We start from the raw sequence: 70,502 nt of genomic DNA, 5'->3' as shown, positions 1-70,502 counted from the left end.
TAAGTATACATTATGTAATAAATATAATATGCAGCTATATATAATTATACATTATGTAAGAAATATAATATATAGCTGTATATAATTATACATTAGGTAATAAATATGATATACAACTATATAGAATTTTACATTATGTATTAAATATAATATACAACCATATATAATTATACATTTTGTAAGAAATATAATATACAACTATATATAATTCTACATTATGTAATAAATACAATACACAACTCTATATAATTATACATTATGTAATAAATACAATACACAACTATATATAAATTTAATAAATATCATATACAACTATATATAATTATACATAATGTAATAAATATAATATACAACTATATATAATTATACATTTTGTAATAAATGTAATATACAACTATATATAATTGTATATTATATAATAAATATAAAACTATATATAATTTTAATAAATATAATATGCAACTATATATAATTATACATTATGTAATAAATTTAATATACAATGATATGTAATTTTAATAAATATAATATACAATTATATATAATTATACATTATGTAATAAATATAATATACAAATATATATAATTATACATTATGTAATAAATACACAACTATATATAATTATACATTATGTAATAAATATAATATACAACTTTATATAATTATACATTGTGTAATAAATATAATATAAAACTATATATAATTATGATAATATAATATAAAAGTGTATATAATTATACATTATGTAATAAATGTAATATATAGCTATATATAATTATACATTATGTAATAAATGTAATACACAGCTCTATATAAATATACATTATGTACTAAATACAATACACAGCTCTATATAAATATACATTATGTAGTAAATACGATACACAGCTCTATATAAATATACATTATGTAGTAAATACGATACACAGCTCTATATAAATATACATTATGTAGTAAATACAATACACAGCTCTGTATAATTATACATTATATAGTAAATAGAATACACAGCTCTATATAATTATACATTATGTAGTAAATACAATACACAGCTCTATAATTATACATTATGTAGTAAATGCAATACACAGCTCTATATAATAACACACTGCGTAGTAAATACAATACACAGCTCTATATATTAATACACTTTGGAGTAAATATAATACACAGCTCTATATATTAATACACTTTGGAGTAAATACAATACACAGCGCTATATAATTATACATTATGTAGTAAATACAATACACAGCTCTATGTAATAATACATTATGTAGTAAATACAATACACGGGTCTCTTTAATTATACATTATGTAGTAAATACAATACACAGCTCTATACAATTATACATTATGTAGTAAATACAATACACAGCTCTATACAATTATACATTAGGTAGTAAATACTATACACAGCTCTATACAATTATACATTAGGTAGTAAATACAATAAACAGCTCTATATAATAATGCACTATGTAGTTAATACAATACACAGCTCTATATATTAATACATATGTAGTAAATACAATACACAGCTCTATATAATTATACATTATGTAGTAAATACAATACACACCTCTATATAATTATACATTCGGTAGTAAATACAATACACAGCTCTGTATAATTATACATTCGGTAGTAAATACAATACACAGCTCTATATAATTATACATTAGGTAGTAAATACAATACACAGCTCTATATAATTATACATTAGGTAGTAAATACAATACACAGCTCTATATAATTACACATTATGTAGTAAATACAGTACATAGCTGTATGCAACTATACATTATGTAGTAAATACATAATACAATACACAGCTCTATACAATACACAGCTGTATACAACTATACATTATGTAATAAATACAACATACAGCTGTATAAAACTATACATTACATAGTAAATACAATACACAGCTCTATACAACTATACATTAAGTAGTAAATACAATACACAGCTCTATATAATTATATATTAGGTAGTAAATACAAACACAGCTCTATATAATTACACATTAGGTAGTAAATACAATACACAGCTCTATATAATTATACATTATGTTATAAATACAATACACAGCTCTATATACTTATACATAATGTAGTAAATACAATACACATCTCTGTATAATTATACATTATGTAATAAATACAATACACAACTCTATATAATTATACATTCTGTAATAAATACAATACCCAACTATATATAACTTTAATAAATATCATATACAACTATATATAATTATATATTATGTAATAAATATATATAACTATATATAATTATACATTATGTAATAAATATAATATACAACTATATATAACTATACATTATTTAATAAATATAATATACAACTGTATATAATTATTCATTATGTAATAAATATAATATACAACTATATATAATTATACATTATGTAATAAGTATTATATACAACTATATATAATTATACATTATGTATTCAATATAATATACAACTATATATAATTATACATTATGAAATAAATATATACAGCTATATATAATTTTAAGAAATATAATATACAACTATATATAATTATACATTATATAATAAATGTAATATACAGCTATATATAATTATACATTGTGTAATAAATATAATATATAGCTATATGTAATTATACATTATATAATAAATATTATATACAGCTATATATAATTATACATTATGTAAGAAATATAATATACAGCTATATATAATTATACATTATGTAATACATATAATATACAGCTATATATAATTTTGCATTATGTAATAAATATAATATACAACTATATATAATTATACATTATGTAATAAATATAATATACAACTATATATAACTTTAATAAATATAATATACAACTATATATAATTATACCTTATGTAATAAATATAATATACAACTATGTATAATTATGCATTATGTAATAAATATACAACTATGTATAATTATACATTATGTAATAAATATATACAACTATATATAATTATACATTATGTAACAAATATAATATGCAAGTATATATAATTATACATTATGTAATAAATATAATATAGAACTATATATAATTATACATTATGTATTAAATTTAATATACAACTATTTATAATTATACATTATGTAATTAATATATTATACAACTATATATAATTATACATTATGTAATAAATATAATATACAACTATATATAATTATGCATTATGTAATAATTATGATATACAACTATATAATTTTAATAAATATAATATACAACTATATATAATTTTAATAAATATATACAACTATATCTACTTTTACATTATGTAATAAATAGAATATACAACTATATATAATTACACATTATGTAATAAATATAATATACAACTATATATAATTATACATTATGTAATAAATATATATAATATATAAATATATATAATTATAAATTATATAATAAAGTATCTATCCATTTCTTCACACCACAAAGATTCCTTTGCTCTTTCTTTGTGCTGCCTCGCAGCCTCACTTCTCGTAGAGGCCTCAGACACTCGTCTCCTCCATGCCCGGCCACCCCTCATGTCTTCAGGAACTGAGTTTGGACTGTGGCAGCCACCCAGAGCCCCTCAGACACCAAGTCCCCTCGTCTCTTCCCAAGTCCTTTGCCTGAACTTTTTACTGCACTTGACACTGTGAGCTCCTGGCGCTTCCTTCTCCCCGGCCTCCCTGACCTAACCTCTGCTTTCTGACTCCTCCCTCCCCGCTCTGCCAGCATCAGCAGAGCTTCACTCCCTGCACTTGCACACACACCTCCAGCTGCCATGTCTACATGGATGACTCCCCAAATGCTGTCACTTCCTGAGATTCTGTCTCATCGATGGGTTACCTTTACCGGGGTCTTCCGCTGATGCCACCAACCCAGTTTGTAACACATAAACCAGGCATCTATCTGCTAACATTGTTTCCTACCACGCCTTCATTTTCTGTTTTTAAGAAGCGATACTCTCCTTGCAGTGACTCAAGCTTGAAAATGCAGCTTCATCTCTGCCTCCACCCCTATAGCACACGGTGATCTCAGCTTTCCGGGAGCTGCCATTTCTGGGTCTATCCCTGGGGTCTGATTTTCTATCTCCGCCCTCTGGATTCCTTTTCTGAAAGTCTCGGGATGAATGTCCCTGGCCTGGGACAACCTTCTAGTTTCATCTGCAGTCATTCTAGTCCCAACATGAAGCTCATGCTGAACACACCAGAATCGGCATCCACTGCTCCCTAAACACACATGCGTCTTCATGCCTCTGCTCATTGTAGTCTTTCTCTTTGGAATGGCCTTCTTCCCATTTCTCCTGTGACCCAATGTGTTCTTCCTTCAAGGTCCCTGGGGTACTTAATGCCAGTCAGTAAAGGAGACTGAAAAAATGCATCCAGAGATGTAAGACCATAACGGCCATGGGAGAACAGCATTTAAAGAAGGAAATAATCAAAAGCAATGATATTTAGGGGAAAATGAAAATAAGGATTTAGAAGAGTCCCCTGATGACTCTTCCCTAAGGAGCTGTCTGTTCTTGCGATTTCCAATCCTGGTCTCCCTTCTCTCTTAGATCCACTCCAGTAGGGCTTCTATATCACTCCATGGAAACTGCTTCTCAGGGTAACAATGGTCCCCATGTGTAAAACCCCATGGTCAATTCCCAGTCCTCTTCTTACTCCAACGCCCACTCCTTCTCATCGCGGTTGACGATAACCCCATGCTTCCAAGTGAGCCAATAATCTTGCTGCCATCTTATATACTTTTCTCTCAAATCCCCAAGGCAGTGGGCTCTACCCTTCAGAATCCCCACTTCTCATACCGTCTGCTGCTACTACAGTAGTGCAAACCATCATTGCCATCTGTTTCTTGGATTTTTTTTTTTTTTTTTTTTTTTTTTTTTGAGATAGAGTCTCGCTCTGTCACCAGGCTGTAGTGCAGTGGTGATCTTGGCTCACTGCAACCTCCAGTTCCCGGGTTCAAGCGATTCTCCTGCCCCAGCCTCTTGAGTAGCTGGGATTACAGGCATGTGCCACCACACCCAGGTAATTTTTATATTTTTTGTAGAGACAGGGTTTCATCATGTTGCCCAGGATGGTCTCAATCTCCTGACCTTGGGATCCGCCCGCCTCGGCCACCCAAAGTGCTGGGATTACAGGTGTGACCCACCACGCCCAGCCACTTCTTGGATTCTTAACTGGTGTGCCTGTTTCTTCTCACACCCCCGCCACCCCAAGTCTATTCATAACACAGTAGCCAGAAGGGTTCTTAACTGGTGTGCCTGTTTCTTCTCACACCCCCGCCACCCCAAGTCTATTCATAACACAGTAGCCAGAAGGGTCCTGTTGAAACCTAAGTCAGACCACTTTACTTCTTTGGCCTCAATCCCATTTCAGTCACGGTAAAGCGAATCCTCCTCTCTGCTCCTTTTACTCTAGCCTGGGCTCCCCCTGAAACATTCTGCAAGCACACAGGTCGTTCCTTATGCCTGGGAAGCACGTCCTTCAGAGGACAACTCCATGTGGCCAACCTGCTCTCCTCCAAGTCTCTGCTCAAGGAGGCCTACCCTTACTATTTCTCTTACCTTGCTCTGTTTTTTTATTTTTCCACTGTACTTGCCATTTTCTAATGCATTATGTAATTTAATTACTTATGCTTATCATCTGTGTCTGCCTGCTAGAATGTAATTTCAGTGTTCACAGATATATTTTAAGTATCTACAATAATGGTTGCACACAGCAAATACTAAAATATCTGTCGAATGAAAGCATGAAGGCCTTTGGAGAAAAAAAGTTCTATGAAGCGCTAAGAACGTCAGGTAGTTTACATGGGTCCAGCAGCAAATGCATGTGAAGAAATGGAACCACAGAGGGAAGGAAACTTGTAATTTATCTAAGTCTTTCCATTCCTATACAGAGTCACTCTGACATGAAAACTACATCTATTAGAAATACCTTTATTATTTTCAATTTGAATAAGACACTGTAGTGTACAACAATGTGAATATTTTAAACATCAAAACATAAAGACCATGACATTCTTAAATATTTATAAATACTGACTATTCTTAAGTATCAATAAATACTCAATATATTAGCAGTTTCAGCATAATACCCCATCATATACAATTTGAAAACAGAGCAAAAATTGGTCAACTGGTTAGTCAAATAAAAGCTGATCATTAACAAATCCATAATTTTTTTTAACCTTTTTACTACAGTAAGCAACAAATGTAAATAAAAATATGTAATTATGATATATAATAAAAATAAAAACAAATATAATAAGCAACCAATACTGTAAAACATAATATATGAGTATGTGAGAAGCACTTTTGCATTCCTAGAAATATGATTCTTGGCATTAATTTTGACATTGCCATAGATTTTTTAAAGTAATCGCTGATTTCTTCAGCTCCTGGAAATAGGCAAACATAAAATTATTTGCTTATGGTTTTAAAATAAAAATGGTTCTAAAACTAATGTATAATTGGAATATAAGAATAATTTCTGGGGGGAGGGTGGTCCATATTGCATATAAATCACCAATAACTTACACAAAGAAGTAAAATGTAGCTTCCCCTAATTAGATTTGGAATTATCTTGGCTTTCAAAACTTGCAATGTTTAAAATAAACTAAAATCTTATTGATTTCTCTGGTGATGCTGAACACAGAAATTTGATCTAGAACCTCTTTTTGGAACATGAAATATGAAATCAGCTATCTATATACCTATTTATATTAAATCTTACATATATACATATATGCATATATTTTTATAACTTTCATTAGGATAAATATTTTAAGATAAAGATAAAACCTACTTTATACAAAAAAATACACTAATATTAACATGGCAGGTTTTGCCATGTAGGTTAACACCGATCTAACTCAAGTACTATACTATATATTCTAAATTTTAGACACGAATGGAGTATAGGAGGGGCTATCAAGATTATTTATATAAAGAACTGGAAGATGTTAATACCACTTCAGTAGTGGATGTATGGTTTTCATTATTTTGCTCAGTGTAATAATAAAGTAAGTCTCCACTACCTGAGGCATAGTGACTGGGCAGTAACAGGAAGGCGGCCTGGGAGTCTGTGGAACAGTGGGGAAGGCTGGTTTTGGGAATGATTACATGCTGTGGATGACTGTGCTCATCAAATATGCATATTTACTAACGTTATTTTCACCACAGCCTCACAAACAAAATGACATACCACTCTTTATAAGAGTCTACTAGATATCTATAATACAAACTTTGGAATGAGAAAAGCACACTCAAAATGGGCTTCAGACAAAATGCTTATCCTTATGAAAATGGTAACATCATTGGGAAAGAGAGATAATTCTGGAAAACAGAAATGCTTACAGTAAAGGTATATAGCAAATTAACACAATTTCAGGAGCAGAAGTTACATTTAATGTTTGAAGGAGAGTTTGTGTTTACTTTTGCTTTTAATTGCAATGGTTTAGTGAAGTTGCGGAGACAATAAATCACATTTACAAAATCAGAGTTCAACTTATACTTGGATCTCTACTGGCTATTTTTATATAATTATTGTTTCAGTGGAATAGCCAATGAAGATTTTAGTTTCTTTTAAATATATTATAACAATTAAATAATATTTTGTACATCAAACATATAAAATGTTTGAAAGCCAGAATAATATTCATTGTCTGAGAAGCTCCACTTCTGTTTCTCTTTTTTTCAAATGTTAGATAATTTATTTGTAATATGGACCAGAAGGTCATTCTAGACATGTGCTTCAATACATATATATCCCTAAGTCTGTGCCGGGAACACAGAATGAATGTGCTTGAGACTAGACCACCAGCCCTCAGGGGCTCAGGCCATGGCTGTCTCATCCATTTCTGCAGTGGACACAGTGTTTTCCCCACTGCCTGGAACACAGAAGATGCTAATGAGTATTGATGAACACAGAAATCTCCACCCCAATAAAGGCTCCAGTTTTGCTGAGAAATAGGTTTTACATTTATTCAGGGCTTCCTGTTAGTTTGCATATAAAAGCAAAAGTGAAATTTAGTGAGCCTGCAGAGATACAGTAGAGACCCCCAAAATGTAATATATATGCACATTCTTTTTTTCTTAAAAAGTATACTGTATCTTATATTAGAAATATATACACTTTAGTGTTTATGGGTAAAATTATATGATGTCTTGAATTTGCTTTAAAAGATTATAGCAAAAAAAAGCATGTCTGTGAGGAACAGATGAAACAGTGACAAAATATTAATAACTGATAAATCTGGGCGATAGGTACTTAGAGGTTCTTCATACTCTTATCTGTGCTTTATGTGGTTTGAAAATTTCAATAGCAAAAATGATAAATTCAAATTTCAATAATAAAATAGTAAGGGCAAAATAAAGATATTTTCAACCATCAAAACTACTGTATAAGATCATTGGATATTTTGCAAAGATCTGCAGGAGACTATTTACATGACGTTGTAACAGTAAAAAGTTGGGAAGAACTGAAGCATCTGTCAATAGGGGACTAGTTAAATACAGAAACCCACATACAACAAAATGCTATGCAAACATTAAAAAGAAACTGTTGAGTGAAAAAGGAGGTTCCACAGCAGTCTGTAGAGCTGATTTCATGGTCACAGGGGTGTGAGAGACATCCGGAAGAGTGTTCATTCTATATTCAGAATGGTCATCTCTGCAAAGAGAAATTACAGATGGTTTTTTACTTTTTTCTTGAAACTGCTCTGTACTACTCAAGCTTTTCACAGGAGTATGTATTAATTTTATATTTAGGGGAAATTATTTTCTATAATGATTCCTTTAATTGGGGGCTAAATAATATATACACATGGACACAGAGTGCAGAATGATAGACAATGGAGACTCAGAAGATTAGGGGGTGGGAGGTGGGTGAATGATAAGAAATTACTTAATTGGGTACAATGTACATTATTCCAATGATGAATACACTAAAAGCCCTCACTTTACCACTACAATACATCCATGTAGCAAAGTTGCACTTGTACCCCACAAATTTATACAAATAAAATATTTTTAAAATTCTCATTATGTTCTTTCTACCTGATGAAATGATTTTTAAAATTTACTATTTATTGACTTTGAGACAGGCTCACTTTGTCATTCAGGCTGGAGTGCAGTGGCAAACACAGTTCGCCACAACCTCCACCTCCCAGGCTCAAGCAATCCTCCCACCTCAGCCCCCGAAGTAGCTGGGACTACACGCATGCACAACCACGCCCAGCTAATATTTTTGGCAGGGGACGGAGTCTCACTCTGTCACCCAGGCTGGAGAGCAATGGCATGATCTTGGCTCACTGCAACCTCTGCTTCCCGGGTTCGAGTGATTCTTCTGCCTTAGCCTCCCGAGTAGCTGGGATTACAGGCACCTACCACCACGTCTGGCTAATTTTTTTTTTTTTTTTTTCAGTAGAGAAGGGGCTTTGCCGTGTTGCCCTGTATCGAACTCCTGATCTCAGGTGATCCACCTGCCTTGGCCTCCCAAATGCTGGAATTACAGGTGTGAGCCACCGTCCGTGCCCAGCCCTAGTTTTTCATTTTTTTTGTGTGGAGACGGGGTCTCACCCTTGTTGCCCAGGCTGGTCTGGAACTCCTGAGCTCAAGCAATCCACCTGCCTCAGCCTCCCAAAGTGTTGGAATTACAGGCGTAAGCCCCCACTCCTGGATGACTTTTTAATTTTAAAAATTGTATCAGGACTTTAGTAGTTCAAAGTGGAAAAGTGCTATATTTCTAAAACAATATGAAACCTGGAAGAGATTTCATTTATTTCTAAAAATGCAAGTAACATCTTAAAGGCACATGCATTTTTCCCTCAATCACCTACTGAGTACATTAAAATGTTAAGATGTCAAAAAGTACATAAAATACAACACATAGCATATATAGGAATAGACTTAAATACCTTTTGGTTAATTAAAATCAGGATGAAAATTCTGTTAGTTATAGGAAGAAATGGCAGTTGGAAAAGATAATGTTTTCTAGTTGGTTCTTAAAGAATCTGAACTGAGGCCGGGCGCGGTGGCTCAAGCCTGTAATCCCAGCACTTTGGGAGGCCGAGGCGGGTGGATCACGAGGTCAGGAGATCGAGACCATCCGGGCTAACATGGTGAAACCCCGTCTCTACTAAAAATACAAAAAACTAGCCGGGCGTGGTGGCAGGCGCCTGTAGTCCCAGCTACTCGGAGGCTGAGGCAGGAGAATGGCGTGAACCTGGGAGGCGGAGCTTGCAGTGAGCCGAGATCGCGCCACTGCACTCCAGCCTGGGTGACACAGCGCGAGACTCCGTCTCAAAAAAAAAAAAAAAAAAAAAAAGAATCTGAACTGAAAGTATTCCAATAGTTCTATGTAAAAAATAACTTGTGGGTATTTTAGTAATATGTGTGTTCTTAGAATAGAACAGATGGCAGAACAAAATAAAACGTAATTTCCAGATGTATCATGTTGTAAATTCAGTGCCATGAACTCAGCATTATCAACTGAATATCACGTTTAAACATAGCCAGCAGTGTAGCACTTTTCGAGTAAATTTTAACTAAATGATTAACCTTTGAAATATCATTTAAGGTTTATTATCTGGGGTAGGTATCCCAAAAAGTGGATATTGTAGTAGCTGTTCAAATCTTCTGTTTTTAGATAATCTGCTGCTGCTGTGCGAGCTCTTCCTAGTCTGCAAGGATCCTCAGAACAGAGTTGGGGGGAGCCCACAGAGGACCATTTGCACTCATCCCTCTTTGGAGTCATTACAAAACAGCTGCTGTGCACGGCCCTTATCCAAAGAGTGTACTGTTCCCACCATGTCCTATTTCTTTGCTGATTTTAGGATTTCAAAGAATTAATTTAAAAGTAGCTGCTTTTTGGCCGGGCGCGGTGGCTCAAGCCTGTAATCCCAGCACTTTGGGAGGCCGAGACGGGCGGATCACGAGGTCAGGAGATCGAGACCATCCTGGCTAACACGGTGAAACCCCATCTCTACTAAAAAATACAAAAAACTAGCCCGGCGAGATGGCGAGCGCCTGTAGTCCCAGCTACTCGGGAGGCTGAGGCAGGAGAATGGCGTAAACCCAGGAGGTGGAGCTTGCAGTGAGCTGAGATCTGGCCACTGCACTCCAGGCTGGGCGACAGAGCAAGACTCCGTCTCAAAAAAAAAAAAAAAAAAAAAGTAGCTGCTTTTTACCAAGAGGTTGGGGACCCCTAAACTTGGCAATCCCAATTAAGAGACTGTAAAAGCAAATCAAAAGCTATCACCTCAGTTACCTGGTAGACATTTCCTTCTTTCAGGTCCATGTTCTAAGCATTAGGAATGATGAGAGATTTCTTAGGTTTTGATTTATCTGAATCAAGTATCTGTATTAGATTGAAGAATCACATTTTGTTACAAATTAACTGCATATACTTACAGTTGCTCTAAGGTAGATATTCTGTTTATTAGTTAGTATGGTTCTAAATGATCTCGGGGAAATCATTTAAATACTTATTCAGGGATTTTAAAGGTCTGGCATATGACAAGTGGTGCCAGGTTATTATTATTATTATTATTTTACCTGCTTCCTAGAAGAACTGGATTGGCCATAGTGCGCAGTATTGGAATGATGCTTCTTTGAAGTTTTGGAAGACTCTGGACATAATTTTCTTTTAGACTTGTGGGCTATTTTGCTTACTATCAACCTGTGGTCACTTGTACCAACTTCTTTAGCTTGATTTTCTGATTGCTGCTGTAGCAGTCGGGGATCTTCTGTTTCTCCATCTGATTCAAAAATGTGTGGCTGTCTTTTCAGTTTTAGTGACCCATGGCTTTTCCCTAAAATTTGTGTTATACATTTGCCTGTTAAATTTTCTTTTCCTTTCATTTGGACGTCAACAGCACTTTTTACCACCCCTAAATTGTTATTTGACCTCAGCAATACTGCACTGTTAGATAGTTGCTTATTTTTGTTTAAACTCACAGTCGATTTTCCATTAGAAGAGGGAAATTTTGTCATATTTTCAGAAGACTCTGTATTTTTTTCTTGCAGAGGTCTGGAATTCTCCTGATTTAAATTGTTAGCAGCCTGCATCTGAATGTTACTATTATATCTGTTTTTTATAGCTGGACCTAAATTCAGTTTGTCATGCTGGATCATACTAGTTTTGAGTGAAAACAATTTAGATTGTGTCACAACATGCTGTTTTCTTTTCGGGCTGCCAAGTACTAAGGTATTTTTGAAAACTGGTACAAACTTAGGGGTGATGTTGCTTTGGGAGCTAAGATTTGTGTGTTGAACTTGAGCATTTCCTCTGTTGGGCATTAATACTTCCGAACGTACTTGTGGAGCCCTGATAGACAGGGATTTCTTTCTACTCTGAACAGACTCTGGCTGGAGATGCAAAGCTGAGAAAATGCCTGCTGTTGGCTGGCTGACTGAAAGCTCCACCTTGTGGTCCACTGCTACTGAACATGGTAGAAGACTTTGAGCACAGGCAGGTTTTATGGAAGTGGCTTGAGTCAGAGATGCCCTGAACATTTTTTTAGTGGTCAAATTGGGTGGCTTGACTTTGTGTTCCTGAAAGGATAGAGATTTAAAAAAAATTAAAAATGTTAATAATGTCCTTAATGAAAAAGAAATAAAATATAAAATACCATCCAATTAAGAATATAAAGCAACACTATGATTTACAGAACAGGTAAAGAAAAAACAAAATAAAAATGAGCCTTCTGGTGGAAATGTGTACATTTCTTAAGGTTTGTATCCTCCTTTAGATACTATCCAAGATACCATCTTAAGATAAAGGTATATACTACATTTCATATAAATCTACTATAAAAACCATTCGCACAGCTACTCATTGTCCTCCAAACATGCTCATGCTGCTGTCTTGCTCACTGAACAAGGTATGGCCTCCTTTAGATACTCAAAGTCCCACCTTCTCCCACCCATCAATCTACCATAGAGTGACTGTTTTTCTGTCAACTCTCCAAGGATCTGCTATAAATTAAATATTATTTGTCACAAAAAAAAAATAGTACAAGGTAAGCTATCTTATCTTTCAGTGCACATGTTCCATCTTCCTAAGTAGGTACTAGATTCTTGGAGGGTAAGAACCAGGACTTATTTACTCTTAAATCCTTCACAGTTACTAAAAATCCTTGTTGAAAGAAATTAATAAAGAGGTGGCTGCACCTACACTAGGCCTTTAGGAATAAGTGGGATTTTGACTACAGGGAAGATGCCATCTGTGTCTTAATCATGTTTGTTTTTTCACTGCCTACCACAGTGCCTGGTACCTGGTAGCAATTCAGCAAGTATTTGTCAAAGAAATTTGTCAGATGCATGAAAATGATTCAAGTGTTTACAGTCTTTTAAAGATGAACTGTGGATACACACACACATACACATAAATAATATAAAATTTACCATTTTAACCATTTTTAAGTGAACAACAGTGGCTTTAAGTACATTTACCACTGTACTGTGTTATATAACCATCAACACTATTTCCAAAAATTTTTTTTCATTCCAAACAGAAACTTTGTACTCTGTAAATAGTAATTTCCTGTTTCCTCTTCCTTCTAGCCCCTGGTAACCTCTATTTTACTTTCTCTTCTATGAATTTGCCCATTCTAGGTACCACGTGTAAGTGGAATCATAAAATATTTGTCTTTTTGTGTCTGGCTTATTTCACATAATGTTTTCAAGGTTCATCTATATTGCAACATGAGTCAGAACTTATTCCTTTTAATGACTGACTATTCCCCTGTACATATATAGCATATTTTATCCACTCATCTGTTGGTGGAAAGTATTCTTTTAAAGTACATGTCTATTGAGTCCTGTTGTCTGTAAAAGACTGATACGTGGCAATAATCTGAAACACTGAACACCAAGTTCTTTTCTTACTTTCCCCATCAAAACACAGGTTCACAGCTTGAAATAAACATTTTAAAACTGCTAGGAATAATATGCAAACTTGAATGACTGGTTTTTCTCTCCACTACTGGAGGCTCCACTGTTGAATGAGGTTGAGAAGAGAATAGGAAAGATTTTGGAAATCAGAGTTGGAAATCACAAGTAAGAGACTGTGATTAGTAAGAGACTAATCCAATTATCTATTAGGCATAAACAAATCACACCAAAATGTAGTTGCTTATAACCAATAATAATTATGTTATCATCTCTCACTATTCTGGGGGTTGGCTTGGCTTAGTTTGGCATCTCTCATGCTGTGTGGTTAGATACTCTGCAGCTGGAGATCACTTCCTCTTTCACATGTGATAGGTGATGCTGGCTATTGACAGGCAGTCTCTTCCTGTGCTGGGGATCTCTCACAGATTGGACTCCAAGAACAGAAGTCCCCAGAAAGACCAGGTGGAAGCTATTTCTCTCCTAAAGACCTAACCTCAGAGTATGTTGCATCACTCTGTCATAGGGACATCCAGACTCAAGAGAACAAGACCCATACCTCAATGACAGGAGTATTGTTCCATGACCAAAATGATGTGGAGAAGGAAATTCCAGGAAACTTAGTTCCATAATACTTAACTTGACATAATAGAAAGTCATTACAGAGAACAATACTCCTCCTTCCATGTTGACTATTCTTGGGAAAAATGGAAAGTCTCCAAGAAAATGTTGAGTGAGATTTGGGGGTGATGCTGAAAATAGGTGACTGGGATTCATTTCTGGAGATTACTTCAGTTGGAGGCTTACCCATACCACCAGGGCAAGAAGACATCCTGTCTTAGTTTGTTTTGGCTGCTATAACAGAGTAGGTAGTTTATAAACAACAGTTTTGGAGGCTAGGACGTCCAATATCAAGGCAGATCCCTCTTGGGCCTTTTAAATAAGAGCCCTAATCCTGTTTAGCACAGTTCTACCCCCATGACCTAATTACCTTCCAAAGACCCTACCTCCTAATATCATCACCTTGGGAGTTAGAGTTTCAACATTTAAATTTTGGAGAAATACATTCAGACCATAGCACATCCTTCTTAATTTGCCCATTATTTTCAAAGGATACAAAGAAAACCCAGCAAAGTTTCATGACCCTGAATGACGAAATACAGAAGTTAATCAAGGAAGAATTACTGGCTTACTGCCCCTTGACATTGCTCAGCTGAGTGAAAAAGCATGCATCAAGAAGGGGTTTGTATTAGTTTGCTAGGGCAATGTGGCACAAAGTGCTACACACTGGATGGTCTACACAACAGAAACATTATCTCAGTTTTAGAGCCTTGAAGTCTGAAACCAAGGTGTTGGCAGGGCTGGTTCCTTCAGAGGGCCAGGAGGAAAGGATCTGTTCTGGGCCTGTTTTCTCGGCTTGTAGATGCCCATCTTCACATTCACACAGTATTCTTCCTCTATGTGTGTCTGTATCCAAATTGCCCCTTTTCATAAGAACACTAGTCATATTGGATTAGGGGCCCACCCTACTATAGTATAACCTCATTTTAACTAACTATATCTGCAGTGACCCTATATCAAATAAGGTCACATCCTAAGGAGCTGGGGGTTAGGATTTCCGTGTATGTATCTGGGGGTACACAATTCAACCCACAACAGGATTGGGTATATACTTCTGGAGAGAGTAGAGAGAGGAGGCAGATGTTTTTCTGAAGACTCCCTGTACAAGGGAGCTAGGGTAAAGCTAAAAAGTAACTGATAAAACCTCATATACAATCTTTGTCGAGATACCGTATAAGAGACCACTACCATCAAATCAACCCAGGTCAAGAAGTGAAGGTGTGAAGGCCTCCTACCCCCACACTCCCCACAGCCAATCTCTCTGCTGTGACTGCCATGGATAGGACGGACTGGTATTCAACCTCCATTCCACCCTCCTCCTAGTGCTCCTACACAGACTAAAGCCTGGAAATCTAAAATTTACATTTCATCTTTTGCAGCTAGGGTTTGGATGTGATTTAGAAACAGCCAATCAGATGCACTCATAAAATATTTGGAAGTAGAAGTAAGGTCAAGCCACACTTCTGCTGTTTTTGCAGAAACGCTTAATTATGAATGCCTTTGATTTTCAGTTGCAGAGTTAGCAGCTTAAGTGTAGGGGAGGACAATGTAGGGTACCATTCTCTTGCTATAGAGTAGTAGTCCTCAACTTGACTTTTTGGCATCAGGGACTGGTTTTGTGGAAGACAATTTTTCCACGGACCAGGGTGGCAGGGGGGATGGATTTGAAATGAAACTGTTCCATCTCAGATCATCAGGCATTCAAATCTCATAAGGAGCATGCAACCTAGATCTCTCGCATACGCAGTTCACAATAGGGTTCGTGCTCCTATAAGAATCTAATGCCGCTGACAGGAGGCAGAGCTCAGGTGGTAATGCTCACTCGTTCTCCTGCCACTCACCTCCTGCTGTGTGGCCTGGTTCCTAACAAGCCATGGACTGGTAGGTCCATGGCCTGGGGGTTGGGGACCCCCGCTATAGAGCATACTAAGCAAACATACCAATGTACTTCACCACATACCACTGCCCTTGTCCTATGCAAGGTCTCCCCGCACAGATGCTATTGTGAGAAGAAGGGTTCTTAAATTGGATTGAAGAACATTTCTACCTTAAAGAGATGTTTTGTCATAAGGGACTGAGTCACCTTGAAGTATCCAGATTGAATTTTTTTCCATTTGATGAAAAAAGGGTTAAAGAATTAAGTTAAAAATGAATATAGAAAAGCAAAGAACACGTACTGTTTGGACCCTTGGGTTCTATAAACTGTAGTAATGTTTAAACAATATATCTACTACTTGAGATAAAAGAAAACTCATAGGCAGATTCATATAAGTTACTTGTTTTTGGACAGAAAACTGTACTAGAATATGTGTGTGGCATATGAAATATGTTTATATTCACACACTGTTTCTTCTTCAGCTGTCTTTTGGAAATATACATATGGTGAACATAACTTCTAGAAGTTTCTTTTGCTCCCTAGCCTAGCCTGTCAATATATTATTTACTCATTCTTTCAATTTTTAAGATAAAGTAAATAGCTCAAAGGGGGAAACCTCTAGATTTATATCCAAAATTTATAAAAAGACTACAAAAGAGCCTATGTAAACAGCAGATGAGATCATAAATAATTCACAGAACTTAAATATACTTAATAGTCAACAAACTACAGCTTTGTGAAGTCATAAGCCAACAAAAAAACATATGCTTTATTATATCATTATCATTATTCTGCCAAGTGTCATTGGCAAATGCAACCTGGTTGAATTTTAATTTCTAGAATTTATATATAACTTATGTAACTTTATACATTAACATAACATTATAGAAGAAGGCTAAAAGCTTGAACTTACATATGAATGAATATCTCACGGAAGCTTAATATTAAAGTAATAATTAAATGAAACTTGAGAAATGACGAAGATGACTAATCAAAAGTTTTATCGCTCAAAATTTGGTTCCGTGCATTGCATCACCTCAGTGTATTTCTTGCTTCAAGTTGAAGCAGAATTCAGTCAAGCTTAGATATAACCACAGGTTTATAGGACATATGGGTTTTTGAAGAATATTTTCTTTAAGTGACATGACACAACAAGAAAGCAGTCAAATTCAGAATATGGGACATTCTCTAGGGAAAATAATCTAGTTTTCCCACAAATAACTGGCCTAAATAAAAGGGGAGCGAGTTTGAGATGTTATAGAATAAAGAGATTTAAGAGACATACATAAAATTATGTGGAACATTTTTTGGATTCTGATTTAAACAAAACTCCTAAAAATAAATCTGTGTGAGATAAGTGGGGAACTGCAGTGTGAACTAGTACTTAACAGATATTAAGAAACTACTGTTAATTCTGTTAGGTGTCATAATAACATAGGGGTTATATAAAAATATTTTGAAATGAGATAGAATGTACACCATAGTCTTTACAGGTAAAACACTATATCTGGGATTGGTTCTAAAATCCCCCAGTTTACTCCCTACCCAAAAATATGTCCAGGGGAAACTAGATGAGAAGCACATGAGAGGTGATTATACTGATTTCCTTCATGTATCTTTGATATTTTCTGTATGTTAAAAAAAAAAAAAAAAAAGTTTGACTAAGCATTCCTAATTTTTTTAAGCTGACTGAGTTTTATCAAGTAGTCTGATCAATTTGTTTTCCATTTTTAAAATTTATGCTTTTTCCACTACATGAATCTTAAGAGTTAACATGTATGTGGTCTAGCAATAATAACTTACTGAGAGCTCACCAAGAAACTTTTCTATGTGTTATCTCATGTAGTCCTAAAAACCCCTGTGAAGTAAGTACTGCAAAAGACATGACCCTCTTCAAAGGAAGGACTTACTGCCTCTGGTGGAGTGCTGTCAGCAGAAACCCCTTTAGGGATTGCTTTGGTTACAGAGGGCCAATGCCCAAGGATATGCCTGTCTCAGGGTGGCCCAAATCCAATGACAGATGCAGAAGGGGTTATAAAGGCCTGGCTATTTGGACCAGTGCAGAACAACTCTGATGGGCCATTTTAGTCTCAGAGCTCCTCAGAAGGGTGGCCAGGGCCATCTGGTGTCTGCTTTGTTTTTGACTTCTCCCTTTCTCCAATCTTGCTTCCTCCCTGCCTTCCACAGGTATTGTTTCCAAGGGCAGTCCCTAGCAAACATCATGTGCACTAGGCCACCTCAGAATCAGCTCCTAGAGAACCCAATCTGTGACAAGTTTTATCATTACCACTGCTAGCCTCTGCCTCATTTTACCCATGGAGCATTTTAAAATGGGGCACATGGAGATCAAATAACTTGGCCCAAATTATACAATTAGTAAAAGGTTCAAATTCAGGCAGCCTGTTTCTAGAGCTTGAGCTCTTAGTTACAAATATAAACTTTTTCCAATTATAGGACTAAGAATCTTGGATTTCAATTCTAATTCTGCAATGCATTTAACTGTGTGGCTTTGGTTAAATAATTTTGGTGAAATTATTGGGATGTTCTGTCTCCTCTTCTGCAAAATTGAGTAAATCCTTTATCCAAAGATCAATTTTTTATTATTAAATGAAATAATACACACAAAAGCAGCTGGCATGCAGAAGGCACTCAGTAGAATTGAGTAGGATAAATTCTTATTGTAAAGAACAATATAAAACCATAATTTCCAATTAAGTGTTATTTTACATTCATGAAGCAAATTTTAACAAGCACATTGTTCTGATTAACTATTTCTAAAACAAACATGGGCTGGAAATCTTAAGTATTCCAGAAATATATTCAAAAAACATGTGTGATATAACAACATATCTTCTTCCAGATTCTTTAGGTTCAGACCTGGCCAGCGACTTTAAAAGATGTTATGTCTGAACAAAACTTTAATACTATTTTAAAGATGTCAATGGGCATTTGTCCACTCACTCTCCCTTCTGAGGAGATGACCTTGTCTGCAGGCCTTTGTGTCTAGGCTGTCAGGTTTTTGTACCATTTTTCTCTAACTAACAGTAGGAGGAGTTGGCCTCTGACCAGGAAGATAAACAACTCTCAATTATAAATTTACATGTATCTAATATTGTGGTCTCAGAATACATAAAGCAAAATATGAAAGTAGGAAAAGTAGATAAATCCACATGATGTTGGGAGATTAGAACACACTTCTCAGCAACTGACTGACAGGTCATAATGTATTTAAGCCAGAAACACATAAGGAAAAGATAGCTAGAAAATTCCCATATCTTAGAAAGTTAATAAATACATTTTAAAATAATTCATGTAATTAGTACATTTTGAAGTAATTTATTTATAGGAAGTACAAAAGACTGCCCTATACCTAAAGTTATAAACTATTATTGAGAGAAATTAAATAATATATGTTTAATATGTGGAGAAATATACAACATTCTTAAATTGTAAGACTCAATGAAATTCCCATCAAAATCCCAACATGGTCTCTCTGTCTCTATGTGTGTGTGTGTGCTCGTGTGTGTCTGTGTCTATGTGTAAGTTGACAAGTTGAAACTAAATGTGTATGGAAATGCACAGTTCAATAGATAAGATGCTTTATCAGATTTCAAAAATCTTATAAAATTTAAGATTAAAACACTATAATAAATATAAATTTTAAGATTACATAATTAAGATGATTTGAAAAGCATGGTATTGGGGCTAGGATCAACAAACTGACCAGAGAAAGAGATTAAAGAGGCCTGAAACAATACTATACACACAAAGACACTGGATTTATGACAAATGTAGTGCTGCAAAGTTTTGGAGGGAGAAAAAGTATTGAGAAAAAAGTACTGGGGTAAGACTGGTCTTTTTTATCTTTAGCTTGGACATATGGATATCCATATTAAAGAAATCTGACTCCCTACATCACATCACATTACAAAAATAAATTCCAACTGCATTGCAGATCTAAATGTGAATGCAAAACAACCTTTTATTGGATGATATTAGAGGAGAAGACCTTCATGACTTTGGGGTACAGAAATATTTTTTAAACAGGATACAAAAAGTAGCAACCATAAAGAAAAAGACTGATCACTCTGATTATAAATTAGGACCTGCTGCCAAAAGATACTATTAAGACACCAAGACAACTTTAAGAGAGAAAGCATGTTATAGAATGAAAGAAGATAATTGTATATAACTGATAAAAAACTCATATCTCACTTATGTTAAAAATACATATAAATCAATAAAAACACAAACACATAACACAGTAGAAAAATGAAAGAATGGCATTTCAAAAAAAAAAAAAATCCAAATGGCCAAAATACATATGAAAAGATGTTCAATCTCATTAATAATCAGGAAAATGCAAATTAAAAACACACAATAATAAATACACCTATCACAAGGGCTGAAATTAAAGACCAACAATACCAAAAATGGGCAAGGATATGAAGCAACATAAATTCTCCTATACTGCTTTGGGGCAGAGGGGAGTACAGATTGGTTAGGGAAATAGTTTGGTGTTGCCAGCAAAGTTGGAAATACCCATACTAATTCTACTCCTGGAGGTTTCATGTACATGAAACATATACGAGACATATACAAGAATGTTCATCACAGCATTACTAGTAGTAGCCCCTAAAAAGAAACAATTCAAATATTCATCAATAATATTCTGGATAAACTGCAGCATAATAACATAGTCAAATGCTACATATAAAGGAAAATAAACCAACTATAGCTAAGTGGAGCAACATGGATGAATGTCACAAACATGATGCGGAGCCTAAAAAGCCAGGCACAAAGGAATACGTACTCTGTGATTTGTTTTACATGAAGTTCAAAAGCAGGCAAAATGAAATATGATGTTTAAGGACACATACTTAGTTGATAAAATAAGGAATCATTTCCATAGTAGTGGTCATCTTTTGGGAAAGGAAAGGAGTTACTACTAGGAAGGTATAAGTAGGAGGCTCCTAAGTCCTGGCAAGGTTCTATGTTTTATCTGTGTGATAGTTACATGGACATTTGATATTCATTAAGCTGTACAATATTACTTTTCTATATGTGTGCAATATGTCACCATAAGAATAGATTTTAAAATGCAGAGGAGACAAACTCAGTAGAAAACACCCTCCCTCCCCAATAGTTTCCAGCCTCAGTAAAAATAAAAACCATGAATCTGATTTCAAGTTAAGTCCTCAACCGTTTTGTTCTGACAAACTCTGAGATGTAGGCCAATCCCCATATGGCCATTTCATCTTTAATTTGTCCATTAGCAGATAGCTAATTATATTAATTTCTTAATGAAATCAGACAGAAGACAGACACTAGCCCTCTGCTTCCTTATACAGCAGGGATCATACTTTAATCTCTAAGTGGTTCCATAGAAGCTCCAACTTACTTGACTTGGTGAGGGGCAGACATCTTACCTTCCATTTAACTGAACTTGTACTGACAGCACAGTATCTCCAAATAAATACTCTTCATAAAACTCTGTCTCTTCAATCTCCAATAACCCAACTTATTTATATCCTTGATGTGGGTGAAACATTTCAGTAAACAACCACTACTATAGTACCATGTTAAATATAATAATAATAACAAATGACTGAGTATAGTAGTAGTAATAACAAACAGTTTTAGGGAAACATTGAACTGAGAGAAAATAATTATTGCTGCACATTGGGTTGGGTATTCCACCCCAGAAGGCAAGAGATTCAAGTAAAATAGATGGATAGTATGTCTTGGAGAACTAGATAGGACAAGAGATCTCTTACCTGTATGTTAGGTTTAGTTAGTTCTTGTGTGTAGTAGCACGGTTTACTTGTTATCTTTATGGGAAATCCACATATATGAGGCAGTTTAGATTTTAAATCTGAAAGAAAACTTTTCAACACAACTTCTGAATCTACCCTTGGAAAGAACTGTATGGGCTGACTTCTGATGCAACTGAGAGGATATCTGAACAATGTTAAAGAACAATGTCTAATTTTATTACATAAGAGGTGGCAATTTATATGGGATTTTAAAAGTATTAAAGTAGCAATGTTACAAAGGCACACATAAATATATCCTAACTCTTTTATATACTGCTTATCTGATACCATCCACAGCTGAAAGCGTGTTTTCTCACAGGGATCTTCATTCCTTACATTCTAACACTCCACATTGAGACAATTCATAGTACCTTACTACATGGCTTTCTAAATGGAAGGGCAACTACGACACTCCAAAAACAATGTATAAGAAAGATACTATAAGCCTTACGAATTACAAAATAAGTATTATAATAAACAATGAACAGGTTGCACCTCCAAAAACAGTAAAAAATTCAGGACAGAGAAACAACACATACAGATTGTATTTAAGCTGCGGAAGCAGTTCTTTGAGAAAGCAGTTACTTTTTCTGATGAAACATATTCTGAAGATTTTGAATAATATGTTGGCATCTAATGAAAGAAAATAACTGATATATGTTAACCTCAGTTTTACTATTAAAATAAGTTTGGCTTAGGAAACATAGAATGCGAAAAGACAACACTAAGACAACCATTTTTAAACTCCAGCAGGTCAGAATACAGATAGAACTGGTGAAATCAGTACTAAGATTTAAGAGTTTTGCCTGAGCACTTATGCTCTTCTCGTGTGTATATTTCAATTTTAAAAAATATTGTTTAAAAATATATTTTCTTAAGTCAACGGGGTGCAATTAAATATAAGTCAAATCATTTAAAATTTGCCTATGAAATTAGATAATCTCCTCAAAAGAAAAATCCTGTTTTTGTTTCCCACCTAACCTTTTAATTTAACCCTTTCAATTGTATCTGAAATGCCACTGGAGGGAGCACTTGGCTAAGGAGAAGCATGATTGCTTTTTTAACTTTCTAAGAAAGTTCTAACTTTGGTTTTCTAAATTGTTGAAATGGTGTTTAAGGAAAATATCCTTATTAAGTTCATCCTCATATAAAAATAGGAAGATATTCTAAGCAAACCAAAAACACTTGTACAGATAAGAAGTAGGGGGAAATGTACCATAGTTTCAGTTAGACACAGAGAAGGTTGAGAAGTATGACATGAGAGTGGGAGCAAAACTAGATTATAATGTGGGCAGACAGTATTTGCTTCAGTTGCTGTGTAAAGGATATGTGAAGGTCCTTTCTCCGAGCATTTTGAAATAGACGTTGCAGTATATTTTAATTTTTCCACAATCTTCTGGAAGTTTATAGCCATACTAAAAATTAAGCACAAAATTTAAAATATCTTGGAGAAAGCTAAACTTAGGCTAAGTTACAATAAACAAAAATCAAATAACTTCTAATGTAACATATATTTCCATTCCTTACCAGGGCATCCCAGTGTCTCTGGAAATCTCCATATGAGTGAAAAGGACAGTCAGGGGGGATGGCATGAAGAATATTTATAATTTGTCCCATTTTCATACTATGAAAAATGAGAGGAAGTTATTATGAGCCAATGCTTAAATATAGTTTAATAAGTCAACTACATGATTTAGAAAGTGTTCAAAAAAGATTTAACAACCATCTCACTAGCTATATATAGTAAACTAAACATCTCAAATTTCAAACACATTGTACTAAATCTTTTTATTTTGCTTTGACAAATAAAAATAGTATATATTTATCATGTATGACATATTTCAAAATATGTATACATTGTGGATTGCTAAGTCAAGCTAATTAACATGCATTTACTCATATACTTTGTGTGTGTGTGTGTGTGGTAGACCACTTAAAATGTACTCTTTGCTCTATTATTTATTTTTTGAGACAGTGTCTCACTCTGTCACCCAGGCTGGAGGGCAGTGGTGCAATCTCAGCTCACTGCAACCTCTGCTTCCCGGGTTCAAGCCATTGTTCAAGCGATTCTCCTGCCTTAGCCACTAGCTGGGATTACAGGCGTGCACCACTACGCTCAGCTAATTTTCGTATTTTTAGTAGAGACAGGGTTTTGCCATATTGACCAGGCTGGTCTCAATTCTGGCCTCAGATGATCTGCCTGCCTTGGCCTCCCAAAGTGCTGCAATTACAGGTGTGAGCCACCTCACCCCTTCTTAGTGATTTTTAATATGTATGTAAAAAAAGTAATTGCGATTTTTGCCATTACTTTCAATAGCAAAAACTGCAATTACTTTTGCACCAACCTAATACTTTTTTATTAACTATAGTCACCATGCTGTACAATACATCTTTTGAAGTTATCCTTCCTATATAACTGAAATTTTGTATCCTTTCACCAACATCTCCCCAATCCATGCCTTCACTCCCACCTACCCAGCCCCTGGTAAGCACTATTCTACTCTCTGCTTCTGAGAGTTCAATTGTTTTAGAGTCCACAAGGAAGTGAGATCGTAAGGTATTTGTCTTTCTGTGCCTGGCTTATTTCATTTAACATAATATCCCTTAGATTCATCCAAGTTGCAAATGACAGTATTTCCTTCTCTTTTAAGGGTGACTATTATTCTATTTGTGTATATACCACATATTTCTTTACCCATTCATCTGTTGCTGGGCACTTAGGTTGATTCCATATCTCGGCTGTTATGAATAATACTGAAATGAACGTGGCGGTGCAGATATCTCTTCAACATACTGATTTAACTTCGTGTCACCAGTAGTGGGCTTGCTAGATCATAAGATATTTCTATTTCTAATATTTTGAGGAACCTCCATACTGTTTTCCATGATGGCTGAACTAATTTACATTCTCATCAACAGTGTGCAAGTGTTCCCTTTTCCCCACATCCTTGCCAGTATTTGTTGTATTTTGTCATTTTGATAATAACCATTCATCAGGTATGAGGTGATCTCTCATTGTGACTTTAATTTGCATTTCCCCTGATGATTAATGGTGTTGAGTATTTTTTTTTTTTTTTTTTTTTTTGAGACGGAGTCTTGCTCTGTCACCCAGTCTGGAGTGCAGTGGAGTGATCTCAGCTCACTGCAAGCTCCGCCTCCCAGGTTCACGCCATTCTCCTACCTCAGCCTCCCAAGTAGCTGGGACTACAAGCGCCCGCCACCACGCCAGGCCAAATTTTTTTTTTTTTTTTTTTGAGACAGAGTCTTGCTCTGTCGCCCAGGCTGGAGTGCAGTGGTGCGATCTCCACTCACTGCAAGCTCCGCTTCCCGGGTTCACACCATTCTCCTGCCTCAGCCTCCCGTGTAGCTGGGACTACAGGCGCCCGCCACCGTGCCTGGCTAATTTTTTTTTTTTTTTTTTTTTTATGTATTTTTAGTACAGACGGGGTTTCACTGTGTTAGCCAGGATGGTCTCAATCTCCTGACCTCGTGATCCGCCTGCATAGGCCTCCCAAAGTGCTGGGATTACAGGTATGAGCCACCCCGCCCAGCCGGTGTTGAGCATTTTTTCATACACCTGTTGGTCATTTAAATATCTTCTTTTGAGAAATGTTATTTGAGGGCTTTGCCCATTTTAAAATCAGGTTATTTGCTTTCTTGCTATTGAGTTATTTGAGTTCCTTATGTAGTTTGGATAGTAGCTCTTTATCAGATGTACGGTTTACAGATATTTTCTCTCATTTTGTAAGTTGTCTCTTCACTCTGTTGACGTTTTCCTTTGCCAGATAGAAGCTTTTCAGTGATGTAAACACATTTGTCTATTTTTGCTTTTGTCATCTGTGCCTTTCAACAGATATGTAGTTTTCAGTGTACAGGTCTTTCACCTCCTTGGTTAAATTTATTGCTAGGTATGTTTTTGGTAGCTATTATGGACAAAATTATTTTCATTGATTTCTTTTACAGATAGTTTGTTGTTAGTATGTAGAAATGCTACTTTTTTGTGTGATTTTGTATCCTACAACTTTACTGAATTTGTTTATTAGTTCTAACAGTTTTTTGGTGGAGTCTTTAGGATTTTCTATATGTAAGATCATGTCACCTGCATACAGCAACAATTTAACTTCTCCCTTTACAAGTTGGATGCCTTTTATTTCTTTCTCTTGTCTAACTGCTCTAGCTAGGACTTCTAGTACTATGTTGAACAGAAGTGGAGAGAGTGGGCATCCTTGTCTTGTTCCTGATTTTAGAGAAAAGAGCTTTTAATTTTCCACTGTTGAGTATGATGTTAGCTATGGGTTTGTCATATATGGCCTTTATTTGTATTGTATTTTAACAACTAGAATTACTAGAAAAAACTAAATTAGATTGTTGTAAACAATGTGCCAACTGTAAACACAAAATAATGACTAATAAATTTTTCAACCCAAAGATATTACTGGTAATTGTTAGACTTTAGGGAAAAGTCTGTTAGGTGGTAAATGAATTAGAGTTAAACCTATGTTTTCTACCTACCTCTTCCCAGCTTCAATGATTGAATTATTATGTGTATGCCACTAAAGTTCTTTTTCCTAAGCGATTTAAAATTTTATCCCAATAGTCCTGCTTATACTAGTAACAAAATATTTTTTCCTGAAAATAGTACAAACTTAAAACTCAGTTCATATCAAATTATAATGAATCATTAATGATTAGATACAAGTTTATGAGGTTTTCTTAATATTATTTTGATAGTTTTCATTTTATAATGAGAAATTCAGAAATATTACCTTTTTTGAAACTAGATCTAATAAAATTTGAATATATAATAAAATTAGTAATTTGATAAAGAAAATTCATGGCTTTTGTAAATATGACAATACCTTTGTGAAGTCATAATTCAGTATTTTAAAATTCACCAAAATGGTTTATACTTTTGTACATGTCAATGTTAAGAAAGCAAAATAAGGGCAACCACCATATTTTGAACCCACTCTAGATACTACAAATTGAAATCTCACCTTGGCAAAACGTAGCACCAGTTGCTTAAAATGGAATGTCTCTCAATGACAGCATGCTTGTTAGTATGAAAATCCTTTATAAGGCTCGGGGAAATCTCAAACTCTTTTAGCTTTGAATGGAAATAAGATTTGTAAGTCCTCGATTTGGCAAAAAAGGAAACATTTTAAAAGAAACGTATTTGTTACATGCACATAGTAGGTTATAAAGTGGTTTTAAAGACTTAAGTTACATTGAATCATGCATAATCACTTTACATAAGTAATCAAAGTTGCAGCTCACCCTGCTTCTCCTTTATACAATATAAAAAGCATTTCATGCTTTCCCTCTTACCATCCAAGCCCAAACTCTTATTTTGCAGTTATTTTAGCTGGTTTTCAGATTTTAAAAAAATTATGTTAATTTGCAGGGAGTTGAATCTCTTCCAAAGGAAGGTGTTCATATTTTAAAATAATAGCTTTTAACCTCAATTGTTTTTTTAAATGGAGGATGAGTAAGGGAATTATACTTCTATCCGGTCTTTTGGAGGAGAAAAGACAGAGCCAATGCTCCAATCTCCTTTTATACCCCTAACAGCCTCCTAGAACACTTTCTTCCCTGTTCCTCCAGTGTCCTCCCTATAGGGCATTTTGGCTTGTGTTTAACCTACAAGAGTTTGCCAATTACAGCTCTCTTACCCTGGAAAATCTCCCTGAGAGGCACTGTTCCAGTTAGCCAAAGATATAAAGAGACCTCAAGGAGGGTGAAAAAACAAAGTATTAATGGGTGAAAGGACACTGTATTAAGATTAGAGAGAATGATTCATAAACCCTTACCCCATTCCCCGTTTTTTTTCTTTTTTTTTTTTTTTTTTGAGACGGAGTCTCGCTTTGTCACCCAGGCTGGAGTGCAGTGGTGCCATCTCGGCTCACTGCAAGCTCCACCTCCCGGGTTCACGCCATTCTACTGCCTCAGCCTCCCCAGTAGCTGGGACTACAGGCGCCCACCACCACGCCCAGCTAATTTTTCTTTGTATTTTTAGTAGAGACGGGGTTTCACTGTGTTAGCCAGGATGGTCTCCATCTCCTGACCTTGTGATCCGCCCACCTTGGCCTCCCAAAGTGCTGGGATTACAGGCATGAGCCACCGCACCTAGCCAACCCTTACCCCATTTTTAACCAACCACCTAACATGTTTTGAGAAACAATGTTCTAACCTCCCTGCCTACTACTTTTCAAGGAAGTCCAACTAAACTAGACAACTTTTTATTGCCTGGACAACTCATTAGCATCTTAACAATACAGTTGCTTAAAGTATTGTCCCCACTCTGATTTCTCTGACTCCTACCAATAAGGTCCTGATGCCTGGATCTAGACCCATCTTCCCCATATCCAGTGACTGATCCTTCTCTGAGTTCCTGTGGCATTCAGTAAAACTAATGGAAATGGAGGAGCAGGGCAGAGCAGGAAAACATGAATGCAGGAAGAGGAAGATAGAATATGTTAGTTACATTGTGAGGTAAAAGAGCAAGGCCACACAGAATGAATAAGGACACATATTTTCCTGTGCACAAGAGATAAATCTTGCACTGTGATGTACTATGCTTAAGAGATCAGTTGCCTGAAATGTGTGATAAAAACATGTTAGAACAGGCATAGTTATGAATGTTAGAAAAGACTGGTTATAGAGGGAGGAATAAACTGAGAGAAAACAGAACTTAAAATTGAATTCAAAGAAGGTAGGTATCAGGTTCAAATGTTTAAAGTTTATGGGTTCTCACACACACGTACTTATATAGCTTGAGTATATATCCTCTGGGTACTTTCTACAATATTCAGAGACTCAAGTCAATTGCCGCAGGGACCTCAATAAGTACCAGTACTTATTGTTTACACTAGTCTTTCTCAACACAGATTAAAGACTGGCAAACCACCCAACTGTTCACCATATACTCCAAGAGACTGCGAATGCTAACCCTTTGTATTTCCTTATTTAGCAAATATTTATAAAGTGCTCTTACATGATCAAAACCATATTGAAAAGCAGGTATTCAATAAATATTATTTTCTCCTTATAATGCCAATCTAAAGAATTTAGACTTAAGTTTCTCTAGGTAAAGTTGAAATACTAAAGATATTTAGGCTGGGGACCTTTGTTTTAGAAAGTGAACTCTGTTCACATTTTAAGGAAAAATTAGATGATAAACTTGGAGGAGAAAGGCTGGAGACAAGGACTATATGGAGACTGGTTTAACAATTCAAGTAAAAAAGGGGAGTCTGAATTAGAGCAACAGAAATGGAGGCAGAGAAGAGTCCATTTCAGAGACCAGGGAAGGCTATTAAAGACTCACTGGAAAGAGAAAGTGAGAAAGAAGAAAAGCCAAGCATGACTCTGAACTCTTTAGGTAGGTAAATTATTGACTGCTGATGCCACTAATGAAAAGAATAATTACACAGGAGGAACAGATTTGGGATTGGGGAAGGTGACAAATAAATAAAATCAGTTTTAGAAATAATTGAGTCTGACTGCGATTTGTACATTCATTTGAAAGTATCCAAGAGAGGACAGAAAAGTTACAACTATACAAGAATATTTGGGAGGTATGGTGTATAGGCTGAAGCCACTGAAATGGGTGAGCCTGCTAAGGAAAAGAGGGCTGAAAATGGAACCCTAAGAAACAGCAACATTTAAAATGATAAATGAAGATAAATGAATTCCAGGAGATTCTAGAAAAATCAGTTTCAGAGAAATCAAGAGAGGAGATTATTTCAAGAAGAAAAGGGTGAAAAATAGTACAAGTGTTTCAAAGATTTCATATATGATTCCCTCAGACATTTTCTTTTTCTCTTAATTCCTGAAGTAACACAGCTCCTATAACACTAATTTTGATACTCCATTACCAAACATTGTTTTTTAATTGTATTTTTATTTAACATATATTAGGTATCTATTTCTGTAAGGCTCTATGGGACATACAAATTTGAACCAAAAAACCTAAGGATAGGTGAAGGAAGCATGGTATTATAGAAAGAACAGAGTTGAAGGACAAACTCCAATCCTTACTACCTTTATGACCCAGAGCAACTTATTTAACTGCTTTGTGTCTTAATTTACTTACTTATAAAATAATAACAATAGCTATCATTTTTAAACCTTTACTGCCAGGTACTATGCTAGGCCCTTAATGTACTTTACCCCATAACCTCCTTACAACCCTAGAAGGGATATCATTATCTCCAATTTATAAGAAAAATGGAATTCTGCGAGATTAACTAACGTACCAAAGAGGCACTGCTAATAAGTGCAGATCTGAGAATTTTAATGTGATTCTAGGCCTACACTGAATTTTCTGGGTATGTGAATATTAACCAGTACTCAGTAAATGTTGCCTTCGTCTGGTAAGTTTTATGTGTGTGTGCTCTTCTTTCTTCTGACCTCGATAAAACATTCTAGGAGGAAAAGGTGTTTTCCATCAGCACTTGGCATATACAAATAATAGTACCCAGTAAATATCCATCTATGAAATAAATAGAAATTTGTTTCGAGGCACTCATTTCCCAAATATTCCATATAATTAAATTTCAAGGCAAACAGTTTAATATTACATAATGCTTTTCTGAAATAGATCCCTCATGTAACTATGGATTCAATTATAATCTCAACACACCAAACAGTAAAATTCCAACTTCTGCATATAAATTCCTTTAGAAACATTCAATTACTTCCAGGAAAGTATTATTTTAAAGTTTAGCACAGTCCAAAATTTGAGAAATGAGTAAATTACTGTTTCAATTACCTCTTAAATTTTTTGATCTCTATTTAAATTGTAAAGATAAGGGCTGAAATCCCATTTTTCATAATGAATTATAATAAACTGCTTTAAAATTGGTCTAAATAGGGTCAAAGGTCAGGATTTAGAAAATGACTCCAATCTCTAGCTCAGAGGAATTAAAAAAGAATTTAGAAACAAAAGTCACCTAGTTCAATAAATAAATTAGTCTTTCACTCTAGTCAACGCTCAACGCTCCATTCATTCCGTAAATCTTTCTTTTTTTTTTGAGAAGGAGTCTCGCTCTGTCATCCAGGCTAGAGTGCAGTGGCTGGATCTCAGCTCACTGCAAGCTCCACCTCCCAGGTTTACGCCATTCTCCTGCCTCAGCCTCCCGAGTAGCTGGGACTACAGGCGCCTGCCACCTTGCCCGGCTAATTTATTTTTTTTTGTATTTTTTTGGTAGAGACAGGGTTTCACCATGTTCACCAGGTTGGTCTCAATCTCCTGACCTTGTGATTCACCCGTCTCAGCCTCCCAAAGTGCTCCATAAATCTTTCTAAAGTGAGTGACAGGCACTAGAGTAGGCTCCTATGATAGAAAGATTAATAAGACACAGACCCTTCCCTCTAGGACTTCTCAGTTTAATGAGATATTTGCATAGATAATACGTGATAAACAAGACAGGGAGCACCAAGAGAGATGACTTAGGAGATGGGGAATTCTTCAAAGTGGTGATGTCTGAGATAAGCCTTGAAAGATGAGCAGAAGGAAGGGAATTATAGGCTTAGACAACTGTGTGATCAAAGACATGGAAGGATGAAAGACCATACTATCTTTGAGAAACAATTCATAGTTTGGCTACTTGGAGAGCAGTAATGGGAGATGAGGCTATAAGTAGGGTTGGTTTGGATCAGTTTGCTGAAGACCTTGCATATCATAGTAAATGGCTGAGATTTCATCTTATAGTCAATGGAGGCCATGGCAGATTTTTGATGAGGGGAATGAAAGCAAACAAAATAAACTGGAGGGAAGAGAAACAAGAAACATCCTCCTTCTCACCTCTTCACCCTTATTTCTCCCCTCCCCCCAACCTGACCAAATAACTATGAAAGAAAAAACCAGAATCCCAGAACCCCAAACTCGCTATACCAAAGGGAACATTAAGCTTGGTAACTGAATCACACAAAAACAAAAAACAAACAAAAAACCCCTGCCTTCCCTTTGTTCCCAGACAGCTTAGTTTCAGATTATGACTGTAAATGTAGATTTACTGAGTGAGAGAAATGCACAATTGACTTTTCCTCTACCCCTTTTCATGTGTTTAATGTAGATTCACTGAGCTGTAATCAAAGCCTCACAAGAATGTAACCATTTGCCTCATTGTCTACCCTCCTCCTCTTTTTTCCCCTTCCTCTTTCCCCTTCTGCGTGTTCTTTTCCCTTTAAACACTGAAGTCCTCAAAACCCTCTTTGGAAAAAGCATGGGGCACGGATCCTATTGTAACTTGTATTTCTTTTCCCTGGGCATGTCATCAACCTTGGCAAAACAAACCTGAGTCAGTTGAGATCTGCCTCAGTCATGTTTTCATTAACATAACCAATGCCAGATTTTAATAAAAGGAAAATTAAATGCAATTATCTTTTAGGCTCCATGAGGAATAAAAATGAGTAACACAGGACCTAGAATCTCAAAAACATTACAATTTAGTGGGAACATAGGTATATATGAAACTAATTTTTGTAGCAGTCAGAATGTATAAGATGCCATATCAAAAGCTTAAGTAAAAGTGAGATTCAGAGAAGCTGATGAATAATCATAATTTAGAGAATCGATTTAATTTAACAAGTACGTGTTGAGTGTATAATGTTGAATAGAGGAGAGGCATGTGTTTGCCCCATTTTTGGTGTTTCCTTCCCTGCCCAGAAAGCTCTACTAACACATATTCCTGGAATCATTCTGCTCTGTCATTCATTCCTCCCTAGGGCATATGTATGGTGATATCTTAAACCATAGTTTCCATAATCCCCACATGTTGTGGGAGGGACCCAATGGGAGGTAATTTACTCATGGGGGCAGTTACCCTCATGCAGTTCTAGTGATAGTGAGTTCTCGCGAGATCTGATAGTTTTATAGAGGGCTTTTCCCCCTTTGCTCTGCACTTTTCTCTCCTGCCACCTTGTGAAGGAGGACATGCTTGCTTCCCCTTCCACCATGACTGTAAGTTTCCTGAGGCCTTCCCAGCCATGAGGAACTGTGAGTCAATTAAACTTCTTTCCTTTATAAATTATCTAGTCTCAGGTATTTCTTCAGAGCAGCGTGAGAATGGACTAACACAGATGGTAAAATTGGGATGAATAACCAGGCATGCTGGCTCGCCTCTTCCCCTTCCTCTTGGGAGCTGGCCTGCTGGCAGAGAGTCGTGTTCTGCATTCTCTTTGTCATATCAGAACCAGTGCCTGGTCTCCCAAGGGAGGCCTGTCATTTTTCCACTACTGCAATTAGTGGATGGGTATTACGTCTGCCTAATTCTAAGGTTCAGATAAGCCATGTCCTCCAAGAGCTGTTTTCCCTTTCCAGTAATGAACAGCATGACTATATATCCCAGTTCGTGCATGTTGGGCTAGTATCTCATCAGATTAGTGCCCCTTTCACTCTCAGAAGCATCCTATTTTGAGGATAAATTATAATCCCACCCTAGTAATAAAGGTGACATTCTGATCTCTATTTATGTTTTACTCCTCTGTCAATCTCTAAATTGGTTCAAACTAAGGTGGAGAATACAAAAGTATCATCTGTAGAAAATTCAAAGGTGAGTAAGCCACAATATTAGTCTTCATGATGCTTCTTATAAGAAAATCAGAGGTATAAAAATAGAAATAAGTATGTGAGTATAAACTACAATTTGACTCTGTGTCCCTTCCAAAACTCATTTTGGAATTTAATCCCCAATGTGGCAGTATTGAGACATGGAGCCTTTTTTTTTTTTTCTCTAAGACGGAGTCTTGCTCTTCTCTAGCCCAGGCTGGAGTGCAATGGTGCGAGCTCAGCTCACTGCTACCTCTGCCTCCTGGGTCCCGGTTCAAGCAACTCTCCTGCCCCAGCCTCCCGAGTAGCTGGGATTACAGGAATGCACCACCATGCCCAGCTAATTTTTGTATTTTTAGTAGAGACAGGGTTACACCATGTTGGCCAGGCTAGTCTTATACTCCTAACCTCATGATCCGCTCACCTCGGCCTCCAAAAGTGCTGGGATTACAGGCATGAGCCACTGTGCCCCGCCAATGTGGAGTCTTTAACAGGTGATTGGGTGATGAGGGCTTTGCCCTCATGAATGGATTAATCCATTCATGGATTAGTGGATTAGAAGGTTAATGAATTAATGGTTTATCACGGGAGTAGGACTCACGACTTTATAAAAGGAAGAGAGACTTCAGCTTCCATACCCAGCCCTCTTGCTACGTGATGCCTTGCGCCACCTCAGGACTCAGCAGAGAGTCCCCAACAGCAAGAAGGTCCTCACCGGACATGGCCTCTATAACTTTAATAAATAAATTCATTTTCTTTACAAATTACACAATTTCAGGTATTCTAAGTGACAGAAAACAAAGTATGGTACAGGAAAGTATGAGGGTTTAAATGAGGGTGGGAGATCACACAGGGTTTGGAACCTTGGGAAGGTTCCTCATCAGTCCAAGATATACATGCCATGTTACCCATTCCAGTTATTTATATGCAGGTCATCTTCCCTACTGGCTTACATGATTCTCCAAGGCAGAAAAGTGGATCCTATTCATCTTGGACTTATCCATTGTCCTTTGTTACTTATCCACATAAGAGGTAATCAAATAATTAAATGGAAATAAATGAATGGAGGAGTAGCATTTGAGTTGGCCCTTAAATGATGAGAAGGACATGTATAGCCAATCAGAGGGCTATTCTAAGCAAAGGAAGCATCATTTGTCCTATGCCTGGGGTTTCTCAACCTCCACACTATTGACACTTTGGGCTGGATAATTCTGTGGGTGGGGATAAGATGACTGTCCTGTGCAGGGGAGGATATTCATTAGCATCCCTTTTCTGGCCTCTACCCACTAGACTCAGTAGCAACACCATCCTACCTCCATTGTGATAACCAAAATTGTCTCTAGACATTGCCAAATGTCTCATAAGAAGCCAATCATTCATTTCCCTGCCCTCAACCACTTCCATTGAGAACTACTCGCCTAGAGGAAACACAATAACATTGAGTGACACTAGTGTATAAGATGATTCTATACTAGGTGCTGTGGAAATCCACAAAATAAAAGACATATCCTTCTACTAAGAAGACAGAATGTGTTATGTGTAAAAAATAGATGCAAAAAAATGCTACCAGAATATCAAGGGCAGGGGAATTAATATTAAATTTAATACGAGCTGCAATTGTGCTTTTTACATTTGGAAGCGAAGGAAGAGGCAAGAAGTGGGTGATAAGACAGGATAGCTTGTGGAGAGTCTCGGATAGCATCTTAACAAAGTTTTTGAACAAAGGAATAATGTGAAGACCTGTGTTAAATGAACAGAATAATATTTTCTTTGGGGAAGCAGATTTAGAACAATATAAATATATCAAGCATTTAATAATACAGATTTTGATAATAAAAAGCTTTCTACCACCCTTCATGTTAAAAATTAAAACCTAATTACATGTTAGTAACAATAATAAACATAAAAAGTATATAGTAAATATAATAAAGTATAGAAATCACAATATGTGGTACCTCAGGTGGTGGCAGTCTGATTGTGCAAGCTTCTATACTTAGACAAACTTGAGTTTCTGTTACATTGATGTTTAATACTGAAAATAAAATATTTAACTGTGAACTATTTGGAATTATTACTCTACTATTAAATGAAGTATTTTAGTAACAAAGGAAACTAACTTATTCAAGTCAAAAACAAGAACAGATTTTTTTTCCACACATGGTAAAAATTCAAATAATAACCACTTAATATTTGACAGTTTACAGATGAGACATCTAAAAGAGGACAAAGGTATGAAATAGCATGAATATGTGTGTGGGGTGCAGGTCACAGGCAAGGTTACAATAAGAAAAATGAAACACCCCACAGTTAAGAGAAAAATCCAACAAATACCTTACACAAATCTGATATATATTATATATATATGGAGATTGTGCTATTCTGTAATCTAAAGAAGTATCACACCATGTTTCTGACTTGAGTAGTCTTTTACTAACAAATATCCTCAAATATACTGGCAGATATATTCCAGATCTCCTAGAGCCTTGAAGTCCTAGAGTCTTGAAGTCTTTACCTTTCTTTTTCATAAAGAAAACTACTTCTGAAATGTAAGGATAGTGGGGACTTTGGGAAGGGTTAGTACATGAAAAAAGCATGAGGGGGATTCTGAGGTGCTCTTAATGTTGTTTCTTGATCTGAGAACTGGTTACAAGAATGTTTAGTTTGTTAAAATTCAATGAGATAGACACTTAAAATTTGTCATAGTGTATTACATTTCAATAAAAGTAAAAGAAAAAAAATCCTAACACAGGAGTAAGGAATTTTCCTCTCCTAAACTGTTATTTTTAATCCCTACAGCTGTAGTGTCATGACAGTGTTTGGAGATGAAACTAGATGTAGGTAATGAACCTATTAACCCAGAGGTCGGGCACACTGACTGACACTACACAAATTAAACATAAAACTAGTTCAAGGAGAGCAAACAGGCTTTAGCTGGAAAGTCAAACCAGATCTAATAGCTGTAGATTACAGGTCAGGATTTTAAGGCTATGCCCAAATGATGTGAAAAGCTACCATGATTGATTAATAATGTCTACGGTGGTGACTCAAGATTCTCATCTATCTGCTATCTCTGGACTACTGTTTAGGAAAGTGTCTATCTGAAACACAACCATGCAAATCAATGAAAGAACTGGATTAGGCCATCTAGTAAACTGTATACTTTAGATCATCTGTGTCTCTTTTTACAATTCTTTAAGGAGAAAAAGAATCCTATTCTTATAAGAAATAAAGCTTTGACTTACATCAGTACTAAAGAATTTTTGATGATATGATTCTGGAAACTACACATTATAAATGCCTACAGAATTAAACTCCTTCACAGTCATGATTTTCTTTAAGTAGGGAAATTAAAAATATAGCTTTTTCCAATTAAGATGAATTTTTCTCATACAGTCTAGAATGTACATTTCGAACAAGAAGTGATTTCCCAGGTGAAATTCCGATTACAATAATATCTAGTTAAGGTCTTATACAACCTGATTAATCAATAATTATACAACCCAATGATCTATGTTATAAGTTTTTTTTTTTTTTTTTTGGAAATAGGGTCTTGCTCTGTCACCCAGGCTGCAGTGCAGTGGTACAATCATGGCTCACTGCAGCCTCAACCTCCTGTGCTCAACTGGCCCTCCACTTCAGCCTCCCAAGTAGCTGGGGCTACAGGCGTGGTGCCTGGCTAATAATTTTGTAGAGTTAGGGTCTCACCATGTTGCCCAGGCTGGTCTTGAACTTGTGGGCTCAAACAATCTACCTACCTTGGCCTCCCAAAGTGTTGGAATTACAGGCATGAGCCACCGTGCCCAGCATATGATACTGTTTTCTTTAGCAACTGTGAATTATATCATCTATTGACTTACGCATTTATACTTACCAACAGCACTTTGTTTTCCCATCTGAGAAAGAAAATCTCTTCCTTAAAAAATTCACAGAATATGCCGTATTATTACAACTCATAATCATGTTTGATATTTATAACTATGCTTGATGTGAAATTAACAAAGCTAAAGAAAATACTTTAAAATTCAGTTGTTATATAAAGTAATATCTGATGACAGCTGAAAAAACATAATCATTCAAAAGGTATCTCTTCAATTAAAAGGATGGAAATACCAATTCTTCCCCCAAATATCTATTTCCTGCTATGAAATATTTAGAAAACAGTCAGACTTCAAGAAAAATTCGGGATAGCTTCCCAGTTTTAACAGTATTGTGTTCATTTTATCATACTGCTTTGTAACTTACATTTATTCCTAAGTATCAAGTATTATATAGTAATTTTTTTAAAGAAACATCAGGCCTCTGTATATAATCCCAAAGTAAAGAAATGACATTTATGTTGTGGGCTTGCTTGAGATTGCCTAGTTGGGTCAGTTTTAAGAATTATTTGCTAAAAATTATATATCTTAAAATTAAGAACAGATGCACATTGATATGGTTTGGCTGCATCCCCACCTGAATCTCGAATTGTAGTTTCCATAATTCCCACATGTTGTGGGAAGGATATGGTGGGAGATGACTGAATCATGGGGGTGGGGCTTTCCTGTGCTGTTTTCGTGATAGCGAATAAGTCTCATGAGAGCTGATGGTTTTATAAAGGGGATTTCCCATGAGCACGCTCTCTTGCTTGCTGCCAAGTAATACATCCCTTTGCTTTTCCTTTGTCTTCCACCATGATTGTGTGAGGCCTCTCCAGCCATGTAGAACTGTGAATCCACTAAACCTTTCCCTTATAAATTATCCAGTCACCAGTATGTCTTTATTAGCAGCATGAGAACAGACTAATACACACATAACAGAAATAATCTAGTTCAGAAAGCCCTAAAGACTAAAAAGATAAAGTTACCTTGTATCAAGAGATGGCCAGTTCTATTCCAGGCTGGAGCAAGTCTAGCCGTGAATGAATATGAAAGGCAGTTCTGAAGAATTACAGGAATTACTCTTTGTGGAGCCTCCATCTAAATATATTAAATGGCAAAATATGGACAAATTTAGAGCAATTGCTGTGTATGTATATACTAATAGGAAACGACTGCCCATTTAGATCACCACCCAACAAACTGGGGTATTCTAGGTAAAAATTATAGCCATTGCTAGAGCTAATCCTGTCTGGTTCTAAAGTTAAAGAAGTATTCAAATATATTCACTTCAAAACCGCTACTATTGTCATGCTATCATGGTCAAATACTACCTGCTTACCCTGGCCAATTAGTCTAAATCTTGAGAATTCTATGCTAAAAACCTTGATCTTTACTTTGTATTCTCCTCCACAAGGAGAAATCCAAACGAGGACAAACTTGTAATAGTTCTCATTATTGTTCACTCTGTTCCTGGACCAAACTGAGGGTGGAGCTGCTATTTCCTGTGGCCCAATAACGAGATGCAAATGAACTGGGGAGGAGGAGAGTTTTTATTTTCTGCAACTGGTTACAGGGAGAAGGCCTGGAAATTATTGCCAGACTAACTCAAAATTACAAAGTTTTCCAGAGCTTATATACCTTCTAAGCTATATGTCTATGTGTAAGTGTGCATTTATCTAAAGACATAAGTGATTAACTTCTTTTAATCTATAACTAAGGTCTGAGTCCTGAAGACCTTCTTCTGGAACCTCAGTAAGTTTACTTAATCTAAATGGGTCTAGGTACTGGGGTGATTACCCTTACCTTGTCTCCTGCTAAATAAAGGTTTGGGGAGTTCCTTTAGACCCCAATAAACTTGTTTGTGGAGGCCTAGGGAGTTTCTTTAGCCTCACAATAAAACTTGTTTAATCCTAACAGGGTCCTGTTAAGAATTCCTTCATTATCTTGTCATGCTTCAAGGCCCAGGAAAAGCCTAGGCAAAACTCTTGGTGGGTGCTTTGTTACATTTCAGCCTTTGTATAAGGGCATAGGCTCAATTAGCTTTTAATGTTTAACCTTGCTACTCAGTCAGTGCTGGAACAGTTGTAATGGAGGCCTGAGTTAGTGAGACCTTGCCTGCCACAACTGTAGAAAACAATACATACTTGCATGGGCACATATGCAACCAAGAGAATATCTCTACTTGTATAATACAACATTAATTTTAAAAATTAAGATTTTTCACTTATAATTAAGACCAATAGGTAATAGGAACCAGATTTATTCTCCCACTTGAAATGCCTAAAACACCAGGCAAGCTATATGAAATAACAGTTCACAAGATATCAGATATCAGGCAACAAAGAACAGTGATCCCCAAAAGATGGGAAATGAACAAGATAAGCCCTAGGATTTCCCCAGCTTCTTGATGATAGAGGGTTTCTAGGCTGCAGTACAGAGCAGGGGAACCTAGGAAGAGGCCAGTTGTCTCACTGAATTAAGGAGACAGAGCTGAAAGTCTAGGAAGCTAGAGGTTTCAGTGCAAACTATGGGAGAGGAAAGAGCTGCACAGAAATCAAACTCTGGAGGTCAACAGAGAGTCAGCTGAGTATGGATTAGCACAGACATGTGAGGAAGCTACCCAAGGCTGGAGAAAGAGCCAAGCTGTTTGATATATAAACATCCTTGAAAATACAGTCCAGAAAAAATTGCTGGCTTTGCCTCTGTGAAAAAGGACATGCAGAAGCATGAGAAAGTCGAGGAAAATTGTCTCCCAATATTATCCATCTCTAAGTTTTGTACCATTTTGACTTCTGATGAATGTTTCCAGGACATAACTGAATAATCTGTTGGCAGAGGATGGAACCAAATTTCTTCAGTTTGTCTCATACAGAATTTAATTAAGGCTACTATCATTAGGACTCCATAATGCTGACCTCAAACATGGCCCCAGGGGCCCAGACCCAAACAGTTGAATAAACCCCATAAACCACCAGGGTCTTCCTTAGAGAGCTAGGTGGATTTCTCTCTTAATTTCTGTATTGACTTTCTCTATGGCCCAAGGAATTAATCCAGATACAGCAAAATCTATCAGCACAGACTCAGCCTTGGCACGCAAGGAGGAAGTATGGGGCAATTCTGTCATTCATAACCATCCTGGTTGGTGACCTGGATGCCTTGCAGTGCAAAGATGGTGTGAGTCAGCACTTCAGCTAAAGTCAGGGACAAATTCTCTACCACCTTTTCTATGTGAGTGACTCCCATCGCAGGGAAAACTGCTTTCAGGATGTGCATGAACAATGGATTGTTATCTCTCTAAGAAACTCCTCCAAAATAACCAAGGGCAGCCTCGTTTTGGAGAGTTTGCAGCAATTGTCTAAGGGCTACAAACAGAACTTCAAGGAGAAACAGATGAATTCATAATTACAGGTAAAGACCTGAATACTACTCTCTTAATAACTGACACAAGTGAACAGAACATAAGTGAGAATATAGCAGACTTAAAAACACTATCAACCAATGTGACCCAATAAACATTTATAGAATACTTGATAACACATTTATAGGATACTCATTCTTCTCAAATGGACAAGGAACATTTACTAAGATAGACTATATTCTGGGGCATAAAATAACCTCAATTAATTTAAAAAGATTCAAGTTATAAAGAACGTATTCTCTAACAACAACTACACTGGAAATCAATAGCAAAAAGATCCTTGGAAAATCCTCAAATATTTGGAAACTATATAACACACTTCAAAATAACTCATAGATCAAAAAAGAAATCAAACAGGAATTATAACGTATTTTTTAACTGAAGAAAATAAAAATAAAACGTGTTTAGGAAGAAATGTATAGCACGAACGTGTTTAGAAGACATGTCTCTATATTACAAAACAAAGAAATTCTCAAATCAATGACCTCAGCTTCCACATTAAGAAATTAGAAAAATAAGACCTATAAGATTACCAAGGGCAGAGACTTTATCTGGTTCACAGCTTTATCCCTAGTATCAAGTACAGTGCTTGACATGTTACAGATGTTCAATAAATATCTGCTGATTATGATTATGTGAAAAGTATTCATATAAAGAAAAACTGAGCATAACCATAACAGCTCAATGAGGGTAGAAAAACAAGTGATACTGGAAGAAAGCTTGTGAATAATAAAGAATTCAGGGTTGGAAAGTCTAGTGAAGGTAACAAAAATTTAGTTTATAGGAATGAAAACTGAGATAAATGGAAAAAGGATAAGAGTGTAAACAGAAAAATGTTAAACATTTTGGAGATGTGACACCTTGTACTGATAAAGTCATAGGTGTGAATTAACAAGGTGGAAGAAAAATAAAGTACAAAGCATTTTTATTATTGTATAAGGACTATGGGTGATATTTTCTTAATTTTTCATTTTCTCTTATAAAGTACACAAAAAAATGATGATGCTTAGTATAAATAATGCTTTATTAAATCAATACAGTAAGTCCTCATTTAATGTCATTGATAAGTTCTTACAAACCATGACTTTAAGCTAAACGACATATAACAAAACCAATTTTGTTATATTGGTTTTGGCTATTGCTAAAACTATAGGCTAACTGATACAATTAAAAGTTTCTATGGCATAGTTCTGGTCACAAAAAATCACTAAGCTTTTAAATAAAGACCAAAAACACTTGTAATATTAACATTGAAATAAATGTAAGCTATACATACATTTAAGAAAGATTAATAAAAACAAGTAAGAATTATTCACCCAATTTTTGGTGAATCAGTGAATGACAGTGGTAGTAGTGGTGGTGGGTAAAATCAAAGAATAAATGTTTGCAAAGTGAAAATTTTAAGGAGCACCTCCTACTACCACACAGTTCAAAACAATCACAAATATGACAGGCTCCCTGAATGCTTTCGTACCGCATCATTTACTGTAGTGCATCTGTATGATTATTGTATACTTTATGAACATTTATTTTATAATAATTTGTATTCATGTATCAATTTATTCATTCATTTTCCAACTAGCTTATTCTAGTTCAGGGTGGTGGGTGGCCAGAGCCTATCCTGGTAGCTCCAGGTGCAAGGTGGGCACCAGCCCTGGACAGGACTCCATTCCATTGCAGGGCAAACACACACATACCCACCCTTACTCAGCCTGGGACACTTTATACATGCCAATTCCCTTAATGTGTGCATATCTGGGATGTGGGAGGAACCCGGAGTATAAAAAGAAAACCCACTCAGACAAGGGAAGAAGGTGCAAACCACACAGACAGTGGCCTTGACTGGGAACTGAATTATTTTCCTTTCTTATTAATGTTATATTGAAACAATGTTGAACAAAATTATTTTATTCAAGGATCTGCTATACTAAAATGTTACCTATTCTTAGGCCTTAATAAATAATAGAATTTGGTAGAGATTGCTTAAAGACCCAAGTCCTAGTTCTAGGTGAATGACATACTGTAAATCTGGTTCTCATAGCTAGCTTGTAAATGGCCTTTCAAGATAACCAGAATCCTTAGATGACCAAACACTTGTCTCAGTAAAGAGATGTAAACGTATTCTTTTCTCATTGCTCTTGAATAATACTTGTTTTCCCACAGATTGTAACTGATGGCCAGAACCAGCTTTCAGGTCATTCAAAGATTTCTCAGGGAACTGGAAAGTGTTACTGAAATTTTACTTGCCTAGGACCTAAAGGCAACATCTCATTTTAAAGATGACTAGAAACCTCATTATCCCAAACTCTACTAGACTTAGGAACAGAGGCCAGCAGTAACAGCTGGATGGGCTTCTGGGATAACCAATGACAGTGTCTCAGAGTTACATGCAGAGGCATGAAGAGAGCTCTAGTCAAGGCTCCATGACTCAATTTACTGAGACACAGAGGGGTCTCAGTAAATGAATACTAACCACTGTATTCATCTTTCTCTTTCTGAAGATCCAGAAGCTCATCACCATGTAGAAAACAATCTATAATGTTTTATTTCTCTACATATTAGCTATATAATATGGGCAATAATCTCATCTCTCTGGGTTTATCTGTGAAAATGATGAGATTCACTTATTTGAAGATGTATATGGCAAAAAAGATTATGCCACATAAAATGCCTGAAATAAAGCATCCAACAAAAAAGCCTCTTCTCCTCTTTCTACACTAAATGTGCACATAATAACTGTCAGGAAAAATGTGTTGGGTTCTTTCACGTGTATAACAATAATCTGTGAGAAAGAGACTCCAGTTTTTGTTTGTTGACAAAAGCAGTGGAACATATAATCACTATAAACAACACATGGTATTAATATCATTTTTTAACACTTACCTTAGCTCCATATTTTTCAACATAGGCATTAAGTTTTCTTGCTTTATAAAATGGTATCTGTAACAAAAATCCACATTTATAAAAAGGACTTAACATAAATATATAATTAAATAATGCAACAAAGAAAGATTTTAAGCATTATTCTACAGAGGGCAAAGAATCAGGCCATCATCCAATTAGCATTTGTGACTTGGAGAAGAAGTGATGATCATTCTCTCCCTGAATTGGAATCTGTGGGCACATTTTCTTTCTTTCTTTTTTTTTTTTTTTGAGACAGAGTCTTGCTCTGTCGCCCAGGCTGGAGTGCAGTGGCCGGATCTCAGCTCACTGCAAGCTCCGCCTCCCGGGTTCACGCCATTCTCCTGCCTCAGCCTCCTGAGTAGCTGGGACTACAGGCGCCCGCCACCTCGCCCGGCTATGTGGGCCTATGAGGAAAGCCTTTCTAGGAGTGACATGACCCCAGTATCCATATAAAGGAAAAGGCCAATAAATTTTGCACAATAAATATTTAACACTTTTCTTAATATATAATTCTTAGGCATGAATAAGGAAAATAGACATAAATGGAAGATCATGTTCAAAGGCCTAAGTGCTCCAACTCATTAATAAAAGGAATACAAATTAAAGGAAAACATTATTTGTAACCTAACAGACTGACAACTATTTAAAGGCGTGAATATCTACAGTGTTCGTGAGGGTATGGAAAAACAGGTTTTCTTCCAGACTATTTGTTAACATACAATCCAGCAAAAAGCTTTTCAGACAGCAATTTAGCAGTATCTATATTATAGTTTAAAGTGCATTACAATCTATCTCTAAAAATGTAACCGACAAACTATCAGACAAAAGTGATACAATTTCAATGATGCTTTCTGAAACACTGTAACAGCACAGACTCAGATGTGCACTGGAAAGTATTAAGTAAATTACTATACATCCATACAATGAAGTATTTCACAGCCTTAAAAATGAGGAAGATACGCTACTGACATGGAAAGATATCCAGGAAAGGCTGTTAAAGGGGAAATGAATGGCAAGTTTCAAAATAGTATGTATGCAATCCTATTTTCTACTTTTAAACATCAACTTTTTTTTTTTTTTTTTTTTTTTACGGAATACCTTTGTAAGAAAGCAATACATTTTTTAAAAAACAGATAGCTACTTTCCTCTTATCACCCTTGCTTAAATTCACATACTTGAATTTACTAGTACTGTAAAATAATGTCCTTGTTCCATAAAGATGTTTAGGTAGAAAAAGATACGAATAAGATATTAATTTACTTGTTAACCAACAGCTTGCCTTTTAAAAAAACTTTATTAAGAATAAGAAAATATGGCTGGGCATGGTGGCTCAAGCCTGTAATCTAAGCACTTTGAGAGGTCGAGGTGGGAGGATTGCTTGAGCTCAGGAGTTCGAGAGCAGCCTGGGAAACACGGGGAAACCCTCTCTCTACACAAAAGACAAAAAATTAGCTGTGCATGTTGGCGTGCACCTGTAGTCCCAGCTACTCAAGAGGCTGATGAAGGAGGATTGCTTGAGTCTGGGAGGTGGAAGTAGCAGTGAGTTGAGATGGAGCCACTGCACTCCAGCCTGGTCAAGAGAGCCATACCCTGTCTCAAAAAAAGGAAGGAAAGTAGGGAGGGAGGAAAGGAGGGAGGGAGGGAAAATATGAGATGGACATATAACCAAGACCTAGGAGAAAAATAAAAGAACTAAACTTTGAATAAAACATGATAAAATGTATCAAGCCCATGCTATCTTAAAAATTATACTGTAGCATGTTTTATTCATTAATAGTCTTTATCTTAGCATTTATAATGAGAAAAATAAATGTTAAATTAGAACCACAAAAATGGATTTTACACATCAGGCATTTCAATATTAGTTTGTTAATAATCCAATTAACCTATAACATATTGTGATTAATCAATCCTCATAAACATCTTAACTTTAGCTACAATACATAAATTATTATTTATCAATATTATTCTCAACTAGTAATAACATTTCAAAAATATTAAAATACTAACCGCCATCACCACCCAAATTTGGTTTAATATTCCAGACACAGGTGATGCAAGAATATCTTGATGCAAAAACAGCAATTGCCTGTGGAGATGAAATATATTACAAAGTGGACTTGCTCACTGGTATGATTTGGTTCTGTGTCCCCACCCAAATCTCACATTGAATTATAATCCCCAGTGCTGGCAGAGGTACCTAGTGGGAAGTGATTGGATCGTGGGGACGGATTTCCCCACTGCTGTTCTTGTGATAGTCAGTTCTCATTAGATCTTGTTTAAAAGTGTGGAGCACTTCCTCCCCACACCACTCTCTCTTGCTGCCATTAGGAGAAGGTGCTTGCTTCCCCTTCACCCTTCTGACATGATTGTAAGTTTCCTGAGGCCTCCAATCATGCTTCCTGTTAAGCTTGTGGAACTGTGAGTCAATTAAACCTCTTTTCATAAATTATCCAGTCTTAGGTAATTCTTTGTAGCAGTGTGAAAACAGACTAATACACTCACTGTCTGTTCTTACTTTATTGGAACATTTTAAACATTTGCTTAGCTAAAATGTTAAGTTTCTCCTAGGCAACAATTGTGTTAGAGATTTTCTCTCCTCACAATTAGCATAGCACCTTGAACAGTGTAGGTGTAGGTACTCAGGCAATATTTGAATTAAGAGAATTAGGAAGTTTTAGATATTAACATGAGAATTTGTCCCTGCATCTGAATTTCCTAACCTCTTTCATCTGTGAACTTAAATTCATCTTTTAGAACTCAAGTTTTGTCCTAAATACTTGAAGAAATCTACACACAGCGAAGAATCTGTCTCTTTTAACTCCTATTTCTTCCATTTTTCCTTTTTTAAAAAAAGGGTGGTGGGCAGGGGGCACCAGAGGCAAGAGTCTAAGGATTCACCTGTCAGTGAAGTTACCAACCACTTAAACATTTAGAGCTACTGACTAAATCCTTTTCCTTCAGAAAGGAAATTCTTCCCAAGCCAGAAAGAAGTAGGTAGTGGTTTCAACAGCCAAATGAACTTAAAACAAACATCATCAGAATCAAATTACCATTAATAATTTCATTTCAAGGTTCAAGGGAAAGATAGGAAAAATACAAAAAGAATACAACTGGAAATCTGAAAACCTTCAACATTACTAATCATCAAAGAAACAAATTAAAATAACCATTAGGATGTATATAGGGTTACCTTGAAAACCAACATAGGCCAATCTGTTTCTGGTGGCTTCACATTTGTTGGAACCCAGGTGTATCAGGTACTTGCCTTGGCAAGGCCTGCCATTATCTGACACAGCCAAATGCTAATAGAGAGAGCTCTGCAATCTCTATTCAAGACTCTCTGTCAAACCAGGGTGAGTTAACCCCACTCTGTGGGCATGGCTACCTTCAATTTGAGGGCAAACAGAAGAAAAACCTCACTTTAGGTTTTCTACCTATTTTAGTATTTCCAAAAGGAGTCACAGATTAAGTCCTTAACAGGTATCAAATTATACTTTAGCAGGAAGGGTACAGGGTCCCTGATGCCCTTGGGTGGGAAAATATGCAAAAGAGAGAAGAAAAACTCTGTAAATAAGAGGAAAATGAAGGACACCTCAAAAGTGGCTTCCTTATTTCTTGCCTCTGGGTATCCTCTAGTTATTTGTTCTTCTCTAAGCAATTCATTTAAATATAGAATCTTCTCATGTATTCTATGACTCTTCCTTTGAGTGCCTCAAACAATTTAAACGAGGGTCCTCAGTAATCATGGAATTATACTTTAGGTTTCCTCTAAGCTGTTTTTCTTTTCTTTTCTTCTTCTTTTTTTTTGAGATGGCATCTCGCTCTGTTGCTCAGGCTAGAGTGCAGTGGCACGGTCTTGGCTCACGGCAACCTCTACCTCCTGGGTTCAAGCGATTCAACTGCCTCAGCCTCCTGAGTAGCTGGGATTACAGGTGCCTGCCACCATGCCCAGCTAATTTTTTTGCATTTTTAGTAGAGATGGGGTTTCACCATGTTGGCCAGGCTGGTCTCCAACTCCTGACCTTGTGATCTGCCCACCTCGGCCTCCCAAAATGCTGGGATTACAGGCGTGAGCCACCATGCCTGGCCTTCTTAAGCTGTTTTTCAACGACTATGTGGGATCAGATATTTTGAGACAGATCCTAGAGAAATACTTCTCAGTGTCTCATACTGACTTGAGAATTAAGAAACTACTAATCTAAGATGTTTATAGGATCTCTAAGGGCCCCGCCTACTAGAAATACCTACTGGAAAATAGTAGGTATTCCATAAATATTGATCAATTAGGACCTCTACATTTCTGGGAGCCTGAATTTAATTCATGAATGTCTGTGGAGATTTTAAACTTTTAAAAAGCACATAAGAGGTCACAAATATAAAAACTCAACAGTGACATAATTCTATTGCAAGTATTTTAAGTCCCTGCTTAAATGTAATCCAATATACCTGGTCAAAACAAAATGTGACTTCCTTTATTTTAAAATTATAAACACAAATTGAGTGAATGAGTATTTTGCTTTATAGAAAATTCCTCTAAAACAGCTTTTATAGGTCTTAAAGTTTTAAAAGTCTTAGTTATAAGATGTATTTTTTACCTGCACGTCTTCATTTGTATAGTCCTTATCTCAGTATCTGCCACCTTATTACTCAGTATTATTCTGACAGCACAGAGTTTGTTTAAATCTGGAAGTGTGATGAAGAACAGAGACTGCTGCCTAGAATCATTCATACTTTCTGACTGAGCGTCTCAAGAATCAGGCCTTTAAAAATAAATAGCAAAAAAAGGTAGTAAATTATCTTACCAATAGAGGTCCAATACCAAGTCAGCACACAATATTTGATATTGTTTTAGAATAGGATCATACAAACAAGTTAGTTTGCAAACTTCAGCAGTTAAGTATCACTGCCATTTACCTTTAAGGTCTTCTAATGATTTTCTATGATTTTTGGTACAAGTTTTACTAAGATATAGTTCACATAACATAAAATTCACCCATTTAGTGTGTACAATTCAGTTTTTTACTGTATTCAGAGTTGTGCAACCATCACTGCAATAAATTTTAGAATATTTTCATCACTCCGTTTTCTATAACAATAATTATTTTTTAAAAGTCAAAATGTATAGCAAAGTGTTTTGTTGTTTCAGATTTTTCTGTAAAGCACTTCAAGGTTGAGGAATATATTATTTGTCATTGTACATGAAAGAAAATGTTTACTGAAGTCTCTAAATTATTGCCTAGTTTTTGTTTCCGCTAATTATCCAGCTTTCAAATTCTGTTGGAGGTACAGTTTACAGTTGATAATTCACAAGGTATACCTTTGAAGTCTACATTACGTTTTACTACAGAAACAAAAACTAGAATATAAAAGTAAAGCAACCTAGTGAAGCATCACTACTCTAACATGCCCAAATACATTGGGGAAAAGTAAGCTGGACTCTAGTACTTTCAACTTTTCAACATCATGTTTTTTCTTTTTAAGAAAGAATAACATACTGGCCCGGGAATATGCAGTGTGACCAGCCTTCTGATCACAATACTGAAATGAGTTTGTGGTGTCATCTGAGGAATGCTGGCAATGCCCTTTGGCTCCAACACATCTCCCTCACTCTAGCATCACAGTGTTTGAAATTCTCATCACTAGAGAACCACTTGGTTCTTTTAAAAATAGAAGTAGTCTTACGAAGGTTAACACAAATTCACACGAGGTGTTGATGAATTAAGATGATTCCTGTTATCATTAACAATAAAAATATTCCCTTTCTGATTTGACGTTTTGAAAAGTAGGCCGGGCGCGGTGGCTCAAGCCTGTAATCCCAGCACTTTGGGAGGCCGAGACGGGTGGATCACAAGGTCAGGAGATCAAGACCATCCTGGCGAACACGGTGAAACCCCGTCTCTACTAAAAAATACAAAAAACTAGCCGGGCGAGATGGCGGGCGCCTGTAGTCCCAGCTACTCGGGAGGCTGAGGTGGGAGAATGTCGTGAACCCGGGAGGTGGAGCTTGCAGTGAGCTGAGATCCGGCCACTGCACTCCAGCCTGGGCGGCAGAGCGAGACTCCGTCTCAAAAAAAAAAAAAAAAAAAAAAAAAAAAAAAAAAAAAAAAAAAAAAAAGAAAAGTTAAAAAGAAAAAAAGTACAAAGTTCCAAGGTAAACACTGGTGACTTCATAATTTTAATTCTCTTCACCGGAAGTTTTTTAGCAGAGAGCATCAATAATGATCAAGGTAAAATATATGGCAAAAGGCTGATTACAGCTTAGGCCCAGGACAAATACATGTTTTAAAGAAAATAGGTCAAAGATATGGGCGAAAGTTTGTGATCTGTTACTTTCATTTCTAATGCACATTTCCCACTAAAATTACTTTTTTTTTTTTTTCTTTTTGAGACCGAGTTTCGCTTGGTCGCCTAAGCTGGAGTGCAGTGGCGCGATCTAGGCTCATTGCAACCTCCGCTTCCCAGGTTCAAGCGATTCTTGTGCTTCAGCCTCCCAAGTAGCTGGGATTACAGATGTGTGCCACCATGCCCAGCTAATTTTTGTATTTTAGTAGAAATGGGATTTTGCCATGTTGGCCAGGCTGGTCTCAAACTCCTGGGCTCAAGCGATCCACCCACCTCCGCCTCCCAAAGGGCTGGGATTACAGGCAGGAGCCACTGCGCCCGGCCTAAAATTACTTTCTCTCTCATTTTTCCTCTAAATTACAGTAGGGTGTAAATTCCAGGTCACCAAAAAAATTCCTGGGTGCAAGTCCTCCCGTTCTGCCAATCTTCAAATACTCATGGATTGCAACACTGTATGTAAACAAGAGTGATCTGTTCAAGGATAAGCATGAATTTATTAGAATTATTACTATTTTTTAATTTTGGGAGTTCCTAGTTGGCAAAACTTGCAGATTCAAAAGGAATGTTGTTTTCTTTGACTAGGCTGTAGAAGAACTATATCGTGAAGCTCAAAACGTGGGCCAAGCCTTATGATGATCTACGGATGTGCCATTAACATCCCGTCCAGGGAGTCGCTCCACTACGTTTCTGTCCCAGGATTTCATCTTTGTCCCCAATCCCCAGCAGGGCAAGGAACCAGCGCCAGGAGCACGCGACAGGAACCTGCACAACTCTACACACGTGAGGCCTCGGAGAACCCCAAAGGCCCAAAGCTCTGGGGGCGCCCAGCTCGTGCAGTGCCGTGCGCGAAGCCTGGGGACCGCGGTCCCATCGGGAGCTCCACTGGCCTCTGGCTACGAGGGGCCCTTCCTAAAAATCAGTCTGGGGCGCGGGGTTCAGGACGGCCCCAGACCCGGCTTCCCGCTGCCCCAGGCGAGCGCCCACCCCTCATCCGGCCTGGCTTCTGTGTCCGCAGTAATGGCCGCGAGTGGAAACCAATCTAAGGTCTTTGTTCGGCTGAATCCATTTCAAAAGGTTTTTCTATACATTTCCAATATAATAAAATGCCCGAAAAACTGGGACTCATGGGTCTTTGCAGATGAACACAATTTTTTTTTTTCTGATCCAAACCAGCGCCCTCAGGGCGCCGGCACCGGGATCCTGCCCCCAGAGCGGCCCTGACCTGCTCCTCCGCAACCGTGGGGAAGAGAATCGGGAAAACGGTCTTACAAACTGGAAAAGCAACGCTTCCAACGCCCGCGGCCTCCTGCACTGCAGATATGCCGGCTTTCTCCTCAGCGGGAGGAAGGGCGGGCGGGCGGCAGGGCCTCCAGCGGCCTCCCTCGCTTCCGCTCCGCCTCCTTCAAGCAGCTGCCCCCCAGGCCAGGCCTCCTGGTTTCTGCGAGGCGTCGACTGAGAGCCCGCGCGCCTCAGCTCCCTCCTCGCCACCCTCAGGAGACGCTCCTGGCTCCTGCCTTTCCTCGGCCCTCAGGAGCCAATCCCAGCATTCCCCGCGCTTTCCCAGCGTGCCCTGCGCTCTCCCAGCATGCCCTGCAAGCCTTGCGCTCCTGGCGCGCAATGCAGGTCAACTTTTCCCGCCAACGCAGGAACCGACCAAAGCCGGCCATGGATGACTCGGTGAATCCCTGAGAGCGTCTCTCAGCCCAAGCAGGTGTGGGTGAGGCCGGGACACAAGGTTCTGGCCACCCTCCAAGACGGGGAAGCTGGATCAGTGCAACACGTCCAACGGGGAGCTCCAGCGCTGAAGCCCCGGCTAACTGCGTGCTGCACAGGGCTGCCCAGCCTCTCGCCTCCGCACGTTTCCCCTCAGATTCTCATGCTCGACTTTACAGCTTCTGCAGTTCCTTTAGTGGTGGCAATCTCCATGACTGGAACATCTTCATGCCTGGTGTGGAGGGGAAGCGTGGTGGTGCAAGCTCGTGGGAGCAAATGCCCGAAGCGCCTACCGTAGTGCAGATGCATTTCTAGGGGCTGCTGCTAGAGTACTAGGCAAACAGCATTCCCAGTCTTCGTGGGACGCACATTTTAAGTGGGAGTTGGAAAACAGATGAGCAAGATAAATGTGCAAAATCTTAGTATGGCAGATGGCGATAGGTGCATTGGAAAAAAATTAAGTAGGGTAGGGAGGCGGGGAGTGCCAAGGAGAAGTCGTTAGGTTTAATAGCATGGTCAGGAAGGCCTCGTGGAGAAGGGGATGTTTGAGAAAGACATGAAGGTGTTGAGAGTGGGCAGCCTCGTGCATGTCTCAGGGGGGAATGTTTGTTAGGGGAGAGGGAATCCTACAAAAGACCAGGGCAGTAGGGGCACCATCTGGCTGCAGTAGAGCAGGAAAGGTCCCTGAGACCGGAGGAGATACAGAGAGCCAGACAGGGTTAGGCCTGATAAGCCATGAAAGTATTAAAGGTGCATCCAGCCTACTGTGCTGGAATGGACTGAGGGGGACAGAGAAAGGATGAAAAGCAGTTAGGAGGCAATGGCAGTAAGGAGAGAGGTGGCTTGGATCAGAGCAGTGGCAGTGGAGAGGATGGGATGGGATTGGATTCTGGATATACTTTGAAATTAGATTTAATAGGATTTGGATATGGATTGATGTGGGGTCTGAGAGAGAGGCAGAGGAATCAAGCATCACTCCAGGGTTTTTATACTAAGAATTCAGAAGGATTGGGTTGCCATTAATTACAAAGGGGAAGACTAAGAGGAACAAGTTTGGAGTTGTTGACATTGAGAAATGAAGAGGAACAATAAGAGTTCTGGGGAAATATCTGCATCTAATAGATGTTATTTAAAACCCTAGACCAGATTGGATCTCCAAGAGAGTGCATGTAGGAAGAAAAGGAACCCTCACACTGGATCCCGGACACCCCAGTATGAGGTCGGGGAGATGACAGGGAACCTCATGGGTGGAATTTCAGGAAATTTTCATTAAGTCAGAGATTTGCTACTTTTCAATCCCACATCTTCCCAGCTCCCAGATGTGGTATTGTGAAAGAATGAGATTTTATATTGTGTTTAATGTCTAATCAGTTAGAGTCATTTACCTATTTTATTTGCAAAATAATTTTTGGCAAAGAAGAATGTTTTTAGATATCCTCCTATCAATAAGAATGTGTTTGATATTTATAATTGTTTGGTTACTTATGTGAGATCATAGTAAATGATTATCACAAGGTTGTTTAGACAAATCAGCCTCCTAAGACAAATACACTTTACATTAATTGAACAAAACACAATCTTCTGAATAGTCTAACAAATGTTATGTCTCAAATTTAACACTTACAGTCTGAAGGTTTTATGTCACAGTCCTCGGAATTATTAAAACAAATCTTTTAATCAAGCCAGAAAATCTCTTTGTCCTACTTGGTATATACACATGGGGAAAGAAACCCCTCTGTTCTATGAAGACAGGTAAAAAGTATAGATTCAATTTAAATTTTGTGATAACTGTGGATATTCACTAGCCTTTCCTATGTATCTAAACAAAGGGAAGCCGAGTGTTCTTTATTCCCAAAAGCACATGTATCAACACTTTCTGTTCTTAATATCTGTGCTATTGAACTTATGGCCCCTGGTTTTAACAATAATTTTAACCAAGGCAGAATTAAAGACATTTGAAGTTTGTTTGTTTGTTTGTTTTGAGATGGAGTCTCGCCCTGTCTCCCAGGCTAGAGTGCCATGGCACGATCTCGGCTCACTGCAACCTCCGCCTCCCAGGTTCCTGCATTTCTCCTGCCTCCGCCTCCCGAGTAGCTGGGACTACAGGTGCGCGCCACCATGCCTGGCTAATTTTTGTACTTTTTAGTAGAGACGGGGTTTCACCATATTGACCAGGCTGGTCTTGAACTCCTGACCTCGTGATCTGCCCGCCTCAGCCTCCCAAAGTGCTGGGATTACAGACGTGAGTCACAGTGCCTGGTCTGAAGTTTTAAATTATGTTCACATTACCAAATACCAAATAGGCCATTTCTAATCACATAAAAGGTGCTTAACAAATATTTATTGAATGGATTCACAGGCAGATGTCTCCCAAGCTTTTATATTATGCCTGTGAGAAACTGGTACGATTTTATGTCATGAATTCTGAATCTTGCTACCATCTTCGATTTAGCCGATAAGCTCAAAACCAAATTTGAGATCCACTTTGAGCAGTTGTGCAGGACTTGAGGAAATGCATCTTTATATTTGCATGAGAGGAGCTGTTGTTTAGTGGTTAAGAGCATAGTCTTTGGGGCCAGGCTGCCTGGATTTGAATCCTGGTTCTGCCAATTACTAGCTATGTGATGTTAAGGTAGGAAACTTAGCCTCTCTGTACTGCAGTTTCATTACCTTAAAAACAGGGATTATAATAGTATTTTTTAGGGTGATAATATACCCCTTAACATAATAAAGGAGTTAATGCACATTAAATACATAGCATACTTACATCAGTGCTTGATATAAGGACAATTTAAGTGTCAGTTATAGTTGATACTAAAACCATGGGAAGAAGTATAAAACAGGCTATGAAGGCTCTGGTTTTAATACTAGTCACGTTTACTATGTGTCCTTCGGCCTGATAGTTTGCTTCTCTAAGATGCTATTTGACCATATGACACATGGAAATGATAGTCACTAGCTCAGAGTCTTCTTGTTAGGATTAAATGAGATAATGTATATATGTATATAAAATGTTTGGAAATACTTCCACATAATTAACACTGAATGTTAGTTCATCTTCTTACTAACTTTACTCTTGTTTTATCTTACTTTACCACCTTGGTTTTCCTTTGCTTTGGTTTTTATCTGCTATAGATTGAGTCATGTGTCTCCCCTAATTCATATGTTGAAGCTTAACCCCCCTACATGTGACTATATTTGGAGACAGGGCCTACAAGGAGGTAATTAAGATTAATGAGATCATAAGGATGGGGCTGAGCATATGTCAGGAGGACAAGCTAGAGGAGCTACCCACTCCAGGGCCTCCTTTCTGTGGAGAGCTGCAGAGACATCAGGAGGACCTGTCTGCAGAGGAGCTACACACTCCAAGGCCTCCTCTGAGCTATTGTGTCACTCAATAAACCTCCTTTGCCTTGCTCACCCTTCTCGTATCCACATACCTCATTCTTCCTGGATGCAGGAGAAGAACTCAGGACCTACTGAATGGCAGGGCTGAAAAAGCTGTAAGACAAACAGGGCTGAAACACACCCCTTGCTCACCACGTTGCGGGTGAAAAGGAAAGAACTGTAGCCCTTCAGGGACCCCAGACCTGGGAGCTCCCCAAGCCTGGGTTGTGACTCCCTCTTTGGGGCCCTGCGGTTCCTGGAGTCTCCAAGCTTCTGGGCAACACCACATTCCCTGGTGGCAGCCGTGGAAGCTGCTTGCAGGGTGCCTGGTCCAGTTGTAGCCTTGCAGAGAGCCGGCGCCTATGCCAGCACCTGGAGCTGCCCACCCTGCTGCAGCAGCCAGTGTACCTGACTGTGTGCAGTGGCTGAACCCCATGCTTGCTCGCTCACATACCCCTTGTCCTTCCACATCTGGCTCACCATTGGCAGGCATGGGATCCAGGCCAGTAGTGTGAGCTGAGTGCCGCCTGCCAGGCCAAGTGGGTGGAATAAGCCCAGGGGACCTGAGCAAATCTCAGGCAAAGGTGCCACCAGCCACAGAGGTTTCCTGCCAGAAAAGTGACACCCTAAATATCCTGTAACAGAATCATTGTACTTTATGCATAATTCCTTTTTTGCTATCCTTTAGCGAAGTTCGCTTGAATATTCTGACAGTGCTATAAGAAAGCAAAGTAAAGGCTATGCATCCCCACTTGTGCCACAGTAATGAAAAGAGAAGAGTAGTGGTGGGTGGCAAGGAGTGATATTGGTAATCACTGAGGGAATTGAGGGAAAGAAGGATCCAAGGGATGCAGCTGCATACTTGGACACTAACGTCCAGGGTTTAGTTTCTTCTAGAATCAACCTTAGAGTTCCTAGACTATTTTTATCAAGGTAGATAGCTGTGTATCTGACATGTGACTCCCAGCAGCATAGGGTATGAAAATGCCATTGCCGTCTCCATTGTTCCAGTTGTTACTTATCAAGCATCTCAGACTTGGACTTAATCAGTCCAAGTTGATTACAGCACACATTTTCGTTGTGAACTATTTTCACGCTGCTGCTGATGTTAGCCTCCCTTTCCCTGTTTTCTATACTGGAAAAGAAAGAAAACAGTATTTCAGCTTTAGTAGAGGTCATGGAAAAAAATTTAAAACTTTGCTGGTACTCTTGCTAGTGATACATAAGTAAGTAAATCCACATTTCTCAGTGTGGTTACAATGTAATTATGATTTTCCATGTACTTAAAATCTATCTTCTGGATCACATTTACGCCCTTATTCATTCAAAAACATTTATTGAACATCTGCTGAGTGCTAGGCACTGTGCTAGGTGCTGGAGATAGCAATGTGATTAACCATCATTGTCCCGAAGAACCCATGGCCCAACGAGAGAGACAGCCATGTAGATGGACGATGTAGTTGGTGTGTGTGATATGACCCAAGAATCAAGAAAGCACTGAGAGGGCACCTAATGGGAGGGAAGGGTGTGGTCAGCACATGCCTCCTCCAGGAAATGACTCCTAAGCTGAGTCATAAAGAGTCCTCAGCCCTTGGCCAATACAGAGAAAGTGAGAGAAAGGAGGTAAAGAGAGTACTCTGGCAAGGGAGAGGACTTGAGCAATGGTATGGAAGTGAGGAAAGTGTGCTGTGTGGAGAACTAAAAATAGCGAATTCTTGCTGGGTTCTAAGGTGTGAGGCAGAAATGACAAAGGATAAAGCTAGAGAGATAGGCAGGTACCAGATTTTGAGTGATCTTGTATGTTGTGGTAAGCAATTTGGATTTTGGTTATCAAGAGACATGGGAAAGTCTTAGGCAAGTTGTGATATGATCAGATTTTAATTTTGAGTCCAGTCCTGTATGGAGGATGGATCTGAAGAGGTCAGGACTACAGGTGAGAATAATTGAAGTTATTGAATGCAGGGTATGCAGGTAATCCTGGAAGGAAGATCTGGAGCAAAGATTGTAAGAATAAAGAGAAGAGCACTGATTGGAGAGATGTTTAACAGGTAAAATCTATAGGACTTGGTGATGAATTCAATTTTGATGATGATGTGGATTATTCCCAAGCCTCTGACTTGGATCACTGATAAGGTTAGCCTTTGTGTCCCCACCCAAATCTCATCTTGAATTGTAATTCCCAGGTGTTGAGGGAGAGACCTGGTGGTGATTGGATCATGGGGGCAGTTCCTTCATGCTGTTCTCATGATAGCGAGTGAGTTCTCATGACATCTGATGTATTTATAAGTGTTTGATAGTTCCTCTCTTGCTTGCTTCTTCTCTCTCCTGCCACCCTGTGAAGAGGTGCCTTCTGTCATGATTGTAAGTTTCCCACGGCTTCCCTAGCCATGCAGAACTGAGTAATTAAACCTTTTTTTTCTTTATAAATTACCCAGTCTCAGGTAGTATCCTCAGAGCAGTGTGAGAACAAATTAATACAGTGACCTTATGACAATGGCAGCATCAACTATTTCATGGAACTGTGTAGAACCCTGGACATCTTTTTTTGTTTGTTTGTTTTGTTTTTGTTTTGAGACGGAGTCTCGCTCTGTCCCCCAGGCTGGAGTGCAGTGCCGCGATCTCGGCTCACTGCAAGCTCCACCTCCCAGATTCACGCCATTCTCCTGCCTCAGCCTCCCGAGTAGCTGAGACTACAGGCGCCCGCCACTGCGCCCGGCTAATTTTTTGTATTTTTAGTAGAGACGGGGTTTCACCATGTTAGCCAGGATGGTCTTGATCTCCTGACCTTGTGATCCGCCCGCCTCGGCCTCCCAAAGTGCTGGGATTACAGGCGTGAGCCACCGCGCCTGGCCCACTTTACAAAGTTAAATATGATATCTGGAATTTCCTTTTTACCATTTTACCCTTGTTCAATTTATGCTGGAGACAAAAAGATTTAAAAAATAAATTTTATATTTCAACCATGTCCTACAATTAAACATTTACTGTCCTTATTGGCCTTCTCCTACTTAAAGATGGACCTACAAGAAAAATGTGTCTAAGGACATATTTACAGTAAGATGCCCTACATAATTAACCTGTCATTGAAGTTACTGAGGAAAATTCCACTATGTCAGCAATGAACTTCAGACATTTGTTTTGGGTTTATGGTGAGATATTATCCGTTGCTTTCTGCTCCTTGTTCTGCCTCAGCAATCCAAGTGATCAGAGGCTCTCAGCAGACATGCTGGTGGGTTATTAATGTACATGAGGGAAAAACAACTTCGAGTCATAAATGCTTTATTTTAAAATGAATAACAACTTTAAACATTTAGTGAAGTTTGGGAATTACTGCTAAGAGGGAATTGTTTAGAAATCAACTAAATATGGTGTATCTCCTAGAAATAGAAATATTTTTGGAAGGAAAAAATTAACCTGTGCTAACATGATATTTAAAAGACATGGATATACTACAGATGATCTGTGTAGATATTTAAAGATTTCATTTGCATAGAAGTGCTCATTTGCTGAGGGAACCAGCTCTCTATTGTTAATATAACTATACTGTTGATATAACTATAACTATTTGGGCAGGAAAGATCTGCTCAAGTAGGTCTTGTGGATGAGTGATGGAAGGAATTAGAAAAAATAATTTAAAAAGTAAAAATGCTACTTTTTGCTATTATAGTAGAAGAGAATAATGAGTGCTTTTTACTTTATATTTTTACCTGAGGAACTTTAGGAGTAGTATTGGTTTTCTAAATATGTATAAAACTGTCTTTACTGCAGGAAAAGTCAGGAGGAGTCTATAAATATTTGTGTTCCTTTCTCTGTTATGTTTGTCTCTAAATTTGCCCCTAGATTAACTTCACATTGGACTAACTGCCAAATAGGATGCTTCTTCATCCTTGTTTGAGAATAAGGAAATCCTCTGAGTAATAATAATAATAGCACAAGCTAAAATTTATTTTTTTAATGTTTCATTTTTAATTTTGGGGGGTACATAGAAGATGTATATATTTATGGGTTCCATGAGATATTTTGATATAGGCTTGCAATGTGTAATAATCACATCAGGGTGAATGGGTGTCTGTCCCCTCAAGTATTTACCTTTTGTGTTACAAACAATTCAATTACACTCTTTTAGTTATTGTTAAATGTACAATTAAATTATTTTTTACTATAGTCACCCTGTTGTGCTAACACATACTAGGTCTTATTCATTCTTTCTATTGTTTTTATACCCATTAACCATCCCCACTTTCCCCTGCTCCCTGTTATTACCCTTTCCAGCCTCTGGTAACCATCATTATCCTATCTGTCTCCATGAATTCAGTTGTTCTAAATTTTTAGCTCCCACAATTAACTAAGAACATGTGAAGTTTGTCTTTCTGTGACTGGCTTATTTCACTTAAGGACCTCCATTTTCATCCATGTTATTGCAAATGACAGGATCTCATTCTTTTTGTGGCTGAATAGTACTCTATTGTGTATATGCACCACATTTTCTTTATTCATCTGTTGATGGACACTTAGGTTTTGTTAGACCCTTATTAGTGGTTCTGCTTTTTGCCCTTTGAAGCATGTGATCTTTGTACCTACTCCCTGTTTTTACACCCCTTCCCCTTTTGAAATCCTTAATAAAAACTTGCTGGTCTGAGACTCAGGTGGGCAGCATGGTCCTACCAACATGTGATGTCACCCCTGGCGGCCCAGCTGTAAAACTCCTCTCTTTGTACTGTCTCTCTTTATTTCTCAGCCAGCCGACACTTATGGAAAATAGAAAGAACGTACGTTGAAATACTGGGGGCGGGTTCCCCCAATATCTGGCACGCCAACGTGGTTTTCTTTTTCCTAAGTGCTTGTGGGAACCCGATTCCTTTTGGTAGGTGCATAGAAACGTTCATTGGTTGGGTCCACAGGAATGCTTGTTCAGCTCCCTAATGATTGGTGAGTTATCTGTGTATTGTCTGGGGTAACTATGGGTCACATGAAGTCTAAACATTACGCCATCTCTGCTATATTAAACTCCTGTTAAAACAGGGAGGAGCTCGGGTGCCCATGGAAAATATGGTCACCCTATTCAGGGCAGTGGAAGAACGCTGTCCTTGGTTTCCTGAAAAGGGAACGTTAGATGTGGAACTATGGGATCATGTTGAAGAATCTCAAATCAATAATCTAAACTCCTACTTCAAAACTAGAGAAAAAGAGAGAAGTAAACCCAAAACAAGCAGAAGGAAGGAAGTAATAAAGAAAAAAGCAGAAAGTTAATGAAATTGAAGAAAGAAAAACAATAGAAAAAATCAGTGAAATGAAAAACTGTCCCTTTTAAAAGATCAGTAAATCTCCGGAAATGTTGACAAAGAAATAAAAAGACAAAAGTCACAAATTACAAATATCAGGAATTAAACTGAAGATACCATTACAGACCCTGCAGACATGAAGAGGATAATAAAGGACTACTACAAACAACTCCACACACATAGACTTGAGAACTTCAATGAAGCAGACCAATTCTCTGAAAGAGTATCAACTGTTATAACACACCCCATATGAAATGGGTAATTTGAATAGTCCTGTAACTATTAAAGAAACTTAATTGATAGCTTAAAATCTCAAAAAGAAATCTCTAGACCCATATGGTCTCACTGGAGAATTCTACCAAACCTTTAAAGAAGTCTAACATTAATTTCACAAATTCTTTTTCAGAAAAACAGAAAAAATAGAAAAGAAGGTCCCAATTTATTCTCTGAAGTCACTATTAATCTAACATCAAAACCAGACCATTACAGTACATAAAAAGAAAACTATACACCAATATCTCTCATAAGTATAGACACAAAAATTCTTAACAAAACATTAAAAATGGAATTCGGCAATATATGAGAAGAATTATACACCATAAACAAGTAGGCTTTATTCCAGAAAGACAAGGCCATTTGAATATTTGAAAATCAATAAATGTATTCCATCATATGAAAGTCTAGAAGAAACAACATTGAGTGATACAGAAAAATAATTAGATAAAATTCACACCCATTTATGATAAAAACTCTCAGAAAACTGAGTACAGTGGAGAGCTTCCTCAGTTTCATAAACAGCACCTAGAAAGACATACAACATTATACTTACTGGTGAGAGACTGAATACTTTCTGTTTAAGAACAAGAATAAGACAAGGGTGTACATTCACCAGTGCTCTTTAACTTAGTATTGGATGGTCTAGCCTGTGTGAAAAGACAAGAAAAGTAAACAAAAGGCACACATCATTTATAGGTGACGTAACGATCTATGTAGAAAATGCCAAGAAATTTACAAAAAAAACTGAGTTCAGCAAGGTTGCAGGGTATAAGACAAACATAAAAATCAATTATATTTTTATATATTATCAGTGAACTCATAGAAACAAAAACCACAATACCATTTACAGTTACTCAAAAAAAGAAATGTTTAGCTGTAAGCCTAACAAAACATGTACCGGATTTATATGCTGAAATTACAGAATGCTAATAAAAATATTAAGAGAGATTTCTAAATAAGTAGAGAGAGATTCTGTATGCATGGATTAGAAAAGTCAATGTAGTAATGACAGCAGTTCTTCCCAAACTGGCATACAAGTTTAAAGCAATTCCTATCAAAATCTCCAATGCATCATTAGATACAGACAAGATTATTCTAAAATGTATATGGAAAGACAAACTAGAATAGCTAAAACAATTCTGGACAAAAAGTGGAAAGAATCATTCTACCTTATTTCAGGACTTATTACCTAGCTACGCTAATGAAGACTAGATGATATTGGTGGAAGGATAGATATATAGATCAATGGAGCAGAATAGAGAACTCAGAAATAGCTTCATACAAGTACAATGAACTAATTTTTGACAGAGGTGCAAAAGCAATTCAATGAAGGAAAGATAGTCTTTTTAAACAAATGGTGCTTGAGCAACTAGATACAAGAAAAATGAACCCCAATGTAAGTGACTCAAAATAAATTATAGAATTAATGTAATACTATAACATTTTTAGAAGATAGCATAGGAGAAAATATAGGGCTTGGTAAAGTTCTTAGACACGACGCCAAAAACACGATGCATACAAGAAAAAAAGTGATAAATTGGACCTCTTTAAAATTAAAAACTTTTGCTTTGAGGAAGAGTAAGAGGATGAAAATACAAGCTACAAACTGGGATAAAATGTTCCCAAACCACATATCTAACAATGGATCCATGTCTAGTATAAAAAAGCTCTCAAAACTCAACATTTTAAAAATTTTAAATGGGCAAATTTTAAAATGGGCAAAAGACATGGAAAGACCTTTCACCAAAGAGGATATCCAGGTAACAAGTAAGTACAGGTATATGAAAAGATGTCCCAAGTTAAAACCACAATAAGATATCACTGCATACCTATTAGAAAATCGAAAATAAAAAATAGTGACAATACCGATGTTGGTGAGGATATGGAAAAATTGCATCTCTCATACACTGCTGGTAGGAATATAAAATGATACAACCACTCTGGAAGACTGTTTAGCAGTTTCCAAAAAAACTAAACATACGCTTACCATATGTCCCAACAGTCACACTGCTGGGCATTTATCCTAGAGAAAATAAAAACTTACGTTCACACAAAAACCTATACACTAATTGTTCATAGCAGCTTTGCTGTAATAGCCAAACACTGGAAACAACCAAAATGTCCCTCAATAGGGGAATGGCCAAATAAACTGTGATACTCTTGTGCATCCATACCATGCAATAATACTCAGTAATGAAAAGGCACTACTATCGATACATTTAAAAACTTGGATGGATGTCAGAGGCATTATGTTAAATGAAAAAAGCCAATCTAAAAGGTCATATTTTATATGGTTCCATTCATATAACATTTTTAAAATGACAAAATTACATAGATGGGAAACATTGCTGGTTATGAGGGGCTAGGGGTGGTATGGGAAAGGCGGTGGGTATAATTATAAGGGGGTAGCAACAGGGAGATCTTTGTGGTGATAGAACAGTCTGTATCTTGTTTGTGGTGGTTGCCACAAATCTACAGAAGTCCTAAGACAGGATGGAACTAACATAGTCCTCCTTATCCACAGTTTCATTTTCCAACTGTCAATCACAGTCCAAAAATATTAAGTAAAAATTTCTAGAAATAAATAATTCTTAGGTTTAAAATTGTGCAACATTCTGAGTAACATGATTAAATCTAGCACGTTCCTGCTTTGTCCTCACATCCCAGCATATGAATCATCCCTTCATCCAGAATGCCCACACTGTAGGCATTCCACGCCCATTACTTAGCCACTTGGTGGCCTTCTTGGCTATCAGATTGACTGTTGCGGTGTTACACTGTGTGTTCCAGTGAACTTTGTTTTACTTAATAATGGCCCCAAAGTGCAAGAGTAGTGATGCTGGCAATTCAGATATGCCAATGAGAAGCTGTGAAGTGCTTCCTTTAAGTGAAAAAAATGAAAGTTCTCAACTTAATAAGAAAAAAATAGGTTGAGACTTCTAAGATCTAAAGTAAGAAAGATCTTCAACCTGTGCAATTGTGAAGAAAGAAAAATTCATGTTAGTTTTGCCGTTGCACCTAAAACTGCAAAAGTTATGGCCACAGTGTGTGATAAGTGCTTAGTTAAGATGCAAAAGGCATTATGTTTCTCAGTGGAAGACATGAACAGAAACGTGTTTTTATTGATAATGTTGAAGTCAAAATATAGAGATGAATCTCTAAATTTAAAACACTTTATTTGGGAAGCAAGAATTGCAATTCTGGCCACACACAAAACATTTTATTTTAGTCTTCCATCTTTAGGATGTCTGAAGAACAAAGAAGGTTGGAGGTTTTATAAAAAGGAGAACTGTTACGTGTTATTCTGAAAGTTCATTGGCACTAGAAAGTTTGGTGAGTGACAGTGGGGTAAAACTCGTCTTAGAGTTGCAGCAGTTTGTTTCAGTAGTTAGTAGACAAAACTGATTTCAGATTACAACAGGCAATGTCTGAAGCCAGCCTGGCAGATAATTACATTCTTAGTGCAATGTCATTATATTATGTGCTCTGAGTGCTTTTTCCCTTGGACTCTCAACTTTGTTTTTGTTGAATATAAAAAATGACCCAATTTGTATGATCACCTTTCACAGTTCCCTTTTCTGATCAAGATTTTTCTCTGAGAACATCAGGGACCAGCCATTATGCAGTAAGGCTTAACTGCTCCTCAGTGACAGGATGAACCTATCTAATATGTCTAACTTATTAGATTTCTGTGAATTTATGTAATTTTTGAAACGTGATTATCAACGACATACCCATAAATGTAACTAAAAGATCTCGTATCACTTATTTGACAATGTTTCCTACACAGTTTACTAAATAAGCCTAACTAATATCTCTACAAGATGACTTATAGATTTTGAGGCTTTCCATGGGCTCAACTGAAAAATTCTAAAGTTAATTCTAGGTCAAAAAGACTCAATTTAGGATTTGATTTTAGGGAAGTTTTTCAAAGATGTTAAAAAGCTCAAAACACTAGATCAAAACAGAATAACAGGTCACTGTAAAATAATAGTTATTAATTTAAAAAGAATGATAGTCAAAAGACTCTACAAGCAGTCCAGAAAGTTACGTAGATATAAAAACCTTAACCCTTTTACAGCTTAGTTTTCCTAAGTAATAAAAAATCTAATAAAGGCAACATGGAAAGTTATCTTGACAAAATGTGAAATCTTTCTTTCTTGGACCCACTACCAAAAAGGTAGAGAAAAACCTTCTGCAGGGTGAGTGTTTCTCCTTATGGAAGCTCATTTAGATAACCTGGAAGTCAAACCTGATGCAGACATATGAAGACTATGTCCAAAGCTATGAATATAACAATTCATATACATCAAGAAAAGCTAAGAGTACAGAATCAAGTTATACTGAAGGAAAATATTGCTTTTCTAGGCCTTTAAGATAAATATTTTGGTGTCAGGCCAAAAAAGCAGAGTTAGAACCGGAAAAAAAAAAAGTTATAGAAGCTAATAACAAAGTTGGAGAAGAGCATTGTTACCCCAGGCCTTCACAAGGGGAAGAAAAAGGTGAAGGCAGGGATGTCGGACCTACAAGTCATGAGTAGCGAGATATAGCAAAAGCTGAATCTCTGAGATGTGAATCTAAGAAATGTAAAAAGGAAAACTACCTCAGGAAATGAAATTACCATTTTCAATGAAAAGGACAGCATTTTAAACCTGAAACTAGAGAAATTAAATAGATCTTAGGAAGAAATGGCAGAAACAAAAATTGTGCAGTTCAGAACATGGCTGTTAAACAGATTTTAGAATTAAAAATCAAAACCTCTTGCAGTTTTATTAAGGACAGATCAGTACTTCAGGAAGTATTAGTTATTTTAAATACAGAGGACTACACTCTGGTCTGGTATCAGCAACTCCTGACACCAGTGTTTAATTTTTAGAAAAACACATAAACAATTTCTTTCTAATCGCAGCCAATCCGATCGCAAATAAAACTTCCTTCACAAAGCCCACCTTCTATAAATCCTCTTCAACTTGTTTAGAACTTACATTATTTTCCCAAGCCCGCATTCTTAGTCTTGTAGTTTTTCTTTTTTGTAAATTTTGGAATGACTAATTATTGTATCTCAGGACAAAAATGTATCACTTAAGATTTTTTCTCATACAAAATTATTTTTCCCTAAATTCATATTGTGATTAATAGACCTAAATATATTTAGTATTTTGTATAAAATTTAAGAAGCCAAGAAAGAACTTTTATGTATTTGCCAGTTTGGTTCAGTTTTGGATATAACTTGGTCATTTAATATTTATTACTTAATACAACTTTAAAATTTTAAATTGCATGGAAGCTTCATTTATAAATGTTAATTTCATTTCTGATTACCTAATTTATTTTTAAGTAATTATACCTAGATTACTTATGAAAATTAAAATATTAGAGCTAGTCACTATTTTATTTTTTATATACCAATTTCATAGCCTGTTAATATCAAGTGTTTACCTAAGGTAGAACCTTAAAGTTTAATACATGGGTATCCCGTTGATAACTCAGAAAATACAGCTGTTTTCATTAAATCAACAATATTAAACCTTATCAATCAAAGAACTGCATACACAAACATTATTTTGTTTTAGGCTGGGTTTATAGCTTTATAACCTTAAGAACTCTAGCAGAGGCAGATATATGACCAGTAAACCCAGCCAAAAATGTTGACAATTTTGAAGACTTTTCTAATTTTTTTTATCAACAATTTAAAAACCAATTAATTTATCAAGGATTTGTTTAAGTAAGGCAAGGTAAAAATATTTGGAGTTGTTACATATTTCATATGAGTACATATTTTATCTAAATAGAATTCCTTAAGGGATTTCTGGCCGACTACACCAGGTTTTATCATGTAGATGCAACACATCACACAATACATGTATATATGCATAAACACATCTAAACACATACACATACATGTAAATAAAGATCTTGCAGATTTTATTTTAGAATTTTAGTCATAAGATAGTGAAACATACATACTGGTTTCTTAAAAAGCAGCTGAATTGAAATTATTTTCTGACAAAATGAGAGAAGGCTAAGCTTTTAACTTTTTGTTTGTAGTCCTATAAAGGCTGTGAAACCAATTTTTAGTAAAGCAGTTTGAGGCAGTTACCAATATAGTGGACTGGACAAAGAATAACTGTGGAAATGTGTCTGAATTACGTGAGGGGGGGTAGGAGATAAGAGTTACTCTAATGAGGTCTGTACAGTGTTTTCTTGTTCTCAAATATTTGTCCTTGAAGATAAGAATGCTGCCACTCCTTATAGTATAGTGTTTTACATGAGAATTTAATCTTTAGCTTTTAAGAAACAGCACGAAGGTCAAAACAATTTGATTTTATATCTGCTGGTTTCAAGTGCTTTTACTTAAATAATTAGTATGCCAGAATAACTTAGGTGTTTCAGAAAAAGAGAGTTTAGGTTACAAAAGGGTGAAGAGGAGGAATTGTAAGAAGGGGAGGGGAAGCTCCAGAGAGGAAAGCTTCCCAGCTAGCTTTGAGACAGTATTTTGTAGTTAGACAATCTTTGAGTGCTTTTTTTTTTTTTTTTGCCTCAAGGTATCAGTTGAAATCTAAGTCTTATTTGTGGTGTATGATTTTTATAGCTGTGGTCTTTTAGACTGTTTGAATGATCTCTGTGATGTTTAAACATGTTACCAGGTGGAATTAAAAAAAAAAATCTTGCCATGACGTTGAACTTTGAGAGCCCATTTGTAACTAAATTTATCTAGGTGATTTAGCACTCGCTAATTAGATGCAAGTGCTAATAAACAAAGGCCAAGTAAATGCAAGAACTGATAGAAAACAAAGTACATATTTACCAAGAAAGATGACTGCCTTCTCTCAATGAAGAGGAAAATTCCCTCATCCAAACCTTGAAGCCAAGATGAGTTAGCTATGGAATCCCACTTCTGATACCAAGTATGTCCAAGTCAAATACAATCCAGAGGTGAATCTAAAACATTTTATTTGGGAAGCAAGAATTGCAAGTCCAAGCATACACGAGTGGTCTTTGCTATGTCCAAGGAACAAAGAGAAAGTTTGAGGTTTTATAAAAAGGAGTCACATGTATTTTTCTGAAAGTTCACTAGCACTAGTAAAGTTTTGGGGAGCTGGCAAGTTCTGATTCGTGAGTGTTGATGGTGGGTAGAAAGTCTTATAGTAGAAGCAGTTTGTTTCAATAGCTATTAGATAAAACTGGTTTTAAGTTAACAGTAGCCAGTTTCTGTGGGTAGCGTTGCAGAGAACTACATTCTTAGGATAATATATGATGTTTCCTGAGTGCTTTTCCCCCCGGCCTCTTGACTTTATCTTAATTGGGCATGATAAGAATGACCCAATTTATATGATCAAATTTCACAGTGGCAATCAGGTTTGGTACTATTGGTGGGTTCCAACATCAACTGGAGTCTTAGAACTATTCCCTGAGGATAAGAGGGGCCTACTGTGGGCTCATACATTGTACCAATGCCAGTTTCCTGGTTTTGATATTGTACTGAAGTTACAAAAAGATGTAACCATTGGGGGAAACTGGGTGAAGGGTACACAGCACCTCTACTATATTTGCAACTTCCTGTGAACCTACAATTATTTCACAATTAAAGACTGGAAATCATTTCAACATATTTTTGTTGGTGAACGTGAAATAAAATATTTCTATATTGTATATGGACCATGACTGATTAGTATAATACAAATAATTTACTTTCTTAACACTACTTAGTCCTTAAAACTATCTCTGAATAACAAAACATTACACTTGGAAATGTTTGCTTGATATAAAAAAAAAATGTGATCATTTTGGAATACTTAAAAAATGTGTGTGTATGTTGTCACATGCGTCTGTGTGAAGAGACCACCAACAGGCTTTGTGTGAGCAATAAAGCTTTTTAATCATATGGGTGCAGGTGGGCTGAGTCCGAAAAGAGAGTCAGCAAAGGGAGTTAGGGCAGGGGCAGTTTTATAGGATTTGGGTAGGTAGTGGAAAATTACAGTCAAAGGGGGTTGTTCTCTTGCGGGCAGGGGCGGGGGTCACAAGGTGCTCAGTCGGGGAGCTTCTGAGCCAGGAGGAGGAATTTCACAAGGTAATGTCATCAGTTAAGGCAGGAATCAGCCATTTTCACTTCTTTAGTGATTCTTCAGTTGCTTCAGGCCATCTGGATGTATATGTGCAGGCTTGGGCTCAGAGGCCTGACATTCCTGTCTTCTTATATTAATAAGAAAAACAAAACAAGATAGTGGTGAAGTGTTGGCGAGGGGAAAATTTTGGGGGGGTGGTATGGAGAGATAATGGGCCATGTTTCTCAGGGCTGCTTCGAGCAGGATTAGGGATGGCATGGGAACCTAGAGTGGGAGAGATTAAGGAGAAGGAAGATTTTATGGTAAGGGGTGATATTCTGGGGTTGTCAGAAGGAGCATTTGTCATATAGGATGATTGGTAATGGCCTGGATATGGTTTTGTATGAACTGAGAAACTAAACGGAAAACACAAGGTCTGAATAAGAGGAGAAAAACAAGTATTAAAGGACTAAGAATTGGGAGAACCCAGGACTTCAAATTGGAGAGTGCCTAACAGGGTTCAGCATGATTATTTGCTTGGTTGGCCAGTTTTGGGGCTCTATCCTTGAGTTTTTTTGTTGTCATATACCAGGCCAGATTGATTTAGGTAAAAACAACAATCTTCATTTAAAAATATACAGAGTCTTCCTTTTTCAGCAGTGAGTAAGTCAAGGCCTATTCCTGTCTTCTTATATTAATACTAAGAAAAACAAAATAAAATACTAGTGAAGTGTTGGTGTCATGAGGGGAACAGGAAGCTGTTCAGTCTTATTTGCAAATTGATTTTTTGGGGTAAGGAAAACTAGTGTACATATGCCTGTCTAATTAACAGGCAGACACATGTAGGTGGAGGAGCCACAAAGGAAGACGAGACCTTGTGTAAGGCAAAACTGGAAATGTAAAGTGGGTGAAAGAATTGGAGTGTGCTTTTCCAGCAGAGGTCATGTATCCATTCCAAGAGGGAGTTAAGAGTGGTGGTTAGGGGATAAGACCAGGACCAGCTATGATGGTTTGGAGAAAAAGTATAAGCCGGCAGTGTAGACAAGGGCAGGGCATTTATGGATAGGTGAAAACGAAGAATAGGAGTATGACTAGACAGAAGATAGCAGGGATGAAAAGTTTTTGGGATGTAGTCTAAGTAGTGGGGGTGACTGCGTAAAGCCCTGTTGCAGTAAGGAAGAATAGACCTAACAAAATGAAGGGATTTATTAGGCTCATAAGGGTTACTATGTTCTTCAGAAATGTGGGTGAGTTTAAGGGAAGTAGGGGTGAGTACTTGTGACTTCTAAGAGGAAGAGGAGAGATCAGGCTGGCTGTCCAATGGACACGGCTTTATTCTGGAACGGTGAACCCAATGGGGAGGGTCCTGCAGGAGGACGGCAGTTGGGGTATTACAGATGACTAAGTAGAGTCCAGTCCATCGAGGTTGTAGAGTTTGACGGATCAGATTCTTAACAAGAACTGATCATCCAGC

General features: G+C 37.0%; 1 protein-coding gene across 1 annotated transcript; it reads right to left on the bottom strand.

The window, feature by feature from the left end:
* Window positions 1–11,346: 11,346 nt before the first annotated feature.
* Window positions 11,347–51,835, bottom strand: C18H18orf63 (chromosome 18 C18orf63 homolog). The gene is made up of 13 exons (XM_025365694.1): window positions 51,595–51,835; window positions 48,579–48,743; window positions 45,991–46,069; window positions 43,960–44,016; window positions 38,645–38,756; window positions 37,673–37,714; window positions 35,757–35,833; window positions 27,248–27,357; window positions 23,778–23,874; window positions 23,580–23,665; window positions 22,212–22,395; window positions 11,601–12,599; window positions 11,347–11,403 (listed from the first exon to the last, which is right to left on the bottom strand). Exons 2-13 carry the CDS (start codon window positions 48,710–48,712, stop codon window positions 11,347–11,349), a joined length of 2,034 nt encoding a protein of 677 aa, XP_025221479.1. The 5' UTR covers window positions 48,713–48,743; window positions 51,595–51,835.
* Window positions 51,836–70,502: the final 18,667 nt, after the last annotated feature.

Source organism: Theropithecus gelada, chromosome 18, assembly GCF_003255815.1.
Source record: "Theropithecus gelada isolate Dixy chromosome 18, Tgel_1.0, whole genome shotgun sequence".
Lineage (NCBI taxonomy): Eukaryota > Metazoa > Chordata > Mammalia > Primates > Cercopithecidae > Theropithecus > Theropithecus gelada.
Note: the sequence above shows the minus strand (reverse complement) of the source record. Positions and strands in the feature narration are given on the sequence as shown.

Coding starts and splice junctions, on each gene's coding strand:
- C18H18orf63 (XM_025365694.1), bottom strand. CDS start 48,712: ATGAATGATTCTAGGCAGCAGTCTCTGTTCTTCATCACACTTCCAGAT. Junction 38,757..43,959: donor TTGAAAAATATGGAGCTAAG/GTAAGTGTTAAA, acceptor TAATATATTTAG/ATGGAGGCTCCACAAAGAGT. Junction 27,358..35,756: donor TCAGACTGCCACCACCTGAG/GTACCACATATT, acceptor TTCCATTCAAAG/CTAAAAGAGTTTGAGATTTC.